The sequence below is a fragment of the Nerophis ophidion genome, unplaced genomic scaffold, assembly GCF_033978795.1.
Source record: "Nerophis ophidion isolate RoL-2023_Sa unplaced genomic scaffold, RoL_Noph_v1.0 HiC_scaffold_65, whole genome shotgun sequence".
NCBI classification, from domain to species: Eukaryota; Metazoa; Chordata; class Actinopteri; order Syngnathiformes; family Syngnathidae; genus Nerophis; species Nerophis ophidion.
The window spans coordinates 427,206-499,294 of NW_026906987.1; the positions used below are offsets into that span (position 1 = coordinate 427,206).

General features: G+C 35.4%; 1 long non-coding RNA gene across 1 annotated transcript; it reads left to right on the top strand.

Moving 5' to 3' along the window:
• The first annotated feature begins 36,039 nt into the window (after positions 1 to 36,039).
• On the top strand, positions 36,040 to 41,232 carry LOC133547124 (uncharacterized). Its single transcript, XR_009805345.1, has 3 exons — positions 36,040 to 36,715; positions 40,143 to 40,345; positions 40,425 to 41,232. It is a non-coding gene; the product is annotated as an uncharacterized LOC133547124 (long non-coding RNA).
• The last annotated feature ends 30,857 nt before the right edge of the window (positions 41,233 to 72,089 follow it).

Below are 72,089 nucleotides of genomic sequence, written 5' to 3' on the forward strand. Positions count from 1 at the left end.
TTAATATTAATACACTAAACATGTATTTAATATTCATACGCTAAACATGTATTTAATATTAATACAAGAACATGTATTTAATTTTAATAAACTAAACATATATTTAATATTAATACACCAAACATGTATTTAATATGTATACACTAAACATGTATTTAATATTCATACACTAAACTTGTATTAAATATTTATACACTAAACATGTATTTAATATTAATACAAAAACATGTATTTAATATTAATACAAAAACATGTATTTAATTTTAATAAACTAAACATATATTTAATATTAATACACTAAACATGTATTTAACATGTATACACTAAAAATGTTTTTAATATTAATACACTAAACATGTATTTAATATTTATACACTAAACATGTATTTAATATTAATACAAAAACATGTATTTAATTTTAATAAACTAAACATATATTTAATATTAATACACTAAACATGTATTTAATATTTATACACTAAACATGTATTTAATATTCATACACTAAACATGTATTTAATATTAATACAGTAAACATGTATTAAATATTTATACACTAAACATTATTTAATATTCATACAATAAACATGTAGTTATTATTCTTACACTTAATATGTATTTAATATTAATACAAAAACATGTATTTAATTTTAATACACTAAACATGTATTTAATATTTATACACTAAACATGTATTTAATATTTATACACTAAACATGTATTTAATATTCATACACTAAACATGTATTTAATATTTATACACTAAACATGTATTTAATATTTATACACTAAACATGTATTTAATATTCATACACTAAACATGTATTTAATAATCATATACTAAACGTATAAGTAATAATATACTAATCATATATGTAATATTCATACAGTAAACATGTATTTATTATCCTCTAAATAAGGCACACTTGGAAATAATGAATTTCTTTATGCGTGCAGTTGCGGCAGAAGTCCACAGGAGGGCGCACGTTCCATCTTAATAAGTCCGGTCCTCTCCGTCTCTCTCTCTCTCTTTTTCCTTTTTTTTGTTTCTTTTATTTTTTTTACATAAGTTTGGTTTCTCATACACTTATATTTATACACTAAACATGTATTTAATACTAATACACTAAACATGTATTAAATATTCATACACTAAACATGTATTTAATATTCATTCAATAAACATGTAGTTATTATTCTTACACTTAATATGTATTTAATATTAATACAAAAACATGTATTTAATTTTAATAAACTAAACATATATTTAATATTAATACACTAAACATGTATTTAATATTTTTACACTAAACGTGTATTAAATATTTATACACTAAACATGTATTTAATATTTATACACTAAACATGTATTTAATATTAATACACTAAACATGTATTTAATATTAATACAAAAACATGTATTTAATTTTAATAAACCAAACATATATTTAATATTAATACACTAAACATGTATTTAATATTAATACACTAAACATGTATTTAATTTTAATAAACTAAACATATATATAATATTTATACACTAAACATGTATTTAATATTAATACAAAAACATGTATTTAATTTTAATAAACTAAACATGTATTTAATATTAATACACTAAACATGTATTTAATTTTCATACACTAAACATGTAGTTATTATTTATACACTAAACATGTATTTAATATTAATACAAAAACATGTATTTAATTTTAATAAACTAAACATATATGTAATATTAATACACTAAACATGTATTTAATATTAATACAAAAACATGTATTTAATTTTAATAAACTAAACATGTATTTAATATTAATACACTAAACATGTATTTAATTTTCATACACTAAACATGTAGTTATTATTTATACACTAAACATGTATTTAATATTAATACAAAAACATGTATTTAATTTTAATAAACTAAACATATATTTAATATTTATACACTAAACATGTATTCAACATTTATACACTAAACATGTATTTAATATTTATACACTAAACATGTATTTAATATTAATACAAAAACATGTATTTAATTTTAATAAATTAAACATATATTTAATATTAATACACTAAACATATATTTAATATTAATACACTAAACATGTATTTAATATTTATACACTAAACATGTATTCAATATTCATTCAATAAACATGTAGTTATTATTCTTACACTTAATATGTATTTAATATTAATACAAAAACATGTATTTAATTTTAATAAACTAAACATATATTTAATATTAATACACTAAACATGTATTTAATATGTTTACACTAAACGTGTATTTAATATTTATACACTAAAAGTGGATTTAATATTTATACAGTAAACATGTATTTAATATTCATACACTAAACATGTATTTAATATTCATACAGTAAACATGTATTTGATATTAATACACTAAACATGTATTTAATATTCATACACTAAACATGTATTTAATATTCATACACTAATCATATATTTAATTTTCATACAGTAAACATGTATTTAATATGTATACACTAAACATGTATTTAATATTCACTAAACATGTATTTAATATTAATACACTGAACATGTATTTAATAATCATATACTAAACGTATATGTAATCATATACTAATCATATATTTAATATTCATACAGTAAACATGTATTTATTATCCTCTAAATAAGGCACACTTGGAAATAATGAATTTCTTTATGCCTGCAGTTGCGGCAGAAGTCCACAGGAGGGCGCACGTTCCCTCTTAATATGCCCGGTCCTCTCCGTCTCTCTCTCTCTCTTTTTCCTTTTTTTTGTTTCTTTTATTTTTTTTTACATAAGTTTGGTTTCTCATACACTTATATTTATACACTAAACATGTATTTAATATTAATACACTAAACATGTATTTAATATTTATACACTAAACATGTATTTAATATTAATACACTAAACATGTATTTAAGTTTAATAAACTAAACATATATTTAATATTAATACACTAAACATGTATTTAATACTTATACTCTAAACATGTATTTAATATTCATGCACTAAACATGTAGTTATTATTCATACAGTAAACATGTATTTAATATTTATACACTAAACATGTATTTAATATTTATACACTAAACATGTATTTAATATTCATACACTAAACATGTATTTAATACTTATACTCTAAACATGTATTTAATATTCATACACCAAACATGTATTTAATATTCATGCACTAAACATGTAGTTATTATTCATACACTAAACATGTATTTAATATTTATACACTAAACATGTATTTAATATTTATACAAAAACATGTATTTGATTTTAATAAACTAAACATATATTTAATATTAATACACTAAACATGTATTTAATATTTATACACTAAACATGTATTTAATATTCATACACTAAACATGTAGTTATTATTTATACACTAAAAATGTATTTAATATTCATACACTAAACATGTAGTTATTATTTATACACTAAACATGTATTTAATATTTATACACTAAACATTGATTTAATATTAATACACTAAACATGTATTTAATACTTATACTCTAAACATGTATTTAATATTCATACACCAAACATGTATTTAATATTCATACACCAAACATGTATTTAATATTAATACAAAAACATGTATTTAATTTTAATAAACTAAACATATATTTAATATGAATACACTAAACATGTATTTAATATTAATACACTAAACATGTATTTAATATTTATACACTAAACATGTATTTAATATTCATACACCAAACATGTATTTAATATTAATACAAAAACATGTATTCAATTTTAATAAACAAAACATATATTTAATATTAATACACTAAACATGTATTTAATACTTATACTCTAAACATGTATTTAATATTCATACACTAAACATGTATTTAATATTAATACAAAAACATGTATTTAATATTTATACACTAAACGTGTATTTAATATTCATACACTAAACATGTATTTAATATTCATACATGAAACATGTATTTAATATTTATACACTAAACATGTATTTAATATTAATACAAAAACATGTATTTAATATTTATACACTAAACATGTATTTAATATTAATACACTAAACATGTATTTAATATTCATACACTAAACATGTATTTAATATTAATACAAAAACATGTATTCAATTTTAATAAACAAAACATATATTTAATATTAATACACTAAACATGTAATTAATATTTATACACTAAACATGTATTTAATATTAATACACCAAACATGTATTTAATATTAATACAAAAACATGTATTCAATTTTAATAAACAAAACATATATTTAATATTAATACACTAAACATGTATTTAATATTTATACACTAAACATGTATTTAATATTCATACACTAAACATGTAGTTATTATTTATACACTAAAAATGTATTTAATATTCATACACTAAACATGTAGTTATTATTTATACACTAAACATGTATTTAATATTTATACACTAAACATTGATTTAATATTAATACACTAAACATGTATTTAATACTTATACTCTAAACATGTATTTAATATTCATACACCAAACATGTATTTAATATTCATACACCAAACATGTATTTAATATTAATACAAAAACATGTATTTAATTTTAATAAACTAAACATATATTTAATATGAATACACTAAACATGTATTTAATATTAATACACTAAACATGTATTTAATATTTATACACTAAACATGTATTTAATATTCATACACCAAACATGTATTTAATATTAATACAAAAACATGTATTCAATTTTAATAAACAAAACATATATTTAATATTAATACACTAAACATGTATTTAATACTTATACTCTAAACATGTATTTAATATTCATACACTAAACATGTATTTAATATTAATACAAAAACATGTATTTAATATTTATACACTAAACGTGTATTTAATATTCATACACTAAACATGTATTTAATATTCATACATGAAACATGTATTTAATATTTATACACTAAACATGTATTTAATATTAATACAAAAACATGTATTTAATATTTATACACTAAACATGTATTTAATATTAATACACTAAACATGTATTTAATATTCATACACTAAACATGTATTTAATATTAATACAAAAACATGTATTCAATTTTAATAAACAAAACATATATTTAATATTAATACACTAAACATGTAATTAATATTTATACACTAAACATGTATTTAATATTAATACACCAAACATGTATTTAATATTAATACAAAAACATGTATTCAATTTTAATAAACAAAACATATATTTAATATTAATACACTAAACATGTATTTAATATGAATACACTAAACATGTATTTAATATTAATACACTAAACATGTATTTAATATTTATACACTAAACGTGTATTTAACATTCATACACTAAACATGTTTTTAATATTAATACACTAAACATGTATTTAATATGAATACACTAAACATGTATTTAATATTCATACACTAAACATGTATTCAATATTCATACACTAAACATGTATTTAATAATCGTGGCGCAGTGGCAGAGTGGAAGCGCAACCCGAGGGTCACTGGTTCAAATCCCACCTAGTACCAACCTCGTCACGTCCATTGTGTCCTGAGCAAGACACTTCACCCTTGCTCCTGATGGGTGCTGGTTGGCGCCTTGCATGGCAGCTCCCTCCATCAGTGTGTGAATGTGTGTGTGAATGGGTAAATGTGGCAGTAGTGTCAAAGCGCTTTGAGTACCTTGAAGGTAGAAAAGCGCTATACAAGTACAACCCATTAATGTATTTAATAATCATATACTAAACATATATGTAATTATATACTAATCATAATATATACTAATCATTTCTCCTCTCTGAGCTGCTACCTTACCGTGGTAGAGGAGTTTGCGTGTCCCAATGATCCTAGGAGCTATGTTGTCTGGGGGTTTTCATGCCCCCTGGTAGGGTCTCCCAAGACAAACAGGTCCTAGGTGAGTGATCAGACAAAGAGCAGCTCAAAGACTTCTATGGAATTACAACGAAATGAACCCAGATTTCCCTCGCCCGGACGTGGGTCACCGGGGCCCCCCTCTGGAGCCAGGCCCGGAGGTGGGGCACGATGGCGAGCGCCTGGTGGTCGGGCCTGTTCCCATGGGGCCCGGCCGGGCACAGCCCGAAGAGGCAACGTGGGTCACCCCTCCAATGGGCTCACCACTCATGGGAGGGGCCATAGAGGTCGGGTGCATTGTGAGCTGGGCGGCAGCCGAAGGCAGGGCACTTGGCGGTCCGATCCTCGGCTACAGAAGCTAGCTCTTGGGACGTGGAACGTCACCTCACTGGGGGGGAAGGAGCCTGAGCTAGTGCGCGAAGTAGAGAAGTTCCGGCTGGATATAGTCGGACTCACCTCGACGCACAGCAAGGGCTCTGGAACCAGTTCTCTCGAGAGGGACTGGACCCTCTTCCACTCTGACGTTGCCGGCAGTGAGAGGCGACGGGCTGGGGTGGCAATTCTTGTTGCCCCCCGGTTCAAAGCCTGCACGTTTGAGTTCAACCCGGTGGACGAGAGGGTAGCTTCCCTTCGCCTTCGGGTGGGGGGACGGATCCTGACTGTTGTTTGTGCTTACGCACCAAACAGCAGTTCAGAGTACCCACCCTTTTTGGGTACACTCGAGGGAGTACTGGAAAGTGCTCCCCCGGGTGATTCCCTTGTCCTACTGGGAGACTTCAACGCTCATGTTGGCAACGACAGTGAAACCTGGAGAGGCGTGATTGGGAGGAATGGTCGCCCGGATCTAAACCCGAGTGGTGTTTTGTTATTGGACTTTTGTGCTCGTCACGGATTGTCCATAACAAACACCATGTTCAAACATAAGGGTGTCCATATGTGCACTTGGCACCAGGACACCCTAGGCCGCAGTTCCATGATCGACTTTGTAGTTGTGTCATCGGATTTGCGGCCTCATGTTTTGGACACTCGGGTGAAGAGAGGGGCGGAGCTTTCTACCGATCACCACCTGGTGGTGAGTTGGCTGCGATGGTGGGGGAGGATGCCGGACAGACCTGGCAGGCCCAAACGCATTGTGAGGGTCTGCTGGGAACGTCTGGCAGAGTCTCCTGTCAGAGAGAGTTTCAATTCACACCTCCGGGAGAACTTTGAACATGTCACGAGGGAGGTGCGGGACATTGAGTCCGAGTGGACCATGTTCCGAACCTCTATTGTCGAGGCGGCTGATTGGAGCTGTGGCCGCAAGGTTGTTGGTGCCTGTTGTGGCGGTAATCCCAGAACCCGTTGGTGGACACCAGCGGTGAGGGATGCCGTCAAGCTGAAGAAGGAGTCCTATCGGGTTCTTTTGGCTCATAGGACTCCGGAGGCAGTGGACGGGTACCGACGGGCCAAGCGGTGTGCAGCTTTAGCGGTCGCGGAGGCAAAAACTCGGACATGGGAAGAGTTCGGGGAAGCCATGGAAAACGACTTCCGGACGGCTTCGAAGCGATTCTGGACCACCATACGCCGCCTCAGGAAGGGGAAGCATTGCACTATCAACACCGTGTATGGTGCGGATGGTGTTCTGCTGACTTCGACTGCGGATGTTGTGGATCGGTGGAGGGAATACTTCGAAGACCTCCTCAATCCCACCAACACGTCTTTCTTTGAGGAAGCGGTGCCTGGGGAATCTGTAGTGGACTCTCCTATTTCTGGGGCTGAGGTTGCTGAGGTAGTTAAAAAGCTCCTCGGCGGCAAGGCCCCGGGGGTGGATGAGATCCGCCCGGAATTCCTTAAGGCTCTGGATGCTGTGGGGCTGTCTTGGTTGACAAGACTCTGCAGCATCGCTTGGACATCGGGGACGGTACCTCTGGATTGGCAGACCGGGGTGGTGGTCCCTCTCTTTAAGAAGGGGGACCGGAGGGTGTGTTCCAACTATCGTGGGATCACACTCCTCAGCCTTCCCGGTAAGGTTTATTCAGGTGTACTGGAGAGGAGGCTTCGCCGGATAGTCGAACCTCGGATTCAGGAGGAACAGTGTGGTTTTCGTCCTGGTCGTGGAACTGTGGACCAGCTCTATACTCTCGGCAGGGTTCTTGAGGGTGCATGGGAGTTTGCCCAACCAGTCTACATGTGCTTTGTGGACTTGGAGAAGGCATTCGACCGTGTCCCTCGGGAAGTCTCGGAAAAGCTCTCAATTTACCGGTCGATCTACGTTCCCATCCTCACCTATGGTCATGAGCTTTGGGTCATGACCGAAAGGATAAGATCACGGGTACAAGCGGCCGAAATGAGTTTCCTCCGCCGGGTGGCGGGTCTCTCCCTTAGAGATAGGGTGAGAAGCTCTGCCATCCGGGAGGAACTCAAAGTAAAGCCGCTGCTCCTCCACATCGAGAGGAGCCAGATAAGGTGGTTCGGGCATTTGGTCAGGATGCCACCCGAACACCTCCCTAGGGATGTGTTTAGGGCACGTCCAGCTGGTAGGAGGCCACGGGGAAGACCCAGGACACGTTGGGAAGACTATGTCTCCCGGCTGGCCTGGGAACGCCTCGGGATCCCCCGGGAAGAGCTAGACGAAGTGGCTGGAGAGAGGGAAGTCTGGGCTTCCCTGCTTAGGCTGTTGCCCCCGCGACCCGACCTCGGATAAGCGGAAGATGATGGATGGATGGATGAATACTAATCATATATTTAATATTCATACAGTAAACATGTATTTATTATCATCTAAATAAGGCACACTTGGAAATAATGCATTTCTTTATGTGTGCAGTTGCGGCAGAAGTCCACAGGAGGGCGCACGTTCCCTCTTAATAAGTCCGGTCCTCTCCGTCTCTCTCTCTCTCTCTTTTTCCTTTTTTTTGTTTCTTTTATTTTTTTTACATACGTTTGGTTTCTCATACACATATATTTATTCACTAAACATGTATTTAATATTAATACACTAAACATGTATTTAATATTTATACACTAAACATGTATTTAATATTTATACACTAAACATGTATTTAATATTTATACACTAAACATGTATTTAATATTAATACACTAAATATTTATTTATTATTCATCCACTGAACATGTATTTAATATTCATAAACTAAACATGTATTTAATATTCATACACTAAACGTGTATTTAATATTCATACACTAAACATGTATTTAATATTAATACAAAAACATGTATTTAATTTTAATAAAGTAAACACATATTTAATATTAATACATTAAATATGTATTTATTATTCATCCACTAAACATGTATTTAATATTCATACACTAAACATGTATTTAATATTAATACAAAAACATGTATTTAATTTTAATAAAGTAAACACATATTTAATATTAATACACTAAATATGTATTTAATATTAATACACTAAATATGTATTTATTATTTATCCACTAAACATGTATTTAATATTCATAAACTAAACATTTATTTAATATTCATACACTGAACGTGTTTTTAATATTAATACACTAAACTTGTATTTAATATTAATACAAAAACATGTATTTAATTTTAATAAACTAATCATATATTTAATATTAATACACTAAACATGTATTTAATATTAATACACTAAACATGTATTTAATATTAATACAAAAACATGTATTTAATTTTAATAGACTAAACATATATTTAATATTAATACACTAAACATGTATTTAATATTTATACACTAAACATGTATTTAACATTTATACACTAAACATGTATTTAATATTAATACAAAAACATGTATTTAATTCTAATAAACTAAACATATATTTAATATTAATACACTAAACATGTATTTAATATTCATACACTAAACATGTATTTAACATTCATACACTAAACATGTATTTAATATTAATACAAAAACATGTATTTAATTTTAATAAACTAATCATATATTTAATATTAATAGACTAAACATGTATTTAATATTAATACACTAAACATGTATTTAATATTAATACAAAAACATGTATTTAATTTTAATAGACTAAACATATATTTGATATTAATACACTAAACATGTATTTAATATTTATACACTAAACATGTATTTAACATTTATACACTAAACATGTATTTAATATTAATACAAAAACATGTATTTAATTTTAATAAACTAAACATATATTTAATATTCATACACTAAACATGTATTTAATATTCATACACTAAACATGTATTTAACATTCATACACTAAACATGTATTTAATATCAATACACTAAACATGTATTTAATATTCATACACTAAACATGTATTTAACATTCATACACTAAACATGTATTTGATATTTATACACTAAACATGTATTTAATATTAATACAAAAACATGTATTTAATTTTAATAAACTAAAAATATTTAATATTAATACACTAAACATGTACTTGATATTTATACACTAAACATGTATTTAATATTAATACCAAAACATGTATTTAATTTTAATAAACTAAACATGTAGTTATTATTTATACACTAAACATGTATTTAATATGTATACACTTAACATGTATTTAATATTAATACATTAAACATTAATTTAATATTCATACACTAAATATGTATTTAATATTAATACACTGATTATATATTTAATAATCATATACTAAACGTATATGTAAGTATACACTAATCATATATTTAATTTTCATACAGTAACCATGTATTTAATATTTATACACTAAATATGTATTTAATATTCATACACTAAACATGTATTTAATATTAATACACTGATTATATATTTAATAATCATATACTAAACGTATATGTAAGTATACACTAATCATATATTTAATTTTCATACACTAAACATGTATTTAATATTCATACACTAAATATGTATTTAATATTCATACACTAAACATGTATTTAATATTAATACACTGAACATGTATTTAATAATATTATACTAAACGTATATGTAATAATATACTAATCATATATTTAATATTCATACAGTAAACATGTATTTATTATCCTCTAAATAAGGCACACTTGGAAATAATGAATTTCTTTATGTGTGCAGTTGCGGCAGAAGTCCACAGGAGGGCGCACGTTCCCTCTTAATAAGTCTGGTCCTCTCCGTCTCTCTCTCTCTCTTTTTCCTTTTTTTTTGTTTCTTTTATTTTTTTTTTTACATAAGTTTGGTTTCTCATACACTTATATTTATACACTAAACATGTATTTAATATTAATACACTAAACATGTATTTAATATTGATACACTAAACATGTATTTAATATTAATACAAAAACATGTATTTAATTTTAATAAACTAAACATATTTAATATTAATACACTAAACATGTATTTAATATTTATACACTAAACATGTATTTAACATTTATACACTAAACATGTATTTAATATGAATACACTAAACATGTTTTTAATATTAATACAAAAACATGTATTTAATTTTAATAAACTAAACATATATTTAATATTAATACATTTTGGGCTCCAGAGTACTGGAGCCTGAACGGAAAATGCTCTATAGCCCGCAGACTTTTTTTGGGCTTTGGGAATCACTAATAAGCCGGAGTCCTTTGAACGCAGATTTCTTGCCGGGACATATGGTACAATACAATCGGCAAGATAGGATGGAGCTAGACCGTGTAGTATTTTATACGTAAGTAGTAAAACCTTAAAGTCACATCTTAAGTGCACAGGAAGCCAGTGCAGGTGAGCCAGTATAGGTATATATGTATGTATATATGTATATAAAGGTATATACAGTATAGGTATATATGTATGTATATATGTATATAAAGGTATATACAGTATAGGTATATATGTATGTATATATGTATATAAAGGTATATACAGTACAGGTATATATGTATGTATATATGTATATAAAGGTATATACAGTACAGGTATATATGTATGTATATATGTATATAAAGGTATATACAGTACAGGCGTAATGTGATCAAACTTTCTTGTTCTTGTCAAAAGTCTAGCAGCCGCATTTTGTACCAACTGTAATCTTTTAATGCTAGACATGGGGAGACCCCAAAATAATACGTTACAGTAATCGAGGCGAGACGTAACAAACGCATGGATAATGATCTCAGCGTCTTTAGTGGACAGAATGGAGCAAATTGTAGCGATATTACGGAGATGAAAGAAGGCCGTTTTAGTAACGCTTTTAATGTGTGCCTCAAAGGAGAGAGTTGGGTGGAAGATAATACCCAGATTCTTTACCGTGTCGCCTTGTTTAATTGTTTGGTTGTCAAATGTTAGAGTTGTATTATTAAATAGAGTTCGGTGTCTAGCAGGACCGATAATCAGCATTTCCGTTTTTTTGGCATTAAGTTGCAAAAAGTTAGCGGACATCCATTGTTTAATTTCATTAAGACACGCCTCCAGCTGACTACAATCCGGCGTGTTGGTCAGCTTTAGGGGCATGTAGAGTTGGGTGTCATCAGCATAACAGTGAAAGCTAATACCGTATTTGCGTATGATGTCACCTAGCGGCAGCATGTAGATGCTGAAGAGTGCAGGGCCAAGGACCGAACCCTGGGGAACTCCACACGTTACCTTAACGTAGTCCGAGGTCACATTGTTATGGGAGACACACTGCATCCTATCAGTAAGATAAGAGTTAAACCAAGACAGGGCTAAGTCTGACATACCAATTTGTGTTTTGATACGTTCTAATAAAATATTATGATCGACAGTATCGAAAGCAGCGCTAAGATCGAGGAGCAGCAACATAGATGACGCATCAGAGTCCATCGTTAGCAATAGATCATTAGTCATTTTTGCGAGGGCTGTCTCCGTGGAGTGATTTGCCCTGAAACCGGATTGAAAGGTTTCACATAGATTGTTAGACGCTAAGTGTTCATTTAGCTGCTCCGCAACAATTTTTTCGAGGATTTTTGAAATAAAGGGAAGGTGAGACACCGGTCGGTAGTTTACCATGAGGTCAGGATCGAGGTTAGGTCTTTTAAATAGAGGATGAATAACCGCTTTTTGGGATGCTAGGGGAACAGTGCCCGAGGAGAGTGATAAGTTTATAATATTTAGCACTGATGGACCTAAAAATACAAAGAGCTCCTTGATCAGTTTCCCAGGAAGAGGGTCAAGTAAACATGTTGTCTGTTTTATTCCATTTACACGTTGTAACAATTCCTCTAATGTTATTTCCTCAAAACGAGAGAAACTATTTTGGAGGGCAGTATCCGCCGTATATACAATCGTGTCAGTGTTAATAGAACCCCGTTGTAGCTGGGACGCATTGTCTTTAATCTCCTTTCTAATGACTTCAATTTTCTTACTAAAGAATTGCATAAAGTCATCAGCTGAGTGGGTGGAGCTACTGGAAGGGGTCCCTTGTTGGGTTAGCGATGCTACCGTACTAAACAAAAATTTAGGATCGTTTTTATTACGGTGGATAAGATTTGAGTAATATTTAGCTTTAGCTAAGGTAAGCATGTGTTTATAAGTTATTAAACTATCACTCCATGCTTGATGGTGCACCTCAAGTTTAGTTGTGCGCCATTTGCGTTCCAGCTTTCTACATAATAATTTCTGAGCTCTAGTTTCTTCTGTAAACCACGGGGTACGCTTTTTTGGAGCCTTTTTTAACTTTAGCGGTGCTATGTTATCAATGGTTTCGCGCAGGGCGTCGTTAAAGTTGTTAGTGAGGTTATCAATAGAGCCCACATACTTTGGGAATGGTGCCATTACCGAGGGCAGTAGGTCAGCAAGAGTTGTCGTTGTGGCCGCATTAATGTTGCGGCTGCTATAGCAGTTATTATTATTATTAGTTTGACGAACATGCGTCTGAACCTCGAATTTTATAAGGTAATGATCGGACAATACTTTAGTATACGGGAGTATCGTAACTTTGGAAACGGTGATACCCCTGACAAGCACTAGGTCTATCGTATTACCGTTGCGATGCGTGGGTTCATTTATTATTTGTGTGAGACCACAGCTATCAATTATAGTCTGGAGCGCTACGCACGGTGGGTCCGATGGGGTATTCATATGGATTATTAATCATATTAATCATGTATTTAATATTCATACACTAAACACATATGTAGTATTTGTGCACTAAACATGTATTTATTATACACTAAACATGTATTTAATATTCATACACTAAACATGTATTTTAATATTTATACAATAAACATGTATTTAACATTAATACAACAAACATAGATTTAATATTAATACACTAAACATGTATTTAATATTAATACACTAAACATGTATTTAATATTCATACACTAAACATGTATTTAATATTTATACACTAAACATGTATTTAATATTCATACACTAAACATGTATTTAATATTAATACACTAAACATGTATTTAATATTAATACACTAAACATGTATTTAATATTAATACACCAAACATGTATTTAATATTTATACACTAAACATGTATTTAATATTAATACACTAAACATGTATTTAATATTCACACACTAAACATGTATTTAATATTCATACACTAAACATGTATTTAATATTATTACACTAAACATGTTGTGGAGAGGGGCGTGTCCTACGCGTCCCCTGAGGGCGAGGTGTTGCAGGGGCCGGCCACGAAGCAGCAGACAGGTGAGCAGATACCTCAGCTGGAGCGAGTCATCTAATCACCTGTCCCCTTTATCAGCAGCCTTGGAGATTTTCAGAGGGGAGATGATGAGAGTGACGGAGGAAAAAGAACACACAGCGAGAGACAGTGGACATATTGGAGAGCAATGGACTGATGCAGGTGTATGTACTGCAAGTCATTAAAGAGTGTGATTCACTGAGGCCCAGTGTGGTCATTCCAGCCAAGCAATGGGGGATCTGGGAAAGAGTCCTCCCACACATGTATTTAATATTCATGCACTTAGCACGTTTTTAATATACATATATTAAACAGTTGTTTAATTAATACTTATACACTAAACATGTAAAGGAGGAATTGGAAGTCTGGGACACTAAATAAGGCACACTTGGAAGTAATGAAGTTCTTTGTGTGTGCAGTTGCAGCAGAAGTCCACAGGAGGGCGCACGTTCCCTCTTGATAAGTCTGGTCTCTCTTTCTCTCTCTCTCTCTCACTCTCTCTCTCTCTCTCTCTAGCGTGCTCTTCCCCCCCAGTCCTTGTCTAGTTTTACAGCCCAGCCCTATTGGCCATTTTTTTTTTTTCCACATAAGCTAGGTTTCTCATACTCTTATATTTATACACTAAACATGTATTTAATATTCATACACGAAACGTGTATTTAATATTCATAAACTAAAAATGTATTTAATATTTGTACACTAAACATGTATTTCATATTATACACTAAACATTTATTTAATATTTATACACTAAACAGGTATTTAATATTCATACATTAAACAGTTATTTGATTAAAATGTATACACTAAATAAATTTTTAATATTCATATATTAAACAGTTGTTTAATTAATACTTATACACTAAACATGTAAAGGAGGAATTGGAAGTCTGGGACACTAAATAAGGCACACTTGGAAGTAATGAAGTTCTTTGTGTGTGCAGTTGCAGCAGAAGTCCACAGGAGGGCGCACGATCCCTCTTAATAAGTCTGGTTCTCTCTCTCTCTCCCTCTCTCTCTCTCTCTCTCTCTCTCTCTCTCTCTCTCTCTCTGTCTCTCTCTGTCTGTCTCTCTCTCTCTCTCTCTCTCCCTCCCCCCCACATATTGACCATTTCCCTATTGTTTTACAGCCCAGCCCTATGGTTTTTTTTTTTTCAAATTACTGTTTTTTTAATTGATTTCTATTTGATGTCTTTTGCAATATATATTGACATCGTTTTATCGGCCAGCTCTATCGGCTTGTTTCCATTTTCTTCAGTTGTTTTCTCTCCATGTGTCATGTTATGTATTGGTTTAGTTTAACGGCCCAGCTCTTTAGGGATTTTTTTTCAGAAATAATATTTTTTGAATTGATCTTTTTCGATAATTATCGATATCGTTTCATCGCTCAGCCCTATTGGCCTTTTTCCTTTTTTTATTCAATTTTTTTGTAATTATATATATTTTTTACATAGGTTAGGTTTCTCATACACTTATATTCATGCACTAAACATGTTTTTACTATTTATACACTAAACAGGTATTTAATATTTATACACTACACAAGTTTTTAATTTTCATAAATTAAACAGTTGTTTAATGAATACTTATACGCTAAACATGTAAAGGAGGAATCGGAAGTCTGGGACACTAAATAAGGCACAACGGGAGGTGCCCCCCCCCTCCAACGCCCCCTTTGTATCCAGCAGTTTCAACTCACCACCACACCCCTAAGTGCACCACTGATTCATCAGGACCGCAACAGACAATCTTCTGGCCCAGCCAAGGGGCCCAGGTTGGACTGTGTGTGTGTGTGTGATTGGTTTAGTGTGGGTTGTTCAAATGGGGAGGTAGTGTGTGAGTGGGGAAGAGTGTATGAGTGTAATCAATGTCTGATTATTGTATTTTAATCCGGTTATTGTAAAGTAAATTGTTCAACTTTATAAGCCGTCTCCTCTCGCTCTCTCTTAGAGTAGATTCTTACATAAATATTGAATAATTCGAGTCATCCCAATAAGGTCAAATACAGTCCTTTACAGGCTCCCGTACAACGGTATTATATATATATATATATATATATATATAAATATAAATGTGGAAAATGTGGGTGAATGTGGAAGTAGTGTCAAAGCGCTTTGAGTACCTTGAAGGTAGAAAAGCGCTGTACAAGTACAACCCATTTATCATTTATATACATACATACCCCGCCTTCCACCCGATTGTAGCTGAGATAGGCTCCAGCACCCCCCGCGACTCCGAAAGGGATAAGCTGTAGAAAATGGATGGATGGATATACCGTATTTCCTTGAATTGCCACTGGGGCACTAATTAATTTAAAACTTCTTCTCACTTCTGCACTTACCAAAAGCATGCGGTAAAAGTAAGCATGTAACTTAGATATGTAAAAGCGCTTTGTGTCACTAGTGAAAAGCGCTGTATAAATATAATTCATTTCACTAATTCACACGATTGATGATCATTCATTTTTAAATGGTGGTGTTAAAAAGCAAATAAATCTCCATCTTTAGTGATAAATGTGTCCCCCGGATGAACATGTGTCACAAACATTGTATTAGATGATATGTGGATGTTGTGCTTACTTGGACTGTGATGAAGCTGTGAGGACTCAGGTGGTTTGTCTTCATGCTCTTCAGTCTTCACAGAGACAACAGTCAGTGGAAACTTGCTGACATCAGCCTCCTCCTGCCCTACAGGACACTCTCCCTCCTGACTGATCCACACTTCCTCCTCTTCCTCTTTAATGTGGGGGGGCTGTGGATCCTCCTGCTGCTGAAGGGGACGTTCTTCTTGACGAGCGTTCATCTGTTGGACGTCCGCAAGACAACACAAACAAACTTCAGCTCAGATGTGTCAAATATTTTTTAGTCTATCAAATATAATATTTTCCAAGTGGACTGACACCACTTTGTAGTGATGTTCTTCTACACATGGAATAATCATCAGTTATTGATTATTATGAATTGTGTCATTGATCCTGTTTTCTGCATTTACATTAATTACTGATTAAAAAGTAACAACTTACAGAAATGTTTAATGTCTTTAAGCGTGACTGTAATATACAACAAAAAACAGTTAAAGTATTAAATAAGTCAATATAATTCTCATAGAGAACATATAAAATACACTCCTCAAAAAAAAAAACGCTCGCATTTGCTACAAAGGCCTGCTAGCGGGCTAAAGCTAGCACGTTAGCTTCGAACAACATATGAGGTAAATAAGATAAATAATATGAAAATATATCATGTATATTACCTCATAAGCCGCGTGTACAAGAGAGGAGTGGAATATATTCTTCCTATTGTTACACCAGCAACTCTTTTTTGTCTTCTGTGGCCGGGCGAAGGAAGTGTGCACCACTCACTATTGTCCCAGTGAAACACGTGTTTGAAGGAAGTGTGCACCACTCACTATTGTCCCAGTGAAACACGTGTTTGAAGGAAGTGTGCACCACTCACTATTGTCCCAGTGAAACACGTGTTTGAAGGAAGTGTGCACCACTCACTATTGTCCCAGTGAAACACGTGTTTGAAGGAAGTGTGCACCACTCACTATTGTCCCAGTGAAACACGTGTTTGAAGGAAGTGTGCACCACTCACTATTGTCCCAGTGAAACACGTGTTTGAAGGAAGTGTGCACCACTCACTATTGTCCCAGTGAAACGCGTGTTTGAAGGAAGTGTGCACCACTCACTATTGTCCCAGTGAAACACGTGTTTGAAGGAAGTGTGCACCACCTACTATTGTCCCAGTGAAACACGTGTTTGAAGGAAGTGTGCACCACTCACTAGTGTCCCAGTGAAACACGTGTTTGAAGGAAGTGTGTACCACTCACTATTGTCCCAGTGAAACACGTGTTTGAAGGAAGTGTGCACCACTCACTATTGTCCCAGTGAAACACGTGTTTGAAGGAAGTGTGCACCACTCACTATTGTCCCAGTGAAACACGTGTTTGAAGGAAGTGTGCACCACTCACTATTGTCCCAGTGAAACACGTGTTTGAAGGAAGTGTGCACCACTCACTATTGTCCCAGTGAAACACGTGTTTGAAGGAAGTGTGCACCACTCACTATTGTCCCAGTGAAACACGTGTTTGAAGGAAGTGTGCACCACTCACTATTGTCCCAGTGAAACACGTGTTTGAAGGAAGTGTGTACCACTCACTATTGTCCCAGTGAAACACGTGTTTGAAGGAAGTGTGCACCACTCACTATTGTCCCAGTGAAACACGTGTTTGAAGGAAGTGTGCACCACTCACTATTGTCCCAGTGAAACACGTGTTTGAAGGAAGTGTGCACCACTCACTATTGTCCCAGTGAAACACGTGTTTGAAGGAAGTGTGCACCACTCACTATTGTCCCAGTGAAACACGTGTTTGAAGGAAGTGTGCACCACTCACTATTGTCCCAGTGAAACACGTGTTTGAAGGAAGTGTGCACCACTCACTATTGTCCCAGTGAAACACGTGTTTGAAGGAAGTGTGCACCACTCACTATTGTCCCAGTGAAACACGTGTTTGAAGGAAGTGTGCACCACTCACTATTGTCCCAGTGAAACACGTGTTTGAAGGAAGTGTGCACCACTCACTATTGTCCCAGTGAAACACGTGCTTGAAGGAAGTGTGTACCACTCACTATTGTCCCAGTGAAACACGTGCTGGGCCAACATTTGTTCCGCGGTTGAGAACACCTCGATGACGTCACACAGGAGGAAGCACAAAACAAGATGGCGTCTGGCGGAGACTACGTTGTTTTGGTTATTATGGTTTCTAGGTCTTAATTACAACGTACATGTGCACATGTGTGTCGTTTAACAGAGTAAACGTCGTTATTAATTGTTTGTATGCGGATACATTAGTCTGTGTGCACTTTGACGTGCTAGCCTAGCCTGCTGGTTAGCTTAGCTTGTTAGCTGCTAACAAAGAGAGGCGGAAGTGATCGACACATCAAAGCAGAGATCCAATGTAAGTGTAAAGTGTTTTTATTGTGTGAAAATGTCTACATTACAAATGATGTGAGTGTTGCTGACTCAGCAACTAACTGCTGCCGTTGAAGAAATATTTGTGATGTTAGAAAAAAAAACAACAATAGCAAATTACAAAAGAGGAGAAGGAGCGACAACATCAACAACTGGACACTGTTTTAAAGAAACATCAAGTTGTGTTACACATCAGTCCATCTTCTTCTGCTTATCGGAGGTCGAGTCGTGGGGGCAACAGCCTAAGCAGGGAAACCCAGACTTTCCTCTCCCCAGCCACTTCGTCTAGCTCTTCCCGGGGGATCCCGAGGCGTTCCCAGGCCAGCCGGGAGACAGTCTACAAAACGTGTCCTGGGTCTTCTCCGTGGCCTCCTGCCGACTGGACGTGCCCTAAACACCTCCCTAGGGAGGCATTCGGGTGGCATCCTGACAAGATGCCCAAACCACCTCATCTGGCTCCTCTCGATGTGGAGGAGCAGCGGCTTTACTTTGAGTTCCCTTCGGATGGCAGAGCTTCTCACCCTATCTCTAAGGGAGAGACCCGCCACACGGCAGAGGAAACTCATTTCGTCTGCGGGATGGAAGGTGACGGTCATTCAGTGTTGGTTTCCGGCCATGTCGCTTATGTGCATATGAACAATGTAGATTCAGACAAAAAGATCATAACACATGGAGTACCCCAAGGTTCTGTACTGGGGCCAAAATTGTTTTTACTGTATATTAATGATATTTCCAAAATACTCAAAAAACTCAACTGTATTCTTTTTGCTGATGATACAAGTCTGTACTGTTCTGGGCAAGACCTTGACCAACTCCTAGAGACTGTAGAGATTGAACTCCACATACTAAAGCAATGGTTTGATGCCAATAAATTATCAATCAACCTAAATAAAACTAAATATATAATTTTTGGAAATAGGAAAAATAACATACAGCGTCATATAAGAATTGATGATATGGAGATAGAAAGGGTGTATTTAATAACATTTTTGGGAATCTATATAGATGATAAATTAAATTGGAAACTGTACATAAATATACTTAAGACAAAGATGGCAAAAAATATTGCTATGTTACATAAAATTTAAAACTCTGTAAATCAAAAGGCTCCTATCATGTTATATAATTCTTTCATACTCCCATATCTTAATTATTGTGTTGAAATCTGGGGAAACAATCACAAATCAAACATCAACTCTATATTTTTACTTCAAAAGAAAGCGATTAGAATTGTAACTTATGCGAATTATCATGACCATACCAATGCTCTGTTCATTCAATTAAAAACATTAAAACTGCACCATCTTGTTGACCTCAATACTACTATTGTGGCTTTCAAAGCTCATAACCACATGCTGCCTGGGTGTCTACAAGTGAGATTTAAACCCAGAGAGAATCCCTATGACCTCAGAGGTTCAGCTTTCTTTCAGAAAGCAAAAATAAGAACAAGCTTAAAAAGTAGATGTGTTTCTGTTAGAGGAGTTCAACTGTGGAACAGCTTGGATGATTCCTTAAAATGTTCCAGTTCCATTCACACATTGAAAAAACACTTTAAGACCGATGTCTTGAAAAAATATATCACTCTTGAATTAACATTGTAGTTAATACTACGATTAATGTTAATTAAAAATTAAACATGAGATATAAATAATAATAGAAGTACAATTGTTTGTGTATATTGTATATATAATTAGTGCAAAGGTCTATATGTACACAGGGATATTTCACATGCCTGTACTGTGTATAAAATTGAACTACGTTCATGTTGTTTATGATGTTGTTTATAATGTTGTTTAAAATGTGTATTTATAATATGTTGTGCAAAGGACTTTTTATAACTTTCGGAAGTTTATTTTGTACTTGAATTTGTTTATAGGGTTAGGCGCAATAAGTGTTTAACTTCAGCCTAAACCCTTTCGGTCTGTAACATTTTTCATTTTCAATCTATGAATGTACAACTTTTTATTTTCAATCTATGAATGTACAACTGTTTTTTTTTGCTTTGTTGACCATTGACCGAAGAACAATAAACTTGAAACTTGAAACTTGGAGTGATTTCTCCAGATTCTCTGAACCTTTTGATGATATTATGGAGCGTAGATGTTGAAATCCCTACATTTTTTGCAATTGCACTTTGAGAAACGTTGTTCTTAAACTGTTTGCTCACGCGGTTGTGGACAAAGGGGTGTACCTCGCCCCATTGTATTCCGTTTATATTTACATCTAACACAACTTCCCAAAGGGTATTTTATATATATATATATATATATATATATATATATATATATATATATATATATATATATATATATATATATATATATATATATTGATTTATGTATATATGTTCAATTTAACAGATGGGATTGATTGAATGCCCTGAGAATTTTTCTGGACATTCTTTTGTAATTGCCACAAAATAATGTGTAGTATTTTGTTAATTTCTTGCCAAAAGTATTTTAATTTTATAAATATTTTCAAAGCAGAATATGGACCTGAGGGCCCTCTGGCCCCCCATGGGGGACCCGTAAAATCTGTGCCTCTTAAGACCTCACTGTTGGCTTTGTAGGCTCATGTTACTTCTCAACTAGTCAAAGTTGATGCTAATCGACCTGTTTCTTCTCCTTTTTACTGAATGTGAAAGCAAAAGTGAGTCCACAAATAACCCAATCATAAAGCAGAATCGAAAATTAAATCTGAATTGGTCAAATCTTATCTATTTCCATCCCAGCATGTGTTTGTCTTCTTGTGTCCTGCAGACGTCTGTGAAAAATATCGCCCACCTGAGCAGCAGGAGGGGTCCTCCAGTATGGAGCAGAAGAAGCCACAGTACTTCCACGTGAAAGAAGAGGAGCCACAGCCCCCTACTTTAAAGTGGAGGAAAAACAGCGGCTGTCCCCCCACTTCATAGAGGAAGAGAAGAGACACCTCATCAGTGTGACGAGTGAAGGTGATGAGGTCAAAGGTGAGGGTGAGGAGGAGAGAGAGGCGGAGCCTCCAAGCAGCGGCTTAGCAGAAGCTGATGGAGACCACTGTGGAGGATCACAAGCAGACAAGCTCTTAGCTCCACTATCAGATAGTGAGGACACAACGTCACACTCTCCTGACACTGATGATGAAGACTCTAAAGATGATAAGACATGTCACACTGACAACACTCACTTCACATCTTCTCACTGTCACAAAACGTTTAAATACAATTGTCATCTGAAAAGGCACACGAGTACACACACCGGAGAGAAACCTTTTTCCTGCTCAGAATGTGGTAGAGATTTTAGACTAAAACACATGCTAAAAGTACACATGAGAATACACACTGGAGAAAAACCTTTTTTATGTTCAATCTGCGGTAAAGATTTTACTCACAGGCACGATTTGAAAGTACACATGAGAATACACACTGGAGGAAAACCATTTTCCTGCTCAGAATGTGATAAAAGTTTTGCAATAAATCAAAGTTTAAAAGTACACATGAGAACACACACGGGAGAAAAAAAAAACGTTTTCATGTTCAATCTGCAGTAAAGATTTTTCTCAAAAGCACAGTTTGAAAGCACATATGAGAATACACACTGGAGAAAAACATTTTATCTGTTCAGTATGTGGTAAAAGTTATATAGAAAAACAGCAATTAAAATCACACATGGGATCGCACTCTGGTGAAATCCATACTCCTGTTCGAGCTGCAACAAAAGCTTTCATCACCTAAACACTCTTACATTACACATGAGAAGACACACATGAGAGAAAGTGTTGAGTTGCAGTGTGTGTGGTGAAAGATTGTCTTCTAAGTACCAGTGTAAGAAACACAAGTGTGCTGGTGAGAACAGCAGCAGCAAATGAAACTGCAGGATTTGAAATAAACTGTCCAGACTTTCATTTGGACTTTCTAACAACATCAGCACATATAACATGTGTGACATCATTGTTGTGTGTGTAACAATCTTTTTAATATGATTCTAACATTTATAGATTAGACACTAAAATGAACAGAACAATTTGACTGAAAGGGTGAGAATAAACAGTATATAAAATATGTTACATACAATAAACATTGTATGTGTATATATTCATAATTCACTTTTATACTTATTCAGAATAGTGTTTTATATGTTTTTATTAAATAATGAAGTGTTACATGTTTTATTTTCTAATTGTAGATGATTGCATAGATGAACTCCTTTATATGATGTACATATTTGTTTTACATGTGTTCATACCTTTGCTTTTGAGTACACATAAATCCCTCTTAGTTCATATTTACTGGTTCACATCTGAAACATCTTCTGGACCACTTCTGGAAGCATATTAATATTTACTTTATACATCATTTGATCCGTTGCATTTATACAAAAACATTTACTTTTAAAATGTGTGACTTTATGAATCATTTGTTGGCTCTCAATAATCCATTCTATTAGTTGTCTTTATTACTTTCCTGTGTAATATGAATATTGTGGTGTGATTGTTTTATATGTATGTCCCCAGACTTTTATGCAATAAACAATGTATGTTTCAACTGAAGTTGGGTTCAATAATTGTAGTTCAAATTGGAAGGATGTATTTTATTCTCTTTAGTATTGCACTCCATTTTTTTCATGTTTTCTTTATATGACTTACATGTAGTGTCCAGCTTACTTCATCATCTATATTAACTCATAAAAATGTGATGACCTTTACTCTTTTCATTTCAATATCGTCCGTCATAATTTGTGTTTTACATTTTTACAGTCTCCAAAAATTATATATTTAGTTTTATTGATGTTTAGTGACAGTTTATTGATATGCAGCCATCTTTTTATGGACAAGTTCTCTCTGGATAAAATAAAATGTGGGTTGAATCAAGCGGTAATGAAGATTATTATATACATAATTACACTCAGTAGTGACAATTAAAGACATTTTCATCCTGTTCATTTGAGCAAAGAAAAAGAGTAAAGTGTAATATTGTAAACAATAGAATAATGTTAATGTCAGCAGTCAATATTCCAACATTATGAAGCTGAGCTATGGTAAAAAACATATTCAGCATTGAAGGCTTTATGAGAGTAATGTAATTATAACAATCAGGAAAACTTTATTAATCCCCAAGGGGAAATTAAAATGTTCAGCACTATTATAAACATGTGAATATTAAAAGAGATAATGTATGATATTAATACCATAATAAAGTGGTACGTTTGGGGATGTGTAATATTGTTTGTATGAACAGCCTGAATGTTTTCATGCTGGAATAGTTTTAATTAGTAGAGAGTGGGGGAAAATGAGGCAGTAATGATAATAATGGTTTGTTTTAAGCCTGTTTATGAATAATTAAAGATAATTAAAAGGCCAAATGTAGCTTACATCCTCAGTGAGCTGAACTCCAGCAGTAAAGATGAGAGAAATAATGTGGAAAGGTCAGAAGTCAAATGTTTCTTCAGGTAATACATGGAGCCTCTGCTGCCACCCAGCGGCCGTTGGAAAGAATGCATACATTTTGTTTTGATGTCCTTAAAGGCCTACTGAAAGCCACTACTAGCGACCACGCAGTCTGATAGTTTATATATCAATGATGAAATATTAATATTGCAACACATGCCAATACGGCCTTTTTAGTTTACTAAATTGCAATTTTAAATTCCGCGCAAAGTGTCCTGTTGCAAACGTCGCGGTATGATGACGAGTGCGCGTGACATCACGGATTGTAGCGGACATTTTGTTCCAGCCCTGATCCCAGCTATAAGTCGTCTGCTTTAATCGCATAATGACACAGTATTCTGGACATCTGTGTTGCTGAATCTTTTGCGATTTGTTCAATGAATAATGGAGACGTCAAAGAAGAAAGATGTAGGTGGGAAGCGGTGTATTGTGGCTGCCTTTAGCAACACAAACACAGCCGGTGTTTCCTTGTTTACATTCCCGAAAGATGACGGTAAAGCTTTACTATGGAACAGAGCGGTCAAGCGAACACGGTTCCCTACCACATGTCCAACGGCAGGTTTCGGTGAGAAAATTGTGGTAATAAGTTGGCTCTTACTGTAGACATGAGCGGAGAGCTTGCGTCATTCCTCGTGCACCTGTCAAAGAGGCAGCTGCAGACTCTCTTGCCTCCTCCGACCGGCCGCCCCAGAACATGGGATGCTTCCACCGTGGAGGAGGGGGAAGAAAAAAAATCTCAGGCCGGCCCCAACGGCTGCCTTCGCTTTGCCTCAGAGACACTGGCGGTCACCACACCCGTGGCCACACCCCTCCGACTTTCAGGTACAACCATATAATCTCACTAAAACACTAGTAACACAATAAGCAGATAAGGGATTTTCCAGAATTAACCTAGTAAATGTGTCTAATAACATCTGAATCGCTCCCACTGCCCTCGTCTTTTTTTTTTCTAGGCCTTCCTTCTCAGTTTCCTCATCCACGAATCTTTCATCCTTGCTCAAATTAATGGGGAAATTGTCGCTTTCTCGGTCCGAATACCTCTAGCTGCTGGTGGCCATGATTGTAAACAATGTTCAGATGTGAGGAGCTCCACAACCCGTGACGTCACGCGCGCATAGTCTGCTACTTCCGGTACAGGCAAGGCTTTTTTATTAGCGACCAAAAGTTGCGAACTTTATCGTCTGTTCTCTACTAAATCCTTTCAGCAAAAATATGGCAATATGGCGAAATGATCAAGTATGACACATAGAATGGACCTGCTATCCCCGTTTAAATAAGAACATCTCATTTCAGTAGGCCTTTAAAGCTGCTTTTTACTTGTAGTCCTGTTTGTGTCCAAGTCTGTAGTGTGGGACATAGTACAAAAGGAGGACAATCTGTCGATAGCCTGTTGAGGGCAGCAATATACCTAAGATATACTACAAGTCTGCTGGAAATAGAAAGAAGAAGAAGAAGAAGTAGAAGGAAAAAGCAAGATGGCGTTTGATGGAGAATGTCTAAACGTTGGCATTCTAGTTCTGTATTTTTAATCAGTGCATACATGTGCACATATATGTCCTTTAATAGAGTAAACATCCTCAATAATTGTTTGTATCCAAATAGCGAATACCGGGCCAGGACATTGGCTTCATTGCAAGTGGACTTTAATTTACATTTACAAGTTACAATGGGATTTCAAAAATAAATATACATCGTCACATCTTTTATGATGATTGTGAAGGATAGAAAAAATTCCCCCCCAAAAATTGCAGTTCCCCTCTAAATTCAAACGATTAAATTTAAAACTTAACGTTTATGAGCATTAACTTATGAAGCCTATCTGGATGAGAGGACCAGTTGTGATGGATTGAATGCCCTGAGAATAAAATGTTGTGCTTACTTGGACTGTGATGAAGCTGTGAGGACTCAGGTGGTTTGTCTTCATGCTCTTCAGTCTTCACAGAGACAACAGTCAGTGGAAACTTGCTGACATCAGCCTCCTCCTGCCCTACAGGACACTCTCCCTCCTGACTCATCCACACTTCCTCCTCTTCCTCTTTCATGTGGGGGGGCTGTGGATCCTCCTCTTCCTCTTTAATGTGAAGGGGCTGCTGGACGTCTGTTGGGTAAATAAGTAAATAAGATAAAGAGGGAATAGAAAAAGTTTTGGACTGACACTGCTAACACAAAGACATTATTTGTGTTCTTTCGTGTGTTGTGTTAAAAGTGTGTCTCACTTAGCTCATTAAAGGGGAACATTATCAGCAGACAACATTATCAGCAGACCTATGTAAGCGTCAATATATACCCTGATGGTGCAGAAAAAAAGACCATATGTTTTTTGAACCGATTTCCGAACTCTAAAAGGGTGAATTTGGCGATTTAAACGCCTTTCAATTGATAGCCTGTCGGAGCCATGACCTTTCACCCGTGACGTCACAACATGAAGCGATCTGCTATTTTCTCAATCTTATTACACGCACCAAGTCAAATCAGCTCTGTTATTTTCAGTTTTTTTGACTGTTTTCCCGCACCTTGGAGACATCATGCCTCGTCGGTGTGTTGTCGGAGGGTGTAACAACACCAACAGACGGATTCAAGTTGCACCAGTGGTCAAAAGATGCAAAAGTCCCTCGTTTGTTCCGCACACTTTACCGACGACAGCTATGCTACCAGAGAGCTGGCAAGAATGTGTGGATATCCTGCGACACTCAAAGCAGATGCATTTCCAACGATAAAGTCAAAGATATCTGCAATATTGGAAAATAGACCATCACTGAATCTGCCTGAGTGCTTGAGCTATTCAGGGTTTGACGGCAGTCTGTTCCCGCAGACGAGCGAGGTAAACCCCCTGGATGTCTTGGCTAAGACGTGATTTATGCCACTTCTTTTTCTGTCTCATTTTGTCCACCAAACTTATAACGTTGTGCATGAATGCACAAAAGGTGAGTTTTGTTGATGTTATTGACTTATGTGGAGTGTGCTAATCAGACATATTTGGTCACGGTAGGACTGCAAGCTAATCGATGCTAACATGCTGTTTAGGCTGGCTGTATGTACATATTGCATCATTATGCCTCATTAGTAGCTACATTTGCATCCAACCTTTCCCTCCACCCACATTTAATGCCAAACAAACACATACCAATCGTTGGTTAGAAGGCGATCGCCGAATTCGTCCGCGCTTCCTCCCGTGCCGCTGTCTGTCGTGATATGGCTCAATAGCTTCAGTTTCTTCTTCAATTTCGTTTTCGCTACCTGCCTCCACACTCCAACCATCCGTTTCAATACATGCGTAATCTGTTGAATTGCTTACGCTGCTGAAACCCGAGTCTGAATTTGAGCTACTATCGCTATACCTTTTTGTGCTATCCGCCATGTTTGTTTATGGTGGTTTCACGCTGTGACGTCACAGGATAATGGACGGGTGGATATACCGATGGTGAAAATCAGGCACTTTGAAGCCGTTTTTCAGGATATGGCGTGATGGGTAAAATTTTCAGAAAAACTTCGAAAAATAAAATAAGCCACTGGGAACTGATTTTTATTGGTGTTGACCCTTCAGAAATTGTGATGATGTTCCCCTTTAAAGAATCATATAACAGGCATATCCTGGGCAGCTATACGGAGGTCTGTACTACAGCGTTGTATTAAAATGACTATTTCCATCTCCAACATGAAAGTGAGTGTCGCTAACACTACTGCACACAGGAAAACATGTGGAGGAGAATTGCAAGTAGCCGAAACAAAGATTGTGAATGAGTGACAAGAGGCTGACTGTGTTGATGTAAGTCTACTGTGGAATAAACATGCTCAGGTGCTGAGAGGGATGCACAGAGTGAGACCTCTTAGTCCAGTTTAAAATCCACAGACCAAGAAGGAAACATATGGACAAAGCAACTTATTGATGAGGGCAAGAATGAAATCATTAGGTTTTTATTCATTTGTATCGGTAGCAGCCTATGATTGCATGAATATTTTAATCAATCAATCAATGTTTACTTATATAGCCCTAAATCACTAGTGTTTCAAAGGGCTGCACAAACCACTACCACATCCTCGGTAGGCCCACATAAGGGCAAGGAAAACTCACACCCAGTGGGACATCGGTGACAATGATGACTATGAGAACATGATACTGTGATACTGATGATACTGATGATACTGATGACTATGAGAACATATGAGAACATGATACTGTGAAAGATCAATCCATAATGGATCCAACACAGTCGCGAGAGTCCAGTCCAAAGCGGATCCAACACAGCAGCGAGAGTCCCGTTCACAGCGGAGCCAGCAGGAAACCATCCCAAGCGGAGGCTGATCAGCAGCGCAGAGATGTCCCCAGCCGATACACAGGCGAGCAGTACATGGCCACCGGATCGGACCGGACTCCCTCCACAAAGGAGAGTGGGACATAGAAGAAAAAGAAAAGAAACGGCAGATCAACTGGTCTAAAAAGGGAGTCTATTTAAAGGCTAGAGTATACAAATGAGTTTTAAGGTGAGACTTAAATGCTTCTACTGAGGTAGCATCTCGAACTGTTACCGGGAGGGCATTCCAGAGTACTGGAGCCCGAAATGAAAAAGCTCTACAGCCCGCAGACTTTTTTTGGGCTTTGGGGATCACTAATAAGCCAGAGTCCTTTGAACGCAGATTTCTTGCCGGGACATATGGTACAATACAATCGGCAAGATAGGATGGAGCTAGACCGTGTAGTATTTTATACGTAAGTAGTAAAACCTTAAAGTCACATCTTAAGTGCACAGGAAGCCAGTGCAGGTGAGCCAGTATAGGTATATATGTATGTATATATGTATATAAAGGTATATACAATACAGGCGTAATGTGATCAAACTTTCTTCTTCTTGTCAAAAGTCTAGCAGCCGCATTTTGTACCAACTGTAATCTTTTAATGCTAGACATGGGGAGACCCGAAAATAATACGTTACAGTAGTCGAGGCGAGACGTAACAAACGCATGGATAATGATCTCAGCGTCTTTAGTGGACAGAATGGAGCGAATTTTAGCGATATTGCGGAGATGAAAGAAGGCCGTTTTAGTAACGCTTTTAATTTGTGCCTCAAAGGAGAGAGTTGGGTCGAAGATAATACCCAGATTCTTTACCGAGTCGCCATGTTTAATTGTTTGGTTGTCAAATGTTAGAGTTGTATTATTAAATAGAGTTTGGTGTCTAGCAGGACCGATAATCAGCATTTCCGTTTTTTTGGCGTTGAGTTGCAAAAAGTTAGCGGACATCCATTGTTTAATTTCATTAAGACACGCCTCCAGCTGACTACAATCCGGCATGTTGGTCAGCTTTAGGGGCATGTAGAGTTGGGTGTCATCAGCATAACAGTGAAAGCTAACACCGTATTTGCGTATGATGTCACCTAGCGGCAGCATGTAGATGCTGAAGAGTGCAGGGCCAAGGACCGAACCCTGGGGAACTCCACACGTTACCTTAACGTAGTCCGAGGTCACATTGTTATGGGAGACGCACTGCATCCTATCAGTAAGATAAGAGTTAAACCAAGACAGGGCTAAGTCTGACATACCAATTCGTGTTTTGATACGTTCTAATAAAATATTATGATCGACAGTATCGAAAGCAGCGCTAAGATCGAGGAGCAGCAACATAGATGACGCATCAGAATCCATCGTTAGCAATAGATCATTAGTCATTTTTGCGAGGGCTGTCTCCGTGGAGTGATTTGCCCTGAAACCGGATTGAAAGGTTTCACATAGATTGTTAGACACTAAGTGTTCATTTAACTGCTCCGCAACAATTTTTTCGAGGATTTTTGAAATAAAGGGAAGGTGAGACACCGGTCGGTAGTTTACCATGAGGTCAGGATCGAGGTTAGGTCTTTTAAGAAGAGGATGAATAACCGCTTTTTTGAATGGTAGGGGAAGAGTGCCCGAGGAGAGTGATAAGTTTATAATATTTAGCACTGATGGACCTAATAATACAAAGAGCTCCTTGATCAGTTTCCCAGGAAGAGGGTCAAGTAAACATGTTGTTTGTTTTATTCCATTTACACGTTGTAACAATTCCTCTAATGTTATTTCCTCAAAACGAGAGAAACTATTTTGGAGGGCAGTATCCGCCGTATAAACAATCGTGTCAGTGTTAATAGAACCCAGTTGTAGCTGGGACGCATTGTCTTTAATCTCCTTTCTAATGACTTCAATTTTCTTACTAAAGAATTGCATAAAGTCATCAGCTGAGTGGATGGAGCTACTGGAAGGAGTCCCTTGTTGGGTTAGCGATGCTACCGTACTAAACAAAAATTTAGGATCGTTTTTTTTACGGTGGATGAGATTTGAGTAATAATTAGCTTTAGCTAAGGTAAGCATGCGTTTATAAGTTATTAAACCATCACTCCATGCTTGATGGTGCACCTCAAGTTTAGTCGTGCGCCATTTGCGTTCCAGCTTTCTGCATAATAATTTCTGAGCTCTAGTTTCTTCTGTAAACCACGGGGTGCGCTTTTTTGGAGCCTTTTTTAACTTTAGCGGTGCTATGTTATCAACGGTTTCGCGCAGGGCGTCGTTAAAGTTGTTAGTGAGGTTATCAATAGAGCCCACATACTTTGGGAATGGTGCCATAACCGAGGGCAGTAGGTCAGCAAGAGTTGTCGTTGTGGCTGTATTAATGTTGCGGCTGCTATAGCAGTTATTATTATTATTAGTTTGACGAACATGCGTCTGAACCTCGAATTTTATAAGGTAATGATCGGACAATACTTTAGTATACGGGAGTATCGTAACTTTGGAAGCGGTGATACGCCTGACAAGCACTAGGTCTATCGTATTACCGTTGCGATGCGTGGGTTCATTTATTATTTGTGTGAGACCACAGCTATCAATTACAGTCTGGAGCGCTACGCACGGTGGGTCCGATGGGGTATTCATATGGATATTAAAGTCGTCCATTATGATTATATTATCGGCGTGTGTCACTAGATCAGCAACGAACTCTGAGAATTCATTGATAAAGTCCGAATAGGGCCCTGGGGGGGCGGTAGATAACAGCCAGGTGTAGAGGCAGCGGTGTGACAGACCTCATAGTAAGCACCTCAAACGATTTATATTTATTATTTATGTTAGGACTAAGGTTAAAGTTTTCGTTGTATATTAGTGCGACCCCCCCCCCCCCCCCACCCCTTTTAAGGGGACGGGCAATATGCGCATGTGTAAAGTTAGGAGGACATGACTCATTTAGCGCAAAAAAGTCATTTGGTTTAAGCCAGGTTTCACTGAGACCGATGACGTTAAGATTGTTGTCTCTGATAATATCATTAACTAGCAACGTTTTGGGAGACAATGATTTTATGTTTAAAAAACCTATATTATAGGTTGTGGAAAAACTGTGCAACAAAATAATAAAGGAAAAAATCGAAGTGGGAGAACGAAAGGGGGCAAGAGGAGTCGTGACAGGAATCCCAAGAGGAGAAAATTTAGATGATCTGAAAAAAGAAATAAAAGGAGGAACTGTCACTATGATGAAAAGAATGATGGCATTTAGGAACGGTGAAAAGACTGAGAGCGAATCCGTGCCAGTGCAGTTTGCAGAGGAGGTCCGACCAGAGAGAATCATGATTGGGTATCTAAGCTTCTATGTTAGAGCTTACGTGCCACCCCCAGTACGTTGTTTCAAGTGCCAACACTATGGGCACATAGCTAGTGTGTGTCATGTTAAGATGAGATGTGGACGGTGTGGAGGGGAGCATGAATATGGACAATGTGGAGAAAATGAACAGGTCAAGTGTTGTAATTGTGGCGGGAATCACACAGCAGCGTATGGGGGCTGCATCAGAAGGAAACAGGCAACAGAAGTACAGCAAATCAGAGTTGAAAGAAATATTACATACGCAGAGGCAGTTAAAATAAGAAATCAAGAAAGTGCAGAACAGGACAGAAGTGAAAATAGTTCAAGAAATAAAAAACAAGAGGCAGCAAATACAGGAATTTCCATGGACAAACTAGTTGTATTCCTGGCCTACGTAATAAACTGTACAGAACAGGCTAGAAACAAGACTGAGAAAATCAAAATAATTGTCAAAGCAGCAGCAAAGTTTTTAAATGTAAAAGAACTATCCTGGGAACAGGTGCAAGGTGAGCTACAGAGAGTAGACGAGACCGAGTCATGTGACCACAATCCAACGCCATGTTAATTGTTCAGTGGAATGCCAGAAGTTTGATAGCAAACGGACAGGAATTAAAGGGATATATTAATAATATGAAAAGTAAACCGCAAATAATATGTATTCAAGAAACATGGCTGAAGCCAAAATGAAACTTTATAATAAAAGGATATATAACGATACGTAAAGATAGGAATGATGGGCAAGGAGGAGGATGTGCCATATTTATTAAGGAAGACATGAAATATTCATTATTAAAAGTAAAACAAGAGCTAGAGATAGTAGGAGTAGAAGTATGGAATAATAAAGAAAGATACAAAGTACTAAACTTCTATAATCCATGCAAGAAATTAGAAATTCACCAACTAGAAACAATAATGGAGCACTGGAGTGGCAATATTATTTGGTGTGGTGACTTTAATGCACATAGCACAATGTGGGGTGAAAGGGATGACTGGAATGGGGAAACATTGGAAGCACTTTTGGAGGAAAAAGAAGTGGTGTGTGTGAATGATGGGTGGGGAACAAGGTTAGATGTCGTCACGGGTAAAGAAACAGCAATAGATTTAACACGAGTGTCACAAGGGTTAGCAGGAAAGGTGGAGTGGGAGGTAAATAAATACAGCACAATGGGAAGTGATCACTATCCAATCTTCATTCACATAAACATAAATCATAGGACAGAAAGCACTAGGATAGAAGGAAGATGGAAGTATAATCATGGTGACTGGGGGAAATTTAGGGAAATTACCGACATAACTTTAAAGGAAGTAGATATAAATCAAGATATTGAACAATTAAATACAGATATTACGGGGTGCATAATAGAAGCAGCCGAACAGAGCATACCAAGGAATAGTATAGGGAGAAGAAGGAAGATAGTGCCGTGGTGGACACAAGAGTGCACAGATGCAATACAAGAACGGAATAGAGCATTTAGAATATTGAGAAGAACACATCATTTCCAAGACATGATCCAATATAAAAAGCATCAAGCTAGAGTAAGGTATGTTATTAAAAAAACAAGAAAACACCATTGGAGAACTTTTCGTGAAACACTAAATAAACTACTCCTTTAAGCCAATTATTGCAGTATTTTTTGACGTAGAGAAAGCGTATGATATGTTGTGGAAACAGGGGTTGCTGATGAAACTAAATAAGATTGGGATTAGAGGAAGAATGTACAGATGGATAAAAGACTTTTTAACAAGTAGAACATTATTAGTAAAAATAGAGAATGAATATAGCAGAGAATACAAAGTGGAAAATGGGACCCCACAAGGGAGTATAATAAGTCCAGTACTGTTTTCCATCATGATAAATGAAGTTTTTAGGGAAGTGGAAGGGTTAGTGGAGGTGGCATTGTTTGCTGATGATGGAGTGATGTAGAAGAGAGGTAGAAATACACATCATATAGAAAAGAAGATTCAAAAAGCGGTAAATAATATTCAAGACTGGGGGACGGCTTGGGGTTTAAGATTCTCTGTTGGAAAGACAAAAGTCATACATCTTACGAAGAGGAAAGTACAAAACAAGCTCCGAATAAAACTCTATGGAGAAAACATAGAAGAGGTACAAGTATTTAAATATTTAAGAATATGGTTTGATAAAAATATGAACTGGTCAACCCACATCAGCAAAATAGTGGAGAAAAGTAAAAAGGTGTTAAGTATAATGAGGGCTTTGAGGGGTAAAGATTGGGGGGGCTGATAGGTTGACATTGAAAACAATATATATCACTTTAATTCCATCTGTTATCGACTACGGATGCATTATTTATCAATCTGCTTCAAAAACTCTACTTGAGAAAATAGACCGGATCCAGTCGCAGGCGTTAAGATTATGTTGTGGAGCTACTAAATCTACTCCAGTGGCAGCATTACAAGTAGAAATGAATGAAAAACCTTTGGACATGAGGAGAGATCAACTCTCAGCAGTTTATTGGGCAAACTTAAAAGGATCCAAGCAAGGACATCCAACCCGTCAAGTGCTACTAAACTGCCAAGAAAAAGGGAAGAAAAAAATGAATAGTTTTGGGTGGATAATAGGAGATATATGTAAAAAAGCACAAATTGACCATATTAAAGTGAGCCCTACAGTACCAATTCCTGCAATACCACCGTGGATGTATGACAACCCAAAGGTAAACATGCAATTACTGAAGAATAGACATTTAAATAGTTACCATTGGATTGAGGAAATATTTTTTGATAACATCATGATATTCACAGATGCATCAAAAACTATGAATAGTAAAGTAGGAGCTGCTGCAGTTATCCCACAAGGAAATATAGTGTTGAATAAAAGAATCAGTGATTAACTATCTGTTTTTACGGGGGAATTGGTAGCAATTTATATGGCAGTTAACTGGATAGAGGAAAACAAAGCAAGGAAAGTAGTCGTGTGCTCGGACTCCAGCAGTGAATTGACGATCATAAAAAACATAACATCAGAAACAAGACAAGATATAGTTTATGAAATAGTTCAGGCAATCTACAGGATAAATAAAGCGGGAGGTGTGGTAACATTTCTCTGGGTTCCTGCTCATGTAGGAGTTGAGGGAAATGAGTTAGCTGATAGATACGCAAAACAAGCAACCACTAAAATAGAAGTAAACATGGAGATTAAGCACAGTATAGAAGAAGTGAAGATAGAACACAATAAAAAATGGCAGGATAATTGGAATAAGGAAATAAAAGGTAGAGGGTTTTACAAAGTCCAGAGGAGAGTAGGTGTCATGAGAGGAGGAATAGAAATAGGAAAGAAGAAGACATTATTACTAGAATGAGATTAGGACATACATATCTAAATAGTTCACTAAAATTGATTGGAAACATAATACAGGGCTGTGTGATTCTTGCCATCAGATAAAAAATAATGACCATGTTTTAATACAATGTAAGAAATACAATAGAGAAAGAGAAATACTGGAAAGTAAGTTAGCAAAAGAAAATATTAGGTTAGAAGTGGGAAGTATATTAGGATTGCATTCAGAACACATAGGATATAAAGCAATATAAACATATTTAAAAAACACTGGGTTAATAAAAGAATATAGAGTAGGGATCCACCTCGGTCCACACTCCATTACAGTAGGTGGCGCTAATGCACACCACAAGGTTGCTTGCCAACCGCCATAAAAACAAAAGAAGAAGAAGAAGTCAGTCTTATTATTTGTTCTCCAGTTTGAAATATTTACGTCGTATAAAATACATCTTTGATTCTTTATTCAAGGATAAACATCGTCTCGATGCGCTAGAAGCACTGTGCCGCTTCTCGTGCTAGCTTTGCTTGTTAGTTAGCTTAGCTGGCTAGTTAGCTTAGCTTGTTAGCTGCTAACAGAAGACACAGAAGTTATCAACACATCGCTAAGTAGAGATCAAGTGTGAGAGTAAAGTGTTGTGATTGTGTGAAAATGTCTACATTACAAATGTTGAGAGCGTTGGTGGATCAGCGACTAACTGCTGCCGTTGAAGAAATATTTGTAGTGTTAGAAAGAACGATAGCAGAATACGAGGCGGAACTTTCTAGAACAAAAGAGGATTACAATCAACTACTGGACGCTGTTTTCACGAAGCATCAAGTTGTGTTACACAAAACAGGTTTGTTGACTTATTACTCCCACATCTTTACTAACTTTATATTTGACTAATAACAATAAAATGACATTTGGAATATATAATATAATCACAATGACCAGTGGTGGAACAAGTCAGAGCTGGGCCGGGGGCGGCCCCCATGACGGGGCCCCCTTAACCCAAATAATAAAGGTAATTCTAACATCATTTTACAACATACACATGCATCTCCTTGACCAGGTTTTAAAACGTTTGCCAGCCATTTTTTTGCTGAAATTTGTATTTATTTTCTCACTTTCAGCACAGCATCAACCCGTTCACAGGATGTAGAAAAATTATCAAAGGGGAATCTGATTTTTTTAATTTTATTTTGCCTGTCACAATGCTTATGTAAGATAATAATGTTTTTATTTTTATGCATTCTAAGTCCTAAACAAACGTTAGCAAAATCTTAACTATCCTAATTCCAACAATGGAGTCAATGCCTCTGTTCTGCTCACTAAGCCCCCTAAATAAGAATTAGTTGATCAATATAATATTCCCAGAAGTTATTTTTGAAATGCTATCTATTTAAAACATGCTGTAAAAATGCATATCCTCTGGAAATATGCCTTGTAATAGCCACAAACTGGAGGATGCATTTTAAATTCAGATACAATTAAAAACAAATAGTTCAAGGTTTTATGGAATTTTTCAGTGTCCTTTTTTATGCTTTCCGACCAAACCTTAGAACAGTGGTTCTCAACCTTTTTTCAGTGATGTACCCCCTGTGAATTCTTTTTTAATCCAAGTACCCCCTAATCAGAGCAAATAATTTTTGGTTGAAAAAAAAAGGATTGAGAAGTAAAATACAGCACTATGTCATCAGTTTCTGATTTATTAAATTGTATAACAGTGCAAAATATTGCTCATATGTAGTGGTCTTTCTTGAACTATTGGGAAAAAAACATGTAAAAATAACTAAAAGCTTGTTGAAAAATAAACAAGTGATTCAATTTTAAACAAAGATTTCTACATATAGAAGTAATCATCAACTTAAAGTGCCCTCCTTGGGGATTGTAATAGAGATCCATCTGGATTCATCAACTTAATTCTAAACATTTCTCCACAAAAAAAGAACTCTTTAACATCAATATTTATGGAACATGTCCACAAAAATGAATATTGCATTGTTGTATTTCTTTTCTCAGTTTATGAACCTATATTCATATTTTGTTGGAGTATTATTCAATAAATATATTTATAAAGCTGAATTGTTGCTATTTTTAGAATATTCTAAAAAAAATCTCACGTACCCCTTGGCATACCTTTAAGTACCCCCAAGGGTACGCGTACCCCCATTTGAGAACCACTGCCTTAGAAGACCTTTGGTATGCAGTTTGAAAGCCGCAGCCGGAGAAAACAAACACACAGACGGTGTATCCATGACTGCAAAGTTATTGCCTTCATTTTCATTGACCGTTTGTTTGATTGACTAATGTGTTAATACCTCTGGACATTGAATTTAAATATTTCTGTCAATCACACAAACATGCTTGTGAGGGACTTTTCTGTGTCTACGTACCTTCCACACATCCATACACCCACCGGAGTGACATTTTTCCAAACTGCACAAGCCCCACATTTTCCTACCTATTCAAACCATTCCAACATCAAACCATCACTTTCTCAAAATCCAAACTAAATTCTGGTTTTCGTGGAAATTCAAACTCTTCAGCATTCCAACATTCAAACTATTCTTACATTCAGACTACATTCTGTCAACTTTTCAGTTCAACTTCAGCATTGGAGCATTCACACGTAATTCCTTTAGGAATTGCTTCATCTAGTTATAATAATAGTTATTATTAATATTATTAATGTTATTATTATAACTAAATGTAGCTTACCACATTGAATGTGATGACTGCATGAAAGATGCCTTCTGAATTCTCTCTCTAACACAATTTGAATGTCTAGAAACACAAAACTAATCCAATCCATTATTATTATTGTTATTATAAATTATGTAAATAAGTTATCTTTTGGAGGAGTAGTTAGTAATCTGATTACGTCTTCCCAGTTTATCTGTGGTGACACTATCTAAATGAAACCAATACAGATGTCATTTTTTTTGGCCAACATGTTGACTGTGTTCAATTTGCTTTTTTTTTTTTTTTTTTCTTTTACACAGACATGTCTCTAAAGAGGAATGTGAAAATGACAGTAATTATTGTCCACCAGCAGGGGGAGCTCATCACTAGTACTACTGCGTGCAGGCTGGCATGTGGTACATTATTTCCTGTGTGTGTATGACTTATTCAGAGAGACAACAGCACACTTTTATGGATTGCAGGAATGACTTTTAAGATATTTTTGTATGAATAAGGTGGATTGGACGTTGGCCTGGGAAGGCATTCTCCTGAAGGTCTTTTTATGTGTCAGCTGGAAGTACCCTGACTGCTGTGAGGGGAAACTGATGAGATTGTACACATGAGAACACACACTGGTGAAAAATGACATTCCTGTTCAATCTGCAACAGAAGCTTTTGTGAGCGATCAAAGCTTGTAGCACACATGAGAAGACACCCAGGAGAGAAAGTGTTGAGTTGCAGTGTGTGTGGTGAAAGATTGTCTTCTAAGTACCAGTGTAAGAAACACAAGTGTGCTGGTGAGAACAGCAGCAGCAAATGAAACTGCAGGATTTGAAATAAACTGTCCAGACTTTCATTCTGACTTTCTAACAACATCAGCACATATAACATGTGTGACATTGTTGTTTGTCTAACAATCTGTTTAATATGATCTTTACATTTATAGATTACATAGTTTGAAATATAAAATTATTACTTATTTCTACTTCTAATTGTTAATAATCCCATAGATTATCACCTTTATATGATATACATATGTACTGGTTCACATCTGAAACATCTTCTGGACCACTTCAGGAAGCATTTTATTATTTACTTTATACATCATTTGAACAGTTGTCTTTTATTAATTTTTAAAATGTGTGACTTCATGATTTTTTTGTTGGGTTTCTATAATCCATTTGATTAATTATCTTCATTACTTTCTTTTGATTGTGTTGTGATTATTTTATATGTATGTCCCCAGACCTTTATGCAATATAACAGTGGGAGAAAATGGCTGAATTGTTTGTGGAAGGATGTTTATTTATTTTTTTTATTATTATTTTTTTTTTTACGAACTTACATTCGTGGATAAAACAAAAAATTCCAATATTGGGTTTTGTGTTTAATGTGTTTTCTTTTTAAACATCCCCAAAACAATATCAATATCAATCAAAGTTCGGAGTGTCAGGCAAAAGCCAATATTGTACATCATCCTACAGATATTTACTTTGCATTTTGTTGGAGCCAAATTTCCTTATTTGTTTATTTTGTTTTTATTTTGTTTTCTCCATTTGATTGCTGGCTCTGTTGATGCTGAATTTCCTTTTTGGCAGATTGCTCCACCCACTTCCTCTTGAGTGCCAGGAAATGTTGACAGGGATGGGACCGTTGCTATGGTGCAGTTGCCATGGTAACGTGATTTAATTGGGTTCAGGTAGGAGTATTCGGGGCGATTGCATGGAGGACACAAACAGTTTAGGACGGTGCCGTGCGTGGTCAGGTCTCGCTGCTGTGACAATGTTCCATTCAAGCCAAGGTCAGCATACTTTATGTTCTATAGTCTACATTTGATTTCAGTTTGATAGCTTAAAATAAACCGATTGTCATATCCAAAGATATTTCCACAGTACTGGACATTGAATTGAGCCACTCACGACTTCATCTGGGACACAAAGGACAAGACAAAACGTGAAAGACAGCTTTAAGGACTTCAACACAAAATGTGTGCATCCTTTCTAACGGCCACTGGGGGGCAGTAGAGGTAACTATTCCAGCAAGGTTTTCCAAAGTGTTTTACAAGGTCTGACTCCAATTGCCTACCTGGTCTGTGTGACTACACTCTGGCAACCCATGTTGTCTGATATAGTCCTCAAACATACATTTTGCTACTGTAAAGACACGCTGGAAAAGGTTGACATAGCGTGTAAAGTAGTCTTTAAACCACAAGTACACACCTGTTGTCCTGAGATGTAACAGGTAACTCAGTAATATTCATAGCAGCAGATCTTATCATGTTGAAATGTACCATCTTTATCTTTCATGATGGTCACTTACCATGACTTGATTAACGTGGACCCCAACTTAAACAAGTCGAAAAACTTATTTGGGTGTTAACATTTAGTGGTCAATTATACGGAATATGTACTGTAATGTGCAATCTACTAATACAAGTAATCAATCACTGCGGTTAAGTGGCTTGAAACAAGCGTCCAGTCAATGTTTGGCTTTACCGTGTCTGATTTCACATTTCACTTTCCTTTTCTTGGATGCTTTGCCACCTGAAGATTCAGCCTCACACTTTTCCTCTCCTCCCACTTTTAGTAGTTTGGCCACAGCGATTCATTCACATGAATTGTTTCAGCTTTAGTTTTTACTTCCTGAACCAACCCTGGCTTGGAATTTATCCCTGGCTTGGACTCTAACCTATGCAAGGCAGAAGTGCCAAATGTGATTATCATAAACAGAAATAAAACTATAAAATGGGTGAAGTCAGCAGAAAGCGAACAAGAGCCAAGGTGAAATATGTTCTTCTGCTTGGAGACGGCACATATCTAACATTAACATACACACCTTGATGAGTTACCCACTAGATGTCTAAAGTCTGTGCTGAGCAGTTTGTCAGCACAATTCCTTCATCTCGTTAAGGTCTCACTTCAGACTGGAACATTTGCAAAGGCCTTAAAGGGGCTGTTTGCAACATTTACACAGATGTCTAGAGGGCGCTAACTTTCCAATTGATTTCACACAGCATATCCCTCCTTCTTTCAGCTTCTAGGACGTAATGATGTAACTACATACCTGCGTAACACATGCATTAGTTGTTAGCTAATAATAGTCATTTGGATGTAATGATGTAACTACATACCTGCGTAACACATGCATTAGTTGTTAGCTAATAATAGTCATTTGGATGTAATGATGTAACTACATACCTGCGTAACACATGCATTAGTTGTTAGCTAATAATAGTCATTTGGATGTAATGATGTAACTACATACCTGCGTAACACATGCATTAGTTGTTAGCTAATAATAGTCATTTGGATGTAATGATGTAACTACATACCTGCGTAACACATGCATTAGTTGTTAGCTAATAATAGTCATTTGGATGTAATGATGTAACTACATACCTGCGTAACACACGCATTAGTTGTTAGCTAATAATAGTCATTTGGATGTAATGATGTAACTACATACCTGCGTAACACACGCATTAGTTGTTAGCTAATAATAGTCATTTGGATGTAATGATGTAACTACATACCTGCGTAACACATGCATTAGTTGTTAGCTAATAATAGTCATTTGGATGTAATGATGTAACTACATACCTGCGTAACACATGCATTAGTTGTTAGCTGATAATAGTCATTTGGATGTAATGATGTAACTACATACCTGCGTAACACATGCATTAGTTGTTAGCTAATAATAGTCATTTGGATGTAATGATGTAACTACATACCTGCGTAACACATGCATTAGTTGTTAGCTAATAATAGTCATTTGGATGTAATGATGTAACTACATACCTGCGTAACACATGCATTACATGTGGCTGTTGTTAGCTAATAATAGTCATTTGGATGTAATGATGTAACTACATACCTGCGTAACACATGCATTAGATGTTAGCTAATAATAGTCATTTGGATGTAATGATGTAACTACATACCTGCGTAACACATGCATTACATGTGGCTGTTGTTAGCTAATAATAGTCATTTGGATGTAATGATGTAACTACATACCTGCGTAACACATGCATTAGTTGTTAGCTAATAATAGTCATTTGGATGTAATGATGTAACTACATACCTGCGTAACACATGCATTAAATGTGGCTGTTGTTAGCTAATAATAGTCATTTGGATGTAATGATGTAACTACATACCTGCGTAACACATGCATTACATGTGGCTGTTGTTAGCTAATAATAGTCATTTGGATGTAATGATGTAACCACATACCTGTGTAACACATGCATTAGTTGTTAGCTAATAATAGTCATTTGGATGTAATGATGTAACTACATACCTGCGTAACACATGCATTAGATGTGGCTGTTGTTAGCTAATAATAGTCATTTGGATGTAATGATGTAACTACATACCTGCGTAACACATGCATTAGTTGTTAGCTAATAGTCATTTGGATCTAATGATGTAACTACATACCTGTGTAACACATGCATTACATGTGGCTGTTGTTAGCTAATAATAGTCATTTGGATGTAATGATGTAACTACATACCTGCGTAACACATGCATTAGTTGTTAGCTAATAGTCATTTGGATGTAATGATGTAACTACATACCTGCGTAACACATGCATTACATGTGGCTGTTGTTAGCTAATAATAGTCATTTGGATGTAATGATGTAACTACATACCTGCGTAACACATGCATTACATGTGGCTGTTGTTAGCTAATAATAGTCATTTGGATGTAATGATGTAACTACATACCTGCGTAACACATGCATTAGATGTGGCTGTTGTTAGCTAATAATAGTCATTTGGATGTAATGATGTAACTACATACCTGCGTAACACATGCACTAGATGTGGCTGTTGTTAGCTAATAATAGTCATTTGGATGTAATGATGTAACTACATACCTGCGTAACACATGCATTAGATGTGGCTGTTGTTAGCTAATAATAGTCATTTGGATGTAATGATGTAACTACATACCTGCGTAACACATGCATTAGATGTTAGCTAATAATAGTCATTTGGATGTAATGATGTAACTACATACCTGCGTAACACATGCATTACATGTGGCTGTTGTTAGCTAATAATAGTCATTTGGATGTAATGATGTAACTACATACCTGCGTAACACATGCATTACATGTGGCTGTTAGCTAATAATAGTCATTTGGATGTAATGATGTAACTACATACCTGCGTAACACATGCATTAGATGTGGCTGTTGTTAGCTAATAATAGTCATTTGGATGTAATGATGTAACTACATACCTGCGTAACACATGCATTAGATGTTAGCTAATAATAGTCATTTGGATGTAATGATGTAACTACATACCTGCGTAACACATGCATTAGATGTTAGCTAATAATAGTCATTTGGATGTAATGATGTAACTACATACCTGCGTAACACATGCATTACATGTGGCTGTTGTTAGCTAATAATAGTCATTTGGATGTAATGATGTAACTACATACCTGCGTAACACATGCATTAGATGTGGCTGTTGTTAGCTAATAATAGTCATTTGGATGTAATGATGTAACTACATACCTGCGTAACACATGCATTAGATGTGGCTGTTGTTAGCTAATAATAGTCATTTGGATGTAATGATGTAACTACAGACCTGCGTAACACATGCATTAGTTGTTAGCTAATAATAGTCATTTGGATGTAATGATGTAACTACATACCTGCGTAACACATGCATTAGATGTGGCTGTTGTTAGCTATTAATAGTCATTTGGATGTAATGATGTAACTACATACCTGCGTAACACATGCATTAGATGTGGCTGTTGTTAGCTAATAATAGTCATTTGGATGTAATGATGTGACTACATACCTGCGTAACACATGCATTAGATGTGGCTGTTGTTAGCTAATAATAGTCATTTGGATGTAATGATGTAACTACATACCTGCGTAACACATGCATTAGATGTGGCTGTTGTTAGCTAATAATAGTCATTTGGATGTAATGATGTAACTACATACCTGCGTAACACATGCATTAGATGTGGCTGTTGTTAGCTATTAATAGTCATTTGGATGTAATGATGTAACTACATACCTGCGTAACACATGCATTAGTTGTTAGCTAATAATAGTCATTTGGATGTAATGATGTAACTACATACCTGCGTAACACATGCATTAGATGTGGCTGTTGTTAGCTAATAATAGTCATTTGGATGTAATGATGTAACTACATACCTGCGTAACACATGCATTAGATGTTAGCTAATAATAGTCATTTGGATGTAATGATGTAACTACATACCTGCGTAACACATGCATTAGATGTTAGCTAATAATAGTCATTTGGATGTAATGATGTAACTACATACCTGCGTAACACATGCATTACATGTGGCTGTTGTTAGCTAATAATAGTCATTTGGATGTAATGATGTAACTACATACCTGCGTAACACATGCATTAGTTGTTAGCTAATAATAGTCATTTGGATGTAATGATGTAACTACATACCTGCGTAACACATGCATTAGATGTGGCTGTTGTTAGCTATTAATAGTCATTTGGATGTAATGATGTAACTACATACCTGCGTAACACATGCATTACATGAGGCTGTTGTTAGCTAATAATGGTCATTTGGATGTAATGATGTAACTACATACCTGCGTAACACATGCATTAGATGTGGCTGTTGTTAGCTAATAATGGTCATTTGGATGTAATGATGTAACTACATACCTGCGTAACACATGCATTAGATGTTAGCTAATAATAGTCATTTGGATGTAATGATGTAACTACATACCTGCGTAACACATGCATTAGATGTGGCTGTTAGCTAATAATAGTCATTTGGATGTAATGATGTAACTACATACCTGCGTAACGCATGCATTACATGTGGCTGTTGATAGCTAATAATAGTCATTTGGATGTAATGATGTAACTACATACCTGCGTAACACATGCATTAGATGTGGCTGTTGTTAGCTAATAATAGTCATTTGGATGTAATGATGTAACTACATACCTGCGTAACACATGCATTACATGTGGCTGTTGTTAGCTAATAATAGTCATTTGGATGTAATGATGTAACTACATACCTGCGTAACACATGTATTAGTTGTTAGCTAATAATAGTCATTTGGATGTAATGATGTAACTACATACCTGCGTAACACATGCATTACATGTGGCTGTTGTTAGCTAATAATAGTCATTTGGATGTAATGATGTAACTACATACCTGCGTAACACATGCATTACATGTGGCTGTTGTTAGCTAATAATAGTCATTTGGATGTAATGATGTAACTACATACCTGCGTACCACATGCATTAGATGTGACTGTTGTTAGCTAATAATAGTCATTTGGATGTAATGATGTAACTACATACCTGCGTAACACATGCATTACATGTGGCTGTTGATAGCTAATAATAGTCATTTGGATGTAATGATGTAACTACATACCTGCGTAACACATGCATTAGATGTGGCTGTTGTTAGCTAATAATAGTCATTTGGATGTAATGATGTAACTACATACCTGCGTAACACATGCATTACATGTGGCTGTTGTTAGCTAATAATAGTCATTTGGATGTAATGATGTAACTACATACCTGCGTAACACATGCATTAGATGTGGCTGTTGTTAGCTAATAATAGTCATTTGGATGTAATGATGTAACTACATACCTGCGTAACACATGCATTACATGTGGCTGTTGTTAGCTAATAATAGTCATTTGGATGTAATGATGTAACTACATACCTGCGTAACACATGCATTAGATGTGGCTGTTGTTAGCTAATAATAGTCATTTGGATGTAACGATGTAACTACATACCTGCGTAACAGATGCATTAGTTGTTAGCTAATAATAGTCATTTGGATGTAATGATGTAACTACATACCTGCGTAACACATGCATTACATGTGGCTGTTGTTAGCTAATAATAGTCATTTGGATGTAATGATGTAACTACATACCTGCGTAACACATGCATTAGATGTGGCTGTTGTTAGCTAATAATAGTCATTTGGATGTAATGATGTAACTACATACCTGCGTAACACATGCATTAGATGTGGCTGTTGTTAGCTAATAATAGTCATTTGGATGTAATGATGTAACTACATACCTGCGTAACACATGCATTAGTTGTTAGCTAATAATAGTCATTTGGATGTAATGATGTAACTACATACCTGCGTAACACATGCATTAGATGTGGCTGTTGTTAGCTATTAATAGTCATTTGGATGTAATGATGTAACTACATACCTGCGTAACACATGCATTAGATGTGGCTGTTGTTAGCTAATAATAGTCATTTGGATGTAATGATGTAACTACATACCTGCGTAACACATGCATTACATGAGGCTGCTGTTAGCTAATAATGGTCATTTGGATGTAATGATGTAACTACATACCTGCGTAACACATGCATTAGATGTGGCTGTTGTTAGCTAATAATGGTCATTTGGATGTAATGATGTAACTACATACCTGCGTAACACATGCATTAGATGTTAGCTAATAATAGTCATTTGGATGTAATGATGTAACTACATACCTGCGTAACACATGCATTAGATGTTAGCTAATAATAGTCATTTGGATGTAATGATGTAACTACATACCTGCGTAACACAGGCATTACATGTGGCTGTTGTTAGCTAATAATAGTCATTTGGATGTAATGATGTAACTACATACCTGCGTAACACATGCATTAGATGTGGCTGTTGTTAGCTAATAATAGTCATTTGGATGTAACGATGTAACTACATACCTGCGTAACAGATGCATTAGTTGTTAGCTAATAATAGTCATTTGGATGTAATGATGTAACTACATACCTGCGTAACACATGCATTACATGTGGCTGTTGTTAGCTAATAATAGTCATTTGGATGTAATGATGTAACTACATACCTGCGTAACACATGCATTAGATGTGGCTGTTGTTAGCTAATAATAGTCATTTGGATGTAATGATGTAACTACATACCTGCGTAACACATGCACTAGATGTGGCTGTTGTTAGCTAATAATAGTCATTTGGATGTAATGATGTAACTACATACCTGCGTAACACATGCATTAGATGTGGCTGTTGTTAGCTAATAATAGTCATTTGGATGTAATGATGTAACTACATACCTGCGTAACACATGCATTACATGTGGCTGTTGATAGCTAATAATAGTCATTTGGATGTAATGATGTAACTACATACCTGCGTAACACATGCATTACATGTGGCTGTTGTTAGCTAATAATAGTCATTTGGATGTAATGATGTAACTACATACCTGCGTAACACATGTATTAGTTGTTAGCTAATAATAGTCATTTGGATGTAATGATGTAACTACATACCTGCGTAACACATGCATTACATGTGGCTGTTGTTAGCTAATAATAGTCATTTGGATGTAATGATGTAACTACATACCTGCGTAACACATGCATTACATGTGGCTGTTGTTAGCTAATAATAGTCATTTGGATGTAATGATGTAACTACATACCTGCGTAACACATGCATTAGATGTGGCTGTTGTTAGCTAATAATAGTCATTTGGATGTAATGATGTAACTAAATACCTGCGTAACACATGCATTAGATGTGGCTGTTGTTAGCTAATAATAGTCATTTGGATGTAATGATGTAACTACATACCTGCGTAACACATGCACTAGATGTGGCTGTTGTTAGCTAATAATAGTCATTTGGATGTAATGATGTAACTACATACCTGCGTACCACATGCATTAGATGTGACTGTTGTTAGCTAATAATAGTCATTTGGATTTAATGATGTAACTACATACCTGCGTAACACATGCATTACATGTGGCTGTTGATAGCTAATAATAGTCATTTGGATGTAATGATGTAACTACATACCTGCGTAACACATGCATTAGATGTGGCTGTTGTTAGCTAATAATAGTCATTTGGATGTAATGATGTAACTACATACCTGCGTAGCACATGCATTACATGTGGCTGTTGTTAGCTAATAATAGTCATTTGGATGTAATGATGTAACTACATACCTGCGTAACACATGCATTAGATGTGACTGTTGTTAGCTAATAATAGTCATTTGGATGTAATGATGTAACTACATACCTGCGTAACACATGCATTACATGTGGCTGTTGTTAGCTAATAATAGTCATTTGGATGTAATGATGTAACTACATACCTGCGTAACACATGCATTAGATGTGGCTGTTGTTAGCTAATAATAGTCATTTGGATGTAACGATGTAACTACATACCTGCGTAACAGATGCATTAGTTGTTAGCTAATAATAGTCATTTGGATGTAATGATGTAACTACATACCTGCGTAACACATGCATTACATGTGGCTGTTGTTAGCTAATAATAGTCATTTGGATGTAATGATGTAACTACATACCTGCGTAACACATGCATTAGATGTGGCTGTTGTTAGCTAATAATAGTCATTTGGATGTAATGATGTAACTACATACCTGCGTAACACATGCATTAGATGTGGCTGTTGTTAGCTAATAATAGTCATTTGGATGTAATGATGTAACTACATACCTGCGTAACACATGCACTAGATGTGGCTGTTGTTAGCTAATAATAGTCATTTGGATGTAATGATGTAACTACATACCTGCGTACCACATGCATTAGATGTGACTGTTGTTAGCTAATAATAGTCATTTGGATGTAATGATGTAACTACATACCTGCGTAACACATGCATTAGATGTGGCTGTTGTTAGCTAATAATAGTCATTTGGATGTAATGATGTAACTACATACCTGCGTAACACATGCATTAGATGTCGCTGTTGTTAGCTATTAATAGTCATTTGGATGTAATGATGTAACTACATACCTGCGTAACACATGCATTACATGTGGCTGTTGTTAGCTAATAATAGTCATTTGGATGTAATGATGTAACTACATACCTGCGTAACACATGTATTAGTTGTTAGCTAATAATAGTCATTTGGATGTAATGATGTAACTACATACCTGCGTAACACATGCATTACATGTGGCTGTTGTTAGCTAATAATAGTCATTTGGATGTAATGATGTAACTACATACCTGCGTAACACATGCATTACATGTGGCTGTTGTTAGCTAATAATAGTCATTTGGATGTAATGATGTAACTACATACCTGCGTAACACATGCATTAGATGTGGCTGTTGTTAGCTAATAATAGTCATTTGGATGTAATGATGTAACTAAATACCTGCGTAACACATGCATTAGATGTGGCTGTTGTTAGCTAATAATAGTCATTTGGATGTAATGATGTAACTACATACCTGCGTAACACATGCACTAGATGTGGCTGTTGTTAGCTAATAATAGTCATTTGGATGTAATGATGTAACTACATACCTGCGTACCACATGCATTAGATGTGACTGTTGTTAGCTAATAATAGTCATTTGGATTTAATGATGTAACTACATACCTGCGTAACACATGCATTACATGTGGCTGTTGATAGCTAATAATAGTCATTTGGATGTAATGATGTAACTACATACCTGCGTAACACATGCATTAGATGTGGCTGTTGTTAGCTAATAATAGTCATTTGGATGTAATGATGTAACTACATACCTGCGTAGCACATGCATTACATGTGGCTGTTGTTAGCTAATAATAGTCATTTGGATGTAATGATGTAACTACATACCTGCGTAACACATGCATTAGATGTGACTGTTGTTAGCTAATAATAGTCATTTGGATGTAATGATGTAACTACATACCTGCGTAACACATGCATTACATGTGGCTGTTGTTAGCTAATAATAGTCATTTGGATGTAATGATGTAACTACATACCTGCGTAACACATGCATTAGATGTGGCTGTTGTTAGCTAATAATAGTCATTTGGATGTAACGATGTAACTACATACCTGCGTAACAGATGCATTAGTTGTTAGCTAATAATAGTCATTTGGATGTAATGATGTAACTACATACCTGCGTAACACATGCATTACATGTGGCTGTTGTTAGCTAATAATAGTCATTTGGATGTAATGATGTAACTACATACCTGCGTAACACATGCATTAGATGTGGCTGTTGTTAGCTAATAATAGTCATTTGGATGTAATGATGTAACTACATACCTGCGTAACACATGCATTAGATGTGGCTGTTGTTAGCTAATAATAGTCATTTGGATGTAATGATGTAACTACATACCTGCGTAACACATGCACTAGATGTGGCTGTTGTTAGCTAATAATAGTCATTTGGATGTAATGATGTAACTACATACCTGCGTACCACATGCATTAGATGTGACTGTTGTTAGCTAATAATAGTCATTTGGATGTAATGATGTAACTACATACCTGCGTAACACATGCATTACATGTGGCTGTTGATAGCTAATAATAGTCATTTGGATGTAATGATGTAACTACATACCTGCGTAACACATGCATTAGATGTGGCTGTTGTTAGCTAATAATAGTCATTTGGATGTAATGATGTAACTACATACCTGCGTAACACATGCATTACATGTGGCTGTTGTTAGCTAATAATAGTCATTTGGATGTAATGATGTAACTACATACCTGCGTAACACATGCATTAGATGTGGCTGTTGTTAGCTAATAATAGTCATTTGGATGTAATGATGTAACTACATACCTGCGTAACACATGCATTACATGTGGCTGTTGTTAGCTAATAATAGTCATTTGGATGTAATGATGTAACTACATACCTGCGTAACACATGCATTAGATGTGGCTGTTGTTAGCTAATAATAGTCATTTGGATGTAACGATGTAACTACATACCTGCGTAACAGATGCATTAGTTGTTAGCTAATAATAGTCATTTGGATGTAATGATGTAACTACATACCTGCGTAACACATGCATTACATGTGGCTGTTGTTAGCTAATAATAGTCATTTGGATGTAATGATGTAACTACATACCTGCGTAACACATGCATTAGATGTGGCTGTTGTTAGCTAATAATAGTCATTTGGATGTAATGATGTAACTACATACCTGCGTAACACATGCATTAGATGTGGCTGTTGTTAGCTAATAATAGTCATTTGGATGTAATGATGTAACTACATACCTGCGTAACACATGCATTAGTTGTTAGCTAATAATAGTCATTTGGATGTAATGATGTAACTACATACCTGCGTAACACATGCATTAGATGTGGCTGTTGTTAGCTATTAATAGTCATTTGGATGTAATGATGTAACTACATACCTGCGTAACACATGCATTAGATGTGGCTGTTGTTAGCTAATAATAGTCATTTGGATGTAATGATGTAACTACATACCTGCGTAACACATGCATTACATGAGGCTGTTGTTAGCTAATAATGGTCATTTGGATGTAATGATGTAACTACATACCTGCGTAACACATGCATTAGATGTTAGCTAATAATAGTCATTTGGATGTAATGATGTAACTACATACCTGCGTAACACATGCATTAGATGTTTAGCTAATAATAGTCATTTGGATGTAATGATGTAACTACATACCTGCGTAACACAGGCATTACATGTGGCTGTTGTTAGCTAATAATAGTCATTTGGATGTAATGATGTAACTACATACCTGCGTAACACATGCATTAGATGTGGCTGTTGTTAGCTAATAATAGTCATTTGGATGTAACGATGTAACTACATACCTGCGTAACAGATGCATTAGTTGTTAGCTAATAATAGTCATTTGGATGTAATGATGTAACTACATACCTGCGTAACACATGCATTACATGTGGCTGTTGTTAGCTAATAATAGTCATTTGGATGTAATGATGTAACTACATACCTGCATAACACATGCATTAGATGTGGCTGTTGTTAGCTAATAATAGTCATTTGGATGTAATGATGTAACTACATACCTGCGTAACACATGCACTAGATGTGGCTGTTGTTAGCTAATAATAGTCATTTGGATGTAATGATGTAACTACATACCTGCGTAACACATGCATTAGATGTGGCTGTTGTTAGCTAATAATAGTCATTTGGATGTAATGATGTAACTACATACCTGCGTAACACATGCATTACATGTGGCTGTTGTTAGCTAATAATAGTCATTTGGATGTAATGATGTAACTACATACCTGCGTAACACATGCATTAGATGTGGCTGTTGTTAGCTAATAATAGTCATTTGGATGTAATGATGTAACTAAATACCTGCGTAACACATGCATTAGATGTGGCTGTTGTTAGCTAATAATAGTCATTTGGATGTAATGATGTAACTACATACCTGCGTAACACATGCACTAGATGTGGCTGTTGTTAGCTAATAATAGTAATTTGGATGTAATGATGTAACTACATACCTGCGTACCACATGCATTAGATGTGACTGTTGTTAGCTAATAATAGTCATTTGGATGTAATGATGTAACTACATACCTGCGTAACACATGCATTACATGTGGCTGTTGATAGCTAATAATAGTCATTTGGATGTAATGATGTAACTACATACCTGCGTAACAGATGCATTAGTTGTTAGCTAATAATAGTCATTTGGATGTAATGATGTAACTACATACCTGCGTAACACATGCATTACATGTGGCTGTTGTTAGCTAATAATAGTCATTTGGATGTAATGATGTAACTACATACCTGCGTAACACATGCATTAGATGTGGCTGTTGTTAGCTAATAATAGTCATTTGGATGTAATGATGTAACTACATACCTGCGTAACACATGCATTAGATGTGGCTGTTGTTAGCTAATAATAGTCATTTGGATGTAATGATGTAACTACATACCTGCGTAACACATGCATTAGTTGTTAGCTAATAATAGTCATTTGGATGTAATGATGTAACTACATACCTGCGTAACACATGCATTAGATGTGGCTGTTGTTAGCTATTAATAGTCATTTGGATGTAATGATGTAACTACATACCTGCGTAACACATGCATTAGATGTGGCTGTTGTTAGCTAATAATAGTCATTTGGATGTAATGATGTAACTACATACCTGCGTAACACATGCATTACATGAGGCTGTTGTTAGCTAATAATGGTCATTTGGATGTAATGATGTAACTACATACCTGCGTAACACATGCATTAGATGTGGCTGTTGTTAGCTAATAATGGTCATTTGGATGTAATGATGTAACTACATACCTGCGTAACACATGCATTAGATGTTAGCTAATAATAGTCATTTGGATGTAATGATGTAACTACATACCTGCGTAACACATGCATTAGATGTTAGCTAATAATAGTCATTTGGATGTAATGATGTAACTACATACCTGCGTAACACATGCATTAGATGTGGCTGTTAGCTAATAATAGTCATTTGGATGTAATGATGTAACTACATACCTGCGTAACGCATGCATTACATGTGGCTGTTGATAGCTAATAATACTCATTTGGATGTAATGATGTAACTACATACCTGCGTAACACATGCATTAGATGTGGCTGTTGTTAGCTAATAATAGTCATTTGGATGTAATGATGTAACTACATACCTGCGTAACACATGCACTAGATGTGGCTGTTGTTAGCTAATAATAGTCATTTGGATGTAATGATGTAACTACATACCTGCGTAACACATGCATTAGTTGTTAGCTAATAATAGTCATTTGGATGTAATGATGTAACTACATACCTGCGTAACACATGCATTAGTTGTTAGCTAATAATAGTCATTTGGATGTAATGATGTAACTACATACCTGCGTAACACATGCATTAGATGTTAGCTAATAATAGTCATTTGGATGTAATGATGTAACTACATACCTGCGTAACACATGCATTAGTTGTTAGCTAATAATAGTCATTTGGATGTAATGATGTAACTACATACCTGCGTAACACATGCATTAGATGTGGCTGTTGTTAGCTAATAATAGTCATTTGGATGTAATGATGTAACTACATACCTGCGTAACACATGCATTACATGTGGCTGTTGTTAGCTAATAATAGTCATTTGGATGTAATGATGTAACTACATACCTGCGTAACACATGCATTACATGTGGCTGTTGTTAGCTAATAATAGTCATTTGGATGTAATGATGTAACTACATACCTGTGTAACACATGCATTAGTTGTTAGCTAATAATAGTCATTTGGATGTAATGATGTAACTACATACCTGCGTAACACATGCATTAGATGTGGCTGTTGTTAGCTAATAATAGTCATTTGGATGTAATGATGTAACTACATACCTGCGTAACACATGCATTAGTGGTTAGCTAATAGTCATTTGGATGTAATGATGTAACTACATACCTGTGTAACACATGCATTACATGTGGCTGTTGTTAGCTAATAATAGTCATTTGGATGTAATGATGTAACTACATACCTGCGTAACACATGCATTAGTTGTTAGCTAATAGTCATTTGGATGTAATGATGTAACTACATACCTGCGTAACACATGCATTACATGTGGCTGTTGTTAGCTAATAATAGTCATTTGGATGTAATGATGTAACTACATACCTGCGTAACACATGCATTACATGTGGCTGTTGTTAGCTAATAATAGTCATTTGGATGTAATGATGTAACTACATACCTGCGTAACACATGCATTAGATGTGGCTGTTGTTAGCTAATAATAGTCATTTGGATGTAATGATGTAACTACATACCTGCGTAACACATGCACTAGATGTGGCTGTTGTTAGCTAATAATAGTCATTTGGATGTAATGATGTAACTACATACCTGCGTAACACATGCATTAGATGTGGCTGTTGTTAGCTAATAATAGTCATTTGGATGTAATGATGTAACTACATACCTGCGTAACACTTGCATTAGATGTTAGCTAATAATAGTCATTTGGATGTAATGATGTAACTACATACTTGCGTAACACATGCATTACATGTGGCTGTTGTTAGCTAATAATAGTCATTTGGATGTAATGATGTAACTACATACCTGCGTAACACATGCATTACATGTGGCTGTTAGCTAATAATAGTCATTTGGATGTAATGATGTAACTACATACCTGCGTAACACATGCATTAGATGTGGCTGTTGTTAGCTAATAATAGTCATTTGGATGTAATGATGTAACTACATACCTGCGTAACACATGCATTAGATGTTAGCTAATAATAGTCATTTGGATGTAATGATGTAACTACATACCTGCGTAACACATGCATTACATGTGGCTGTTGTTAGCTAATAATAGTCATTTGGATGTAATGATGTAACTACATACCTGCGTAACACATGCATTAGATGTGGCTGTTGTTAGCTAATAATAGTCATTTGGATGTAATGATGTAACTACATACCTGCGTAACACATGCATTAGATGTGGCTGTTGTTAGCTAATAATAGTAATTTGGATGTAATTATGTAACTACAGACCTGCGTAACACATGCATTAGTTGTTAGCTAATAATAGTCATTTGGATGTAATGATGTAACTACATACCTGCGTAACACATGCATTAGATGTGGCTGTTGTTAGCTATTAATAGTCATTTGGATGTAATGATGTAACTACATACCTGCGTAACACATGCATTAGATGTGGCTGTTGTTAGCTAATAATAGTCATTTGGATGTAATGATGTAACTACATACCTGCGTAACACATGCATTAGATGTGGCTGTTGTTAGCTAATAATAGTCATTTGGATGTAATGATGTAACTACATACCTGCGTAACACATGCATTAGATGTGGCTGTTGTTAGCTAATAATAGTCATTTGGATGTAATGATGTAACTACATACCTGCGTAACACATGCATTAGATGTGGCTGTTGTTAGCTATTAATAGTCATTTGGATGTAATGATGTAACTACATACCTGCGTAACACATGCATTAGTTGTTAGCTAATAATAGTCATTTGGATGTAATGATGTAACTACATACCTGCGTAACACATGCATTAGTTGTTAGCTAATAATAGTCATTTGGATGTAATGATGTAACTACATACCTGCGTAACACATGCATTAGTTGTTAGCTAATAATAGTCATTTGGATGTAATGATGTAACTACATACCTGCGTAACACATGCATTACATGTGGCTGTTGTTAGCTAATAATAGTCATTTGGATGTAATGATGTAACTACATACCTGCGTAACACATGTATTAGTTGTTAGCTAATAATAGTCATTTGGATGTAATGATGTAACTACATACCTGCGTAACACATGCACTAGATGTGGCTGTTGTTAGCTAATAATAGTCATTTGGATGTAATGATGTAACTACATACCTGCGTAACACATGCATTACATGTGGCTGTTGTTAGCTAATAATAGTCATTTGGATGTAATGATGTAACTACATACCTGCGTAACACATGCATTAGATGTGGCTGTTGTTAGCTAATAATAGTCATTTGGATGTAATGATGTAACTACATACCTGCGTAACACATGCATTAGATGTGGCTGTTGTTAGCTAATAATAGTCATTTGGATGTAATGATGTAACTACATACCTGCGTAACACATGCACTAGATGTGGCTGTTGTTAGCTAATAATAGTCATTTGGATGTAATGATGTAACTACATACCTGTGTAACACATGTATTAGTTGTTAGCTAATAATAGTCATTTGGATGTAATGATGTAACTACATACCTGCGTAACACATGCATTACATGTGGCTGTTGTTAGCTAATAATAGTCATTTGGATGTAATGATGTAACTACATACCTGCGTAACACATGCATTACATGTGGCTGTTGTTAGCTAATAATAGTCATTTGGATGTAATGATGTAACTACATACCTGCGTAACACATGCATTAGATGTGGCTGTTGTTAGCTAATAATAGTCATTTGGATGTAATGATGTAACTACATACCGGCGTAACACATGCATTAGATGTGGCTGTTGTTAGCTAATAATAGTCATTTGGATGTAATAATCTAACTACATACCTGCGTAACACATGCACTAGATGTGGCTGTTGTTAGCTAATAATAGTCATTTGGATGTAATGATGTAACTACATACCTGCGTACCACATGCATTAGATGTGACTGTTGTTAGCTAATAATAGTCATTTGGATGTAATGATGTAACTACATACCTGCGTAACACATGCATTACATGTGGCTGTTGATAGCTAATAATAGTCATTTGGATGTAATGATGTAACTACATACCTGCGTAACACATGCATTAGATGTGGCTGTTGTTAGCTAATAATAGTCATTTGGATGTAATGATGTAACTACATACCTGCGTAACACATGCATTACATGTGGCTGTTGTTAGCTAATAATAGTCATTTGGATGTAATGATGTAACTACATACCTGCTTAACACATGCATTAGATGTGGCTGTTGTTAGCTAATAATAGTCATTTGGATGTAATGATGTAACTACATACCTGCGTAACACATGCATTACATGTGGCTGTTGTTAGCTAATAATAGTCATTTGGATGTAATGATGTAACTACATACCTGCGTAACACATGCATTAGATGTGGCTGTTGTTAGCTAATAATAGTCATTTGGATGTAACGATGTAACTACATACCTGCGTAACACTTGCATTAGTTGTTAGCTAATAATAGTCATTTGGATGTAATGATGTAACTACATACCTGCGTAACACATGCATTACATGTGGCTGTTGTTAGCTAATAATAGTCATTTGGATGTAATGATGTAACTACATACCTGCGTAACACATGCATTAGATGTGGCTGTTGTTAGCTAATAATAGTCATTTGGATGTAATGATGTAACTACATACCTGCGTAACACATGCATTAGTTGTTAGCTAATAATAATCATTTGGATGTAATGATGTAACTACATACCTGCGTAACACATGCATTAGATGTGGCTGTTGTTAGCTATTAATAGTCATTTGGATGTAATGATGTAACTACATACCTGCGTAACACATGCATTAGATGTGGCTGTTGTTAGCTAATAATAGTCATTTGGATGTAATGATGTAACTACATACCTGCGTAACACATGCATTACATGAGGCTGTTGTTAGCTAATAATGGTCATTTGGATGTAATGATGTAACTACATACCTGCGTAACACATGCATTAGATGTGGCTGTTGTTAGCTAATAATGGTCATTTGGATGTAATGATGTAACTACATACCTGCGTAACACATGCATTAGATGTTAGCTAATAATAGTCATTTGGATGTAATGATGTAACTACATACCTGCGTAACACATGCATTAGATGTTAGCTAATAATAGTCATTTGGATGTAATGATGTAACTACATACCTGCGTAACACATGCATTAGATGTGGCTGTTAGCTAATAATAGTCATTTGGATGTAATGATGTAACTACATACCTGCGTAACGCATGCATTACATGTGGCTGTTGATAGCTAATAATAGTCATTTGGATGTAATGATGTAACTACATACCTGGGTAACACATGCATTATATGTGGCTGTTGTTAGCTAATAATAGTCATTTGGATGTAATGATGTAACTACATACCTGCGTAACACATGCATTACATGTGGCTGTTGTTAGCTAATAATAGTCATTTGGATGTAATGATGTAACTACATACCTGCGTAACACATGCATTAGTTGTTAGCTAATAATAGTCATTTGGATGTAATGATGTAACTACATACCTGCGTAACACATGCATTAGTTGTTAGCTAATAATAGTCATTTGGATGTAATGATGTAACTACATACCTGCGTAACACATGCATTAGATGTTAGCTAATAATAGTCATTTGGATGTAATGATGTAACTACATACCTGCGTAACACATGCATTAGTTGTTAGCTAATAATAGTCATTTGGATGTAATGATGTAACTACATACCTGCGTAACACATGCATTAGATGTGGCTGTTGTTAGCTAATAATAGTCATTTGGATGTAATGATGTAACTACATACCTGCGTAACACATGCATTACATGTGGCTGTTGTTAGCTAATAATAGTCATTTGGATGTAATGATGTAACTACATACCTGCGTAACACATGCATTACATGTGGCTGTTGTTAGCTAATAATAGTCATTTGGATGTAATGATGTAACTACATACCTGTGTAACACATGCATTAGTTGTTAGCTAATAATAGTCATTTGGATGTAATGATGTAACTACATACCTGCGTAACACTTGCATTAGATGTGGCTGTTGTTAGCTAATAATAGTCATTTGGATGTAATGATGTAACTACATACCTGCGTAACACATGCATTAGTTGTTAGCTAATAGTCATTTGGATGTAATGATGTAACTACATACCTGTGTAACACATGCATTACATGTGGCTGTTGTTAGCTAATAATAGTCATTTGGATGTAATGATGTAACTACATACCTGCGTAACACATGCATTAGTTGTTAGCTAATAGTCATTTGGATGTAATGATGTAACTACATACCTGCGTAACACATGCATTACATGTGGCTGTTGTTAGCTAATAATAGTCATTTGGATGTAATGATGTAACTACATACCTGCGTAACACATGCATTACATGTGGCTGTTGTTAGCTAATAATAGTCATTTGGATGTAATGATGTAACTACATACCTGCGTAACACATGCATTAGATGTGGCTGTTGTTAGCTAATAATAGTCATTTGGATGTAATGATGTAACTACATACCTGCGTAACACATGCACTAGATGTGGCTGTTGTTAGCTAATAATAGTCATTTGGATGTAATGATGTAACTACATACCTGCGTAACACATGCATTAGATGTTAGCTAATAATAGTCATTTAGATGTAATGATGTAACTACATACTTGCGTAACACATGCATTACATGTGGCTGTTGTTAGCTAATAATAGTCATTTGGATGTAATGATGTAACTACATACCTGCGTAACACATGCATTACATGTGGCTGTTAGCTAATAATAGTCATTTGGATGTAATGATGTAACTACATACCTGCGTAACACATGCAATAGATGTGGCTGTTGTTAGCTAATAATAGTCATTTGGATGTAATGATGTAACTACATACCTGCGTAACACATGCATTAGATGTTAGCTAATAATAGTCATTTGGATGTAATGATGTAACTACATACCTGCATAACACATGCATTAGATGTTAGCTAATAATAGTCATTTGGATGTAATGATGTAACTACATACCTGCGTAACACATGCATTACATGTGGCTGTTGTTAGCTAATAATAGTCATTTGGATGTAATGATGTAACTACATACCTGCGTAACACATGCATTAGATGTGGCTGTTGTTAGCTAATAATAGTCATTTGGATGTAATGATGTAACTACATACCTGCGTAACACATGCATTAGATGTGGCTGTTGTTAGCTAATAATAGTCATTTGGATGTAATGATGTAACTACATACCTGCGTAACACATGCATTAGATGTGGCTGTTGTTAGCTCATAATAGTTATTTGGATGTAATGATGTAACTACAGACCTGCGTAACACATGCATTAGTTGTTAGCTAATAATAGTCATTTGGATGTAATGATGTAACTACATACCTGCGTAACACATGCATTAGATGTGGCTGTTGTTAGCTATTAATAGTCATTTGGATGTAATGATGTAACTACATACCTGCGTAACACATGCATTAGATGTGGCTGTTGTTAGCTAATAATAGTCATTTGGATGTAATGATGTAACTACATACCTGCGTAACACATGCATTAGATGTGGCTGTTGTTAGCTAATAATAGTCATTTGGATGTAATGATGTAACTACATACCTGCGTAACACATGCATTAGATGTGGCTGTTGTTAGCTAATAATAGTCATTTGGATGTAATGATGTAACTACATACCTGCGTAACACATGCATTAGTTGTTAGCTAATAATAGTCATTTGGATGTAATGATGTAACTACATACCTGCGTAACACATGCATTAGTTGTTAGCTAATAATAGTCATTTGGATGTAATGATGTAACTACATACCTGCGTAACACATGCATTAGTTGTTAGCTAATAATAGTCATTTGGATGTAATGATGTAACTACATACCTGCGTAACACATGCATTACATGTGGCTGTTGTTAGCTAATAATAGTCATTTGGATGTAATGATGTAACTACATACCTGCGTAACACATGTATTAGTTGTTAGCTAATAATAGTCATTTGGATGTAATGATGTAACTACATACCTGCGTAACACATGCACTAGATGTGGCTGTTGTTAGCTAATAATAGTCATTTGGATGTAATGATGTAACTACATACCTGCGTAACACATGCATTACATGTGGCTGTTGTTAGCTAATAATAGTCATTTGGATGTAATGATGTAACTACATACCTGCGTAACACATGCATTACATGTGGCTGTTGTTAGCTAATAATAGTCATTTGGATGTAATGATGTAACTACATACCTGCGTAACACATGCATTAGATGTGGCTGTTGTTAGCTAATAATAGTCATTTGGATGTAATGATGTAACTACATACCTGCGTAGCACATGCACTAGATGTGGCTGTTGTTAGCTAATAATAGTCATTTGGATGTAATGATGTAACTACATACCTGCGTAACACATGCATTAGATGTGGCTGTTGTTAGCTAATAATAGTCATTTGGATGTAATGATGTAACTACATACCTGCGTAGCACATGCACTAGATGTGGCTGTTGTTAGCTAATAATAGTCATTTGGATGTAATGATGTAACTACATACCTGCGTAACACATGCATTAGATGTGGCTGTTGTTAGCTGATAATAGTCATTTGGATGTAATGATGTAACTACATACCTGCGTAGCACATGCACTAGATGTGGCTGTTGTTAGCTAATAATAGTCATTTGGATGTAATGATGTAACTACATACCTGCGTAACACATGCATTAGATGTGGCTGTTGTTAGCTAATAATAGTCATTTGGATGTAATGATGTAACTACATACCTGCGTAACACATGCATTACATGTGGCTGTTGATAGCTAATAATAGTCATTTGGATGTAATGATGTAACTACATACCTGCGTAACACATGCATTAGATGTCGCTGTTGTTAGCTAATAATAGTCATTTGGATGTAATGATGTAACTACATACCTGCGTAACACATGCATTACATGTGGCTGTTGTTAGCTAATAATAGTCATTTGGATGTAATGATGTAACTACATACCTGCGTAACACATGTATTAGTTGTTAGCTAATAATAGTCATTTGGATGTAATGACGTAAATACATACCTGCGTAACACATGCATTACATGTGGCTGTTGTTAGCTAATAATAGTCATTTGGATGTAATGATGTAACTACATACCTGCGTAACACATGCATTACATGTGGCTGTTGTTAGCTAATAATAGTCATTTGGATGTAATGATGTAACTACATACCTGCGTAACACATGCATTACATGTGGCTGTTGTTAGCTAATAATAGTCATTTGGATGTAATGATGTAACTACATACCTGCGTAACACATGCATTAGATGTGGCTGTTGTTAGCTAATAATAGTCATTTGGATGTAATGATGTAACTACATACCTGCGTAACACATGCACTAGATGTGGCTGTTGTTAGCTAATAATAGTCATTTGGATGTAATGATGTAACTACATACCTGCGTAGCACATGCACTAGATGTGGCTGTTGTTAGCTAATAATAGTCATTTGGATGTAATGATGTAACTACATACCTGCGTAACACATGCATTAGATGTGGCTGTTGTTAGCTAATAATAGTCATTTGGATGTAATGATGTAACTACATACCTGCGTAACACATGCATTACATGTGGCTGTTGATAGCTAATAATAGTCATTTGGATGTAATGATGTAACTACATACCTGCGTAACACATGCATTAGATGTCGCTGTTGTTAGCTAATAATAGTCATTTGGATGTAATGATGTAACTACATACCTGCGTAACACATGCATTACATGTGGCTGTTGTTAGCTAATAATAGTCATTTGGATGTAATGATGTAACTACATACCTGCGTAACACATGTATTAGTTGTTAGCTAATAATAGTCATTTGGATGTAATGACGTAACTACATACCTGCGTAACACATGCATTACATGTGGCTGTTGTTAGCTAATAATAGTCATTTGGATGTAATGATGTAACTACATACCTGCGTAACACATGCATTACATGTGGCTGTTGTTAGCTAATAATAGTCATTTGGATGTAATGATGTAACTACATACCTGCGTAACACATGCATTAGATGTGGCTGTTGTTAGCTAATAATAGTCATTTGGATGTAATGATGTAACTACATACCTGCGTAACACATGCATTAGATGTGGCTGTTGTTAGCTAATAATAGTCATTTGGATGTAATGATGTAACTACATACCTGCGTAACACATGCACTAGATGTGGCTGTTGTTAGCTAATAATAGTCATTTGGATTTAATGATGTAACTACATACCTGCGCACCACATGCATTAGATGTGACTGTTGTTAGCTAATAATAGTCATTTGGATGTAATGATGTAACTACATACCTGCGTAACACATGCATTACATGTGGCTGTTGATAGCTAATAATAGTCATTTGGATGTAATGATGTAACTACATACCTGCGTAGCACATGCATTAGATGTGGCTGTTGTTAGCTAATAATAGTCATTTGGATGTAATGATGTAACTACATACCTGCGTAACACATGCATTACATGTGGCTGTTGTTAGCTAATAATAGTCATTTGGATGTAATGATGTAACTACATACCTGCGTAACACATGCATTAGATGTTAGCTAATAATAGTCATTTGGATGTAATGATGTAACTACATACCTGCGTAACACATGCATTAGATATTAGCTAATAATAGTCATTTGGATGTAATGATGTAACTACATACCTGCGTAACACATGCATTACATGTGGCTGTTGTTAGCTAATAATAGTCATTTGGATGTAATGATGTAACTACATACCTGCGTAACACATGCATTAGATGTGGCTGTTGTTAGCTAATAATAGTCATTTGGATGTAACGATGTAACTACATACCTGCGTAACACATGCATTAGTTGTTAGCTAATAATAGTCATTTGGATGTAATGATGTAACTACATACCTGCGTAACACATGCATTACATGTGGCTGTTGTTAGCTAATAATAGTCATTTGGATGTAATGATGTAACTACATACCTGCGTAACACATGCATTAGATGTGGCTGTTGTTAGCTAATAATAGTCATTTGGATGTAATGATGTAACTACATACCTGCGTAACACATGCATTAGATGTGGCTGTTGTTAGCTAATAATAGTCATTTGGATGTAATGATGTAACTACATACCTGCGTAACACATGCATTAGTTGTTAGCTAATAATAGTCATTTGGATGTAATGATGTAACTACATACCTGCGTAACACATGCATTACATGTGGCTGTTGTTAGCTAATAATAGTCATTTGGATGTAATGATGTAACTACATACCTGCGTAACACATGCATTAGATGTGGCTGTTGTTAGCTAATAATAGTCATTTGGATGTAATGATGTAACTACATACCTGCGTAACACATGCATTAGATGTGGCTGTTGTTAGCTAATAATAGTCATTTGGATGTAATGATGTAACTACATACCTGCGTAACACATGCATTAGATGTGGCTGTTGTTAGCTATTAATAGTCATTTGGATGTAATGATGTAACTACATACCTGCGTAACACATGCATTACATGAGGCTGTTGTTAGCTAATAATGGTCATTTGGATGTAATGATGTAACTACATACCTGCGTAACACATGCATTAGATGTGGCTGTTGTTAGCTAATAATGGTCATTTGGATGTAATGATGTAACTACATACCTGCGTAACACATGCATTAGATGTTAGATAATAATAGTCATTTGGATGTAATGATGTAACTACATACCTGCGTAACACATGCATTAGTTGTTAGCTAATAATAGTCATTTGGATGTAATGATGTAACTACATACCTGCGTAACACATGCATTAGTTGTTAGCTAATAATAGTCATTTGGATGTAATGATGTAACTACATACCTGCGTAACACATGCATTAGTTGTTAGCTAATAATAGTCATTTGGATGTAATGATGTAACTACATACCTGCGTAACACATGCATTAGTTGTTAGCTAATAATAGTCATTTGGATGTAATGATGTAACTACATACCTGCGTAACACATGTATTAGTTGTTAGCTAATAATAGTCATTTGGATGTAATGATGTAACTACATACCTGCGTAACACATGCACTAGATGTGGCTGTTGTTAGCTAATAATAGTAATTTGGATGTAATGATGTAACTACATACCTGCGTAACACATGCATTACATGTGGCTGTTGTTAGCTAATAATAGTCATTTGGATGTAATGATGTAACTACATACCTGCGTAACACATGCATTACATGTGGCTGTTGTTAGCTAATAATAGTCATTTGGATGTAATGATGTAACTACATACCTGCGTAACACATGCATTAGATGTGGCTGTTGTTAGCTAATAATAGTCATTTGGATGTAATGATGTAACTACATACCTGCGTAGCACATGCACTAGATGTGGCTGTTGTTAGCTAATAATAGTCATTTGGATGTAATGATGTAACTACATACCTGCGTAACACATGCATTAGATGTGGCTGTTGTTAGCTAATAATAGTCATTTGGATGTAATGATGTAACTACATACCTGCGTAGCACATGCACTAGATGTGGCTGTTGTTAGCTAATAATAGTCATTTGGATGTAATGATGTAACTACATACCTGCGTAACACATGCATTAGATGTGGTTGTTGTTAGCTAATAATAGTCATTTGGATGTAATGATGTAACTACATACCTGCGTAGCACATGCACTAGATGTGGCTGTTGTTAGCTAATAATAGTCATTTGGATGTAATGATGTAACTACATACCTGCGTAACACATGCATTAGATGTGGCTGTTGTTAGCTAATAATAGTCATTTGGATGTAATGATGTAACTACATACCTGCGTAACACATGCATTACATGTGGCTGTTGATAGCTAATAATAGTCATTTGGATGTAATGATGTAACTACATACCTGCGTAACACATGCATTAGATGTCGCTGTTGTTAGCTAATAATAGTCATTTGGATGTAATGATGTAACTACATACCTGCGTAACACATGCATTACATGTGGCTGTTGTTAGCTAATAATAGTCATTTGGATGTAATGATGTAACTACATACCTGCGTAACACATGTATTAGTTGTTAGCTAATAATAGTCATTTGGATGTAATGACGTAACTACATACCTGCGTAACACATGCATTACATGTGGCTGTTGTTAGCTAATAATAGTCATTTGGATGTAATGATGTAACTACATACCTGCGTAACACATGCATTACATGTGGCTGTTGTTAGCTAATAATAGTCATTTGGATGTAATGATGTAACTACATACCTGCGTAACACATGCATTAGATGTGGCTGTTGTTAGCTAATAATAGTCATTTGGATGTAATGATGTAACTACATACCTGCGTAACACATGCATTAGATGTGGCTGTTGTTAGCTAATAATAGTCATTTGGATGTAATGATGTAACTACATACCTGCGTAACACATGCACTAGATGTGGCTGTTGTTAGCTAATAATAGTCATTTGGATGTAATGATGTAACTACATACCTGCGCACCACATGCATTAGATGTGACTGTTGTTAGCTAATAATAGTCATTTGGATGTAATGATGTAACTACATACCTGCGTAACACATGCATTACATGTGGCTGTTGATAGCTAATAATAGTCATTTGGATGTAATGATGTAACTACATACCTGCGTAACACATGCATTAGATATGGCTGTTGTTAGCTAATAATAGTCATTTGGATGTAATGATGTAACTACATACCTGCGTAACACATGCATTACATGTGGCTGTTGTTAGCTAATAATAGTCATTTGGATGTAATGATGTAACTACATACCTGCGTAACACATGCATTAGATGTTAGCTAATAATAGTCATTTGGATGTAATGATGTAACTACATACCTGCGTAACACATGCATTAGATGTTAGCTAATAATAGTCATTTGGATGTAATGATGTAACTACATACCTGCGTAACACATGCATTACATGTGGCTGTTGTTAGCTAATAATAGTCATTTGGATGTAATGATGTAACTACATACCTGCGTAACACATGCATTAGATGTGGCTGTTGTTAGCTAATAATAGTCATTTGGATGTAACGATGTAACTACATACCTGCGTAACACATGCATTAGTTGTTAGCTAATAATAGTCATTTGGATGTAATGATGTAACTACATACCTGCGTAACACATGCATTACATGTGGCTGTTGTTAGCTAATAATAGTCATTTGGATGTAATGATGTAACTACATACCTGCGTAACACATGCATTAGATGTGGCTGTTGTTAGCTAATAATAGTCATTTGGATGTAATGATGTAACTACATACCTGCGTAACACATGCATTAGATGTGGCTGTTGTTAGCTAATAAAAGTCATTTGGATGTAATGATGTAACTACATACCTGCGTAACACATGCATTAGTTGTTAGCTAATAATAGTCATTTGGATGTAATGATGTAACTACATACCTGCGTAACACATGCATTAGATGTGGCTGTTGTTAGCTATTAATAGTCATTTGGATGTAATGATGTAACTACATACCTGCGTAACACATGCATTAGATGTGGCTGTTGTTAGCTAATAATGGTCATTTGGATGTAATGATGTAACTACATACCTGCGTAACACATGCATTAGATGTTAGCTAATAATAGTCATTTGGATGTAATGATGTAACTACATACCTGCGTAACACATGCATTAGATGTGGCTGTTAGCTAATAATAGTCATTTGGATGTAATGATGTAACTACATACCTGCGTAACTCATGCATTACATGTGGCTGTTGATAGCTAATAATAGTCATTTGGATGTAATGATGTAACTACATACCTGCGTAACACATGCATTAGATGTGGCTGTTGTTAGCTAATAATAGTCATTTGGATGTAATGATGTAACTACATACCTGCGTAACACATGCATTACATGTGGCTGTTGTTAGCTAATAATAGTCATTTGGATGTAATGATGTAACTACATACCTGCGTAACACATGCATTAGATGTGGCTGTTGTTAACTAATAATAGTCATTTGGATGTAATGATGTAACTACATACCTGCGTAACACATGCATTAGATGTTAGCTAATAATAGTCATTTGGATGTAATGATGTAACTACATACCTGCGTAACACATGCATTACATGTGGCTGTTGTTAGCTAATAATAGTCATTTGGATGTAATGATGTAACTACATACCTGCGTAACACATGCATTACATGTGGCTGTTGTTAGCTAATAATAGTCATTTGGATGTAATGATGTAACTACATACCTGCGTAACACATGCATTACATGTGGCTGTTGTTAGCTAATAATAGTCATTTGGATGTAATGATGTAACTACATACCTGCGTAACACATGCATTAGATGTGGCTGTTGTTAGCTAATAATAGTCATTTGGATGTAATGATGTAACTACATACCTGCGTAACACATGCATTAGATGTGGCTGTTGTTAGCTAATAATAGTCATTTGGATGTAATGATGTAACTACATACCTGCGTAACACATGCATTAGATGTGGCTGTTGTTAGCTAATAATAGTCATTTGGATGTAATGATGTAACTACATACCTGCGTAACACATGCATTAGATGTTAGCTAATAATAGTCATTTGGATGTAATGATGTAACTACATACCTGCGTAACACATGCATTACATGTGGCTGTTGTTAGCTAATAATAGTCATTTGGATGTAATGATGTAACTACATACCTGCGTAACACATGCATTAGATGTGGCTGTTGTTAGCTAATAATAGTCATTTGGATGTAATGATGTAACTACATACCTGCGTAACACATGCATTAGATGTTAGCTAATAATAGTCATTTGGATGTAAAGATGTAACTACATACCTGCGTAACACATGCATTAGATGTGGCTGTTGTTAGCTAATAATAGTCATTTGGATGTAATGATGTAACTACATACCTGCGTAACACATGCATTAGATGTGGCTGTTGTTAGCTAATAATAGTCATTTGGATATAATGATGTAACTACATACCTGCGTAACACATGCATTAGATGTGGCTGTTGTTAGCTATTAATAGTCATTTGGATGTAATGATGTAACTACATACCTGCGTAACACATGCATTAGATGTGGCTGTTGTTAGCTAATAATAGTCATTTGGATGTAATGATGTAAGTACATACCTGCGTAACACATGCATTAGTTGTTAGCTAATAATAGTCATTTGGATGTAATGATGTAACTACATACCTGCGTAACACATGCATTAGTTATTAGCTAATAATAGTCATTTGGATGTAATAATGTAACTACATACCTGCGTAACACATGCATTACATGTGGCTGTTGTTAGCTAATAATAGTCATTTGGATGTAATGATGTAACTACATACCTGCGTAACACATGCATTAGATGTGGCTGTTAGCTAATAATAGTCATTTGGATATAATGATGTAACTACATACCTGCGTAACACATGCATTAGTTGTTAGCTAATAATAGTCATTTGGATGTAATGATGTAACTACATACCTGCGTAACACATGCATTAGTTGTTAGCTAATAATAGTCATTTGGATGTAATGATGTAACTACTTACCTGCGTAACACATGCATTACATGTGGCTGTTGTTAACTAATAATAGTCATTTGGATGTAATGATGTAACTACATACCTGCGTAACACATGCATTAGATGTGGCTGTTGTTAGCTATTAATAGTCATTTGGATGTAAAGATGTAACTACATACCTGCGTAACACATGCATTAGATGTGGCTGTTGTTAGCTAATAATAGTCATTTGGATGTAATGATGTAACTACATACCTGCGTAACACATGCATTAGTTGTTAGCTAATAATAGTCATTTGGATGTAATGATGTAACTGCATACCTGCGTAACACATGCATTAGTTGTTAGCTAATAATAGTCATTTGGATGTAATGCTGTAACTACATACCTGCGTAACACATGCATTACATGTGGCTGTTGTTAGCTAATAATAGTCATTTGGATGTAATGATGTAACTACATACCTGCGTAACACATGTATTAGTTGTTAGCTAATAATAGTCATTTGGATGTAATGATGTAACTACATACCTGCGTAACACATGCATTACATGTGGCTGTTGTTAGCTAATAATAGTCATTTGGATGTAATGATGTAACTACATACCTGCGTAACACATGCATTACATGTGGCTGTTGTTAGCTAATAATAGTCATTTGGATGTAATGATGTAACTACATACCTGCGTAACACATGCATTAGATGTGGCTGTTGTTAGCTAATAATAGCCATTTGGATGTAATGATGTAACTACATACCTGCGTAACACATGCACTAGATGTGGCTGTTGTTAGCTAATAATAGTCATTTGGATGTAATGATGTAACTACATACCTGCGTAACACATGCATTAGATGTGGCTGTTGTTAGCTAATAATAGTCATTTGGATGTAATGATGTAACTACATACTTGCGTAACGCATGCATTACATGTGGCTGTTGATAGCTAATAATAGTAATTTGGATGTAATGATGTAACTACATACCTGCGTAACACATGCATTAGATGTGGCTGTTGTTAGCTAATAATAGTCATTTGGATGTAATGATGTAACTACATACCTGCGTAACACATGCATTAGATGTGGCTGTTGTTAGCTAATAATAGTCATTTGGATGTAATGATGTAACTACATACCTGCGTAACACATGCATTAGATGTTAGCTAATAATAGTCATTTGGATATAATGATGTAACTACATACCTGCGTAACACATGCATTAGATGTGGCTGTTGTTAGCTAATAATAGTCATTTGGATGTAATGATGTAACTACATACCTGCGTAACACATGCATTACATGTGGCTGTTGTTAGCTAATAATAGTCATTTGGATGTAATGATGTAACTACATACCTGCGTAACACATGCATTACATGTGGCTGTTGTTAGCTAATAATAGTCATTTGGATGTAATGATGTAACTACATACCTGCGTAACACATGCATTAGATGTGGCTGTTGTTAGCTAATAATAGTCATTTGGATGTAATGATGTAACTACATACCTGCGTAACACATGCATTACATGTGGCTGTTGTTAGCTAATAATAGTCATTTGGATGTAATGATGTAACTACATACCTGCGTAACACATGCATTACATGTGGCTGTTGTTAGCTAATAATAGTCATTTGGATGTAATGATGTAACTACACACCTGCGTAACACATGCATTAGTTGTGGCTGTTGTTAGCTAATAATAGTCATTTGGATGTAATGATGTAACTACATACCTGCGTAACACATGCATTAGAT